Genomic DNA, 65505 nt, shown 5'->3' with positions numbered 1-65505 from the left:
ACCCTTCTGCTTTGTTTCCAGCCAAAGCTGTGCATCTATTGGACACCGTTCTACTCACAAGGGACTCATTTTGCATAGAGTAATACCTAGGTAGTGTTTAAGTAGCTCTGCACCTCCTTCAAAATTCACCACTGTTGCCTCAGCAGGCCAGGACTTACAGCATGCCCTGCACTCCCAAGACAGCAGAAGAAAACGGAAACTAGGGTGGGAATTCTATTTTCCCCCTAGCTCAGGTTAAATGTGCTTGTTAATTCAATAATTGATATGCAGAAATCTCCCAAGTGCTCATTTGCATTAACTATCAAGATAGTTTCAGGAAGGATGCAGCACTGCTTTCCAACAAGCTGTAAAATTCCTGCACTTGTTAAACAGTGCAGCTGCAGTCCTACTGCAGGAAAAAACACAAGCCTGTCTCAAAGTACCAGGAAGGTTCTGCCAACACCTCCTCTGCCTTCAGTAGGTCCTCAGACCAAAGCTTTTCACAACATTTATTTTCATGCTGTTTTTTGCAACCACAGCTTGAGACTGAGTCAATTTCCTGCTGGTCTGCCTTCCTCTGAGCGCAAATATTAAAGCCAATGCATCACAGTGGAGATATGCAGGACGAGAACAGACTTTTGCCAGAGCTAGTATGACTGACCTGGAGACTGAGCTATCTCACAGCCATTTTTCCCCCTGTGCAATGTATTTTCTTCCAGGATTAATTCAGAGAGGTGTTAGCCCTGCTCTCTGTAAATCGTCAGTGATGCAATTTGCTTCTCTGCTTAGTCCTGAACAGTGGAACCTAATGAAGATGACTTCTATCCACAGGCTTTTCCCAGTCATGCGGGTTGAAAGAGATATTGTCCCCTCAGCAATAAGGCAGGAATTTATGCTGCCTGGGAGAAATGTGCCTGTTTAGGCTCAGGAATAGAGGCTCAATTTTATCTTCACAATGGCTGCCCTTCAACTGTGTGACCCTGAAGAGCTAGCAAGGATCTGTAGACCTTGGGTGTTTCAAAGTGAATATAACTATGGCCTGAGGATCTCGTCATAAAACAAAAATATCAGTCTCTAATCCCTTGGTTCAAGGTTGTTTGTCTTCTCTGCAGAGGTGTGCTACAGGTCCATAATCCTCAAGGCTGGACGAGTTTCCTAACAGATTCCATAACTTGATCAGCTGGACTAGACAAGTTCAGAAGGTCCCACGTGCCACCGCTATGCAGAGTGCTGATTGCACTCATTGAACTGCCAGAATACTGGGTCTGCAATTAGCTTTGGGTAGGATTTGGATGGTACCTAGCATGTCTCAAAGTGTGCTACACTGGTTCAGTGTGTCTTTACTTTTTAACTTACTACGACATGTACAGTACTCTGCTTCAGTTCCAGAGCACCTGGAGAGCAGCAGAGGATCCAAGGAGTAGCTACATATCATAGTCCACACAGAGGACTCTGCTCTTTCCCTCCAAAGATTGTAATCACTTGCCAAGCAAATGAAAGAATTCTAATTATAAAGCTTCCCCAAAATACAAGACATTCAAATCAAAATAACTTCCAGCTCTGAGTTAAGAGAGAGTCCTACTTCTCAATAAATTTTTACTGTTTAGCAGAAAGAAAATATAAGTAAACACGGAACACATGAGGAGCTTCTCTCCTTTGTTTCAGACTGTGGATACCCCTGTCACAAAAGAAAAAGCTCACCTTTGCCTTGTCACATCCCATGTGCTTCTAGGTGCTTCAGGGAAACTGTTGGAGTGATAAGGACATGTCTTAGATGTGGAAACCCACTTTTGTCACACAGGCTGACTTACCCAGCCAAGTAACTGATTAAAAGCTATCAAGACAGGCAAATTAGATTTTAACTGCTCTTGATTCCTAGATTTCAAACTCAGATCTCTCTAAGTACTTAACAGTGCTGCTACCCGACACTGAACTCCAAGTTATCTTTACATACTCTTTCAACCAGAGTCACTTCTTTGTACAAACACCCCTCATAGTACAGACATATTCTGGGATGCTTTTGCATACGCTGTAAAAGGAAGAAAATGTCTGTTGGAGAATTCTCCTCATAGACACCCAAACCCCAAAGAAGCACTTCCCTTCACATAAGCAAGAAATATCTAAAGCTTTATCTTCCTTATCAAAAGGACCAGCGCTCCAGTTCAGCTGAGTCAGGCAGACCAGAGCCACCTGCCAGCCACCACAGCCACAAGTAAATGTTGCATTTCTCCTCTCCAGCTCCTCATTTTGATTTCATTTTGAATCCCTGTATAGCTCTTACTTCACCTTACCCTTTACTGTCACTTGGACAAAAGCTAAAATGCTACCACAAGAGAATTTTACATTAGTCATTACATGAAACCAGGCAGAAGGCAGGTACAGAAATCAGTGTCACCTGCAGCAGGTGGAGAGCATGCAGAACTTGAAATGCTCTCAAAATTATTTTTCTGTATTTCTCATGTTCATATCATATGGGTTTTAAGCTTGTTTTCAGTAGTATCTATTTTTCTAAATGCTTTTTCTGGAGAACAGCTTTTAAAGCTGCTCCTTATGAACCACAACCTGTTGGTTTCTGCAAACCATTTGGAATGTGGAATATATGGTAAAACAAAGCAGTCAAGTAAGGAAAAAAAGAGAGGGTGAGGATCTTGATTAAAAAATAGAGCATGCCAAGATCCTTATTGCAATTAAATAAGGGGATCTCAGGGACAGTGTTGGCGTTGTTAGCTTCCCTCTGAAACTCACATTAGTTTATATCAGCTTATTGATTGCATTCTGCTTACAGAAAAATGCTCAAATATGGTTTTACAAAACATATGGCAAGTATTGGTATCATTTAGCCCATCAGATATGATTGCTTCTTTACAGCATCTAAAAATTCTCTAAAGAGAATCATATGCATTTCAAAATAAGAAAACAAAAAAAGCTATGAAAGTAAAACTATTTGGAGTTTGGGTGAATAACTGGGGTAGGAGTGTGTGTGCTTTGACTACTGCAAAAGTAAATTTACAGGGAATAATTCAGGGGAAGGGTGGGGAAGAGGCAGGATTGGAAGAAGCCTGAGACCATTTCTGGAATAACATCATTTTGAGATAGATGAGTGTCCTTGCTGTGGTTTGAACTGAGATTTCAGAGTCTTGAAAGAAGGTCATACAATCTCCTTCTGCACTGGTGCCTCTGGTACAAAATGCAGTTAGTTGTTAATACCTCTCAGGGGTATTTTGGAGTTCTCAGATGTTACTGTGACATTTGTGACAGGTGCCATGGAGGCCCAGAATATCTCAGAGAGTATTGTCGTGAATCTAAACAGATGTTGTGGATATATGGATTACACAAGGACTGTCTTATTCGAACTAAAAGTGCTATGTGCATCTTTTTGTTCTAGGCACTATGTGCAAGTTGTATCTGTGAAGGGGAGTCAGGAGAATAATGAGTATAGATCATTAAAAGAGATAACAGGTTTTTGAAGTGACATTCCCCCAGGGAAAAGTGATATATAATGATTTGCCCTGTTTGAGAGGTCTGACGGAGGTTGCCAGCTAAGTGGAAAAACAGCATGCTTGCCAAAAGGGGTCATATGCCCAGGGTTCAAGAGCTGATGCATCGTACCTGCAGGGACCCTGCGTATTGAGAGGTGTGTGCCAGTGTAAAGTATTCTTATTGCATCTCGATTTTCTAATAGGTCTTTGTTCGGTGGAAGCCAGACGCTTAGCAGTTAACTCAGAGAATGTTAATGCTTTCCGGCTTTATTGCAAAAACTATATTGATGGGGGCAAATGGGAACGGGAAGATTGCAGTGCTGGAAGCTCTAAGCAGCAATACCCTGACCCCAAGAAAATACAGTTTACCATGCAGAAAAGTCCTTTTGCTGGCATGATTTATGTCATCTGAGAAAGAAGTTTAATTATCCCAGCAGAACACCTCCAAGCTGCTGGATAACATCAATAAATTACAAAGAGGCTGTAATCTAAAACCCTGGTCTGAAGGTTCAAAAAATGCAAAAGGAAAATGTGGAGAGGAAGAGGTCTCAGAGCAGGGTGTTGGAGAAGCTCAAGCAGTGATCACCACTATGGAAAGTCTGGCAGTCACACAACTGGTACTGCTCCCCTTTTCTTCATGTACATCAAATGTCTGTGATGATGAGACTTGGCAATGTCACTGTCTGCGTATAAACAGCAGCACTGTTTGTAGTAAACATGCATATTTCACACTACTCTGCCAACTCTGCTGTCTATCGAGCCATATGCTCTTGCAGAGGGTGTCTGAACTAAGTACAGAATTAAGAAACTGCTTAACTGTAGGATAAGGGACACCCCATTACAGGGACATTCCAGGCACAAGGAGTTTCGGGTCTGAAACACTTTACGATTTTGTTTGGTGTGTAAAACGGACAGAACAAGACTGAATTTTCCTTTAAAGCCCTGGCATGATTACTCCCAGGCAAGGAGAAGCAGAAAACCATCCAGGAAACTCCTCATCCCCCTGCTATAAAGGTTCTTCCAGAACTTATAGAAGAGGGTATGGAGGAGAGGGAGGAGGAGAAAGATGTGCACAAAGAACTGGCTGTGAAGGCAGCCGTTGGAGATATGCTGGAAAGTCATCAGGATGAGTGTGGAACAAGCAATATTTCCAATAGAACCATTATTTGCCGCACTTATTTTTAAGTTTAAAGACATTGTGACAGCTTCATTTTTTAAAAAAAAACACCACACCTGAATCTTTGGTGCTCCCTGTTTTTCACACACGGAGCAGGAGCAGGGCTGCCAACGCGACAGATGCCCGCCCAGCTGTGCTGGGCTGAGGGACACTTTGCATGGAAATCACTTTTTAACTTTTTCACCTCGTAGCCTCGGAAATGTGCGGCAAATACTAGCCGATCCTCCGGAGTAGGTTAGCCGTAAAGACGAGTCATTCCTGCCCCCACATTCCCCTAAAAAGCCCCGACACAGCACTTGGGAAGAGAGCCGTGTCTCCCGCGGGCGCTGCCTGCCCGTCCCGCGGGGTCCCGGCACCGCCCGCCGTCCCTACCTTGTCCCGCTTCAGCAGCTCCAGGATGTAGCCGAACCGGCTGGTGTCGGCCGCTGCCTCCATGGCCCCGCGCTCCAGGCGGGATCACGCCGGCCCTGCGCTCGGTGCTCTCCGGGGGAGGGCCGTCCTGGTGCCACTGATGCTCTGCCCGCCCACCAGCTCACGGCACTCGGGATGCTCCCGAGAACCTCTCATCCTGGAGCGTCGCGGCAGGACTGCCAGGCAGCTGGAGGTACCCAGGAGCACCTCCTCTGGCCTCTGCTCAGGTGCCGCGGGAGCTCTGTTAAAGCTGACAAAGTTACACCTACTGTGGTCTCATCAAATCTGAGCGATGCTGTCTCCATCCCTGAGCCCGTGCATTGGGCTGGTGCTGGTGTATGTCCCTCAGGGCAACACCCAAGGTGGGCATGCCCCTTTTCAAAGCTCAGCTTGTAGTGGATGTATGCTGAGGAACAGCGTGGTCCATTTGTACCCAGGCTCCATCTGGTTTTATTGAATTCTGAACTTTTGTTTAAATGACTACTAATGTGCATAGCTGCATGTATGATCTGTCTCGTGTTTGCACTTGACTGGTGTTTGTGGGGTAACTCTAACAGGAAGAAATCCTGCTATCATCTCTTTCTCTTCATCACAGGTCTGATGCAACTTCTGGGAGAAGGACACGACATGCCTGTATACAATTGTGACAGAAAAACTGATTCTGGCAACGCAAGTACCCTCCTCTGCTTGATGAAGGCAACCCTCAGTCCCACTGAAATGTTCACACCAGGCAAGATCAGCTATCAGGTGAGGCGCTGCCTCCCAGATGCAGTGGGCAAGAGAGTTCCACAGCCTGGGAATGGTGTTTGACATGTGGCACACATCACATTTCTGCTCCATGCCTGTCCCTGCTCCATGTACCTCACTTCTGGTAGGGGAACTGCAGTTCACTTCAGCCAGCAGCGGCTCATTTCTTCCTATTCTGGAGTCAGACTTCCCCAAAAGCAAAGGTCCCAGCTGCCTGCAAGGCCTGGGGGAGAGGGACAGGTGAATAGCCAGCCCACTGCTGTCTCACCAGTTCTGTTCCAAGCTGGGAGGTGGAAGGTGACAAGCCCTTCTTATGCTGCAGCTATCAGGTAGCCCATGGAGCACATCACCCCTGTATGCTGAAAACACACCAAAGAGTATTTTATAACAGTATAATGTATCCCCTCGGAGGCTGCATTTCCTAAGATATTGATATAGTAGTAATGTTATCTCAAATTCTCTCTACAGGTTACTCACTGAAACAGTATATCCTTCCTTTCTCAGGAAACGGGACTCATGAATAGCTCGAGACTTTTCTGTTACTAGATATTGTACAATTATGTATATCGAATGACTCATTAATCAAGTAGCTCATTATTATGATATAGACAGACTTTCAGTGCTCCACTTCTTGCTTTTGTGCAAACAGCCCAGGAATAAACAATGGGCAGTGGCACTGGGGACAGTCAGATGTCGTCACCCACACAGCTGAGAAATCCTCCATATATAATTTAACTCAGTGTGAGATATTTTGCTTCTTGGTCTGATTTCAGCTCACCAAATGGCAGTCATGTAGGAAATTTTCACCAATGTAATTTCTTTGTGTCAGTGTTGAGTGCTGGCAGAGAGCGTGGCTGGCTGAGGCTGGGACAAGGGACAGCCTGAAGGAATGCCTTTCTTCTCCCAAGCTGCTCAAGTCCAGCAGCCATCTGCAGGAAGCCACGTGGGTGGTGGCCTCAGCGACAGCAGCACTCCTGCGTCACAAGGAAGGTTGTACCACGGTACCAGTGTGAATCTCCAAATGATAACCAGCACCAAGAACAAACATACCTTTGACCCTACAGCTCAGTAATGACAGGCTGTGTGAAAAGCCAGGGAATTTACAGCCCTGTAAATTTACAGCACAAGCTATTTACTCCACTGGAACCCTTTCAGCAGAAGGCACGCCTGCACCTGAATCTCCCCACAGCTTTGTCATGTTCCGGTTAAAACCCACAACAACCATCAGCTAAAGCACCTAAGACAAGTCTCCTCTGGTGCATACACCATAGATCTGCTCCAAATCGCTGTTTTGTCTTATATTCTTTAGCCACAAACCATACCAGTATTTTGAACTACATATTCTGAACTTCTGGCTGCTTTTTCACAGTTTTCTTTTTTTCTTCAACAGTTTGATTTAGGTTGTGGGTTTCCTATTTCTGTCAAACCTTGTAGGTTCCGGCCAGCCTGGGCTGCAATTCAATGACTTAGGAAAAAGGGTGATTCCTTGTTCCTCTTCCTTCACCTCCTCATGTCCCACTTCCATAAATTGATAAATGTAAATGTAAATGTAAATGTAAAGAGATGTAAATGTAGCTCAAGTCATGAAATCAGCCAGGGCAAGAAGGATACAGGAGAAGATGGAAGAAGCTGATGGTTCTTTCATGATCTCTTCCTGGAGTGGTTTTGTTTCAGGATCAGCTTTGTTAGCACTCCAGGTTCAGATGGCTGCCAGTGATATTAAAGCAGCAGGAAGCCACAAACCACTTTTGCATTGATTTCACAGCTTCAGCAATGGCATTCTCCCAAGCAGCTCCAGCCAGGATGATACTGGCCCCTGCATGACAGCGCTCTCTGCCATCAGCCCTGCAGAAAAGTGTTTTTCTGCAAGTCCAGCAAGCCTGAGTAGAGCCTTGTGGACAGTTCAGCATCATTTACACAAGCTCTCTCCATATATCCAGACTAGTTAGGACCAGTTAGGAATTTGGGACTATCATCTGCAGAAGATACTTATTCCTGTTTACTTCCCCTTGGATAGCAGTTTGTGCTAGCCTTTGTCTTGAGTGGCAGAAGGCTGACAGGGGAATGTGCACTTGGAAGGCTGTGGACAGATGGAGAAGATTCACATTGCAGCTGGTGGCCCAGAGACTTTCACCCCTCTTGGTAACTGATGGCTGTTTTTTTACACAACCTTTACTGAGGTGGGCTGTGTGTTGAAAATAGCTCCTCACCTGCTCCACAGAAATCCAATATATGAAATTGCTTTTCATACTTTTCCTTCTTTTATTCTGCGTTTTACATCAGTTCCTCTCTGAGGAACCAGGATGTCTGAAAATCAATTCAAACCTCCTGTTGTCATGAAATTACCTAAGAGTACGTCATATTAGGTTAAAGTGAAATGTATAAGATCGTATTTGTTTTCTGTTACTTAAACTTGAAAAAGGTCTCCAAAAAAATAAGGATACCAGTCAGATTATCAAATTATATAAACGAATTGGTATAATTTTATATCAGTGGAAAAACTGGTCCTGTATTTCAATCCTGAAGTGCCGTGCAACACAGGATTCTGTTGTTACATGTTGGTTCATGAATTAAAACACAAAGGAAATTTGTGTTCCCTGACCCATGAATTATGTTGATTCTCCCAGGACAACAGCTACAGCTCTAGATTTTCTCTTTGATCTCCTTCCCTGTCTTAGTTGACTTCTAAACTAAATCTGAGCAGTGAAGCCTAGTCAGATGCTTTTGTCTTTCTGTTCCCCTAGGACTGTGAGGAATTTTCTCATTTCCATAGCACAGGGAATCCAATCAAGCACCCTCAGTAGCTCTCTAGCACCGTGGTGGGGCTGGTCTTCCACTGTGCTCCTGTAAATACACTTGAACTTGTTGGCCATCATCACCTGGGGAAATCTACTTTAAGGGTGCTTGAAACCAGTTGCAGGTGGTGATATGGTTAAGGGCTAGCACAAATTATTCAGTACCGAGGAGCGAAAGAGCATTTCCATTTTACAGTATGCAGGGGGCAAATGGATTTGTGTAGATGTCCTCTCATCTCAGACAACTACTATGTCACTGAACAATGGAGATGCAAGAAACGTGATGTTAAAGATAGTAGAAAACTGTGCTAGTATTCAGAATGAAATGCTTCACTGTTGAATTGTACATGTGAGCAAACATTTGAAATAACGGAAAAAACACCTCCTAAATGTGAGTGTGCATGTGTCTTGTAAAGACTGTGACCTGCTTTTATTCTCAGAACAGTCTTCAGAGGCCTGCATCCGGCTTGAGTAATATGAAAGAGAATCCATGTGAATAGTTTATGAATTTTATATAAATTCCTTCCTTCTGCGGGGAGTGATGTAGATGTGAACTGTCACTGGCAGAAAAAAAAATTACCATGAAAAGGATAAGGCCTTCTGATGGCTGGAAAGGTGTTGCAAGCAGAACAAATGAGATCAAACTCTTCCAAAGAGCACAGTACTTGCATGCAGACCTAAACCTCTCCATGCAATAAACCCCATCTCTATAGATTTTCTAGGCACCACATTTCTTCCCCCATTTTTTTCCTCACTTGTGCTGTTCTGGAGTAAAAGTTTCCAAAGTCTCTTGACAAGCAGTCAGAAAACCGTCTGCTTCTGCATCTCTTCTATATTTTAACTGAGATCTTTTTCAGGATGGCCAACTCCTGCACTTTCACCCTGACAACCATGTTAATAAATTCCACTCAGGATTCAGATTTAGCCTGGGATCTCCAGATCTCTCACATGATGCAGCTGCCAAATCACATCTTTCTGCTGGAGAGTTTGATTTTTACCCTTTCAACATCTCTAAATTTTTTTAGTGATCTAATTTTTACCCCCCCACCCTATCACCACAGACTGAAACAGGGTTTTATTCCTTTTTTGTATACTTTAATCTAATAGAAAATAGCAAAAACATGAAGAACCACTTAACACATAGGACTTAATATGGCTAATAAACAACAGGAGAAACTGAAGCAGTTCTGCTGCTGCTCTGTGGCTAACACAACATACTTGGTTGCTAACAGCCAGAAGCAAGATTTTCACCCTTTGCCTGTATCTGTCGTTTCCCTTATTTCTGGCTGTAAGTTCTTGTGCACAGGCAAATGTAATAAAATTAAAAAGTGAATTCCAAATCCATGATCTATTAGAACCAGATATTTTGTGCTCAGACCTTTTTGACACTGGAGATACCTCTCTCTAGACTTTTTGTCTTGATCCTTTTAAAGACCTCTGTTAAAGTTCCATTAATATATTCATTAGGTGTTTTTGAGACACAAGAACACAAAATAAAGAGAGAAAACTGAGTCTGCACTGTTTGAAAAATTATATGATTTCCTCCTAGCCTGTCCCACATGACACTAGCAGAGTGTCACATGCCCCTGGGAACAAACTCATTTAAAAAATATGGGTTAAGTATGTAGACCATTATTAATATTTAATGTATTGAGTATGTTATTAGATATTTATGAGGAATAAGCTAAAGTACATAATTATGCATACCATGAATATATCATGTAATTGCCATTTTTGTTGCAACTACAGTTAATCAAGTTTGACAATACAAAGAGAATTTGGGCTATCTAGATTTTTAACAAATATCAATTAAGCAAAATGCAGCAAGCTTGAGTCTATTAATTTACTGATTGTATTCAGTTACTTAAAACAATGTGTCTAATGAAGAAATCAGAGACATGCAAATCAGAGAAGGATAAGTGAAAGATGAGGACTGCTGAGATCTGCATGCAAATGTTGTCATGTATATTTTAGTAATTTTGTGTGTTTTGCAAAAGGGGCAGGTCTGTAACTGTGAAGACTCTGAAGAATGAAGCATAGACATGAAAGCTTTTTAGGCTCAGCTGACGTTCAGAGACAATTACACCCTTCTAAAGCCTGTCCAATTCTTGCCTGCAAGATTTAAGTGTGTCAGCTGGGCTCCTGCACTTTTCTTTCAGCTTAATAGTTCATCTTAGCTATACCAGGATTAGGTTTGAGTTAACTTTCCTTTTTCAAAACAGCATGCTGCGCTCCTACAATGAAATTCATCCCCTGCCCCTACCCATGGGTTGATAAAGTCTTTAATCCCCTCTAAAGGTGGATTAAGCTCCCTGCAGATTAACTTTGCACACAGCAAGGTGGATGTAGACCCTGCTGCGCCCAAGGGCTGCCCCTCCCCATGTCACACAGCACCAGAAGGAGCCTGCCCCTTTACCTGTGTGCCCACTAGGCATCTGAGGCTCTCCTGAACCCCTGCACCAGAAACTCCATTTAACACCAGTATCCAGCTGGGATCAGCATTTAGGCGTCTGTCATGCTGCTGGATTACCTGCTTGCAGGAGCACTGACTCTGCTGCCTCTGGGCAGGCAGCACTGCACTGCTGAGAGCTCCTGTGCCTCCTTCCTCTGAGGGCTGACAAAGGCTCTGGTGACCTGTCAAAGAACAAGTGGCTCAAACAAAGTTGGTTTATGTACATCAAGGGATGTGCATCATAGAGTAAAAGGTCAGAAATGTCACTTGGAGGAGTTTGTCTGAAATCGCTGCAAAGAAAATGGTTCCTTTTAGTGTTAATGAAAAGCCAAGGGTGGAGTACAGTGACACTCTTGCTCCCTAGTCCCGTCGTGTGGAGTGTGGAGTGTGGAGAGGATGTGGTGCATAAATTTGTCCCGTATCTGAGACTGATGTTAAGGCTGGCCAGCAGCATTTGAAGTCCAAACCCCCAAATCATGGCTCTGGCCTGGCTCCCCATGTGTGCTGCTATGCAGGGCAAACAAAGAACCATGAGGTGCAGAGCCAGGAACAGGGTGCCATGGCTCCAGGTGTTGTCCTATGGGTGCCACTGAGCAAAGTGAGCTGTTGCCAGCCTTGATGTGTGACCTTGGTCTCCTTCATCTCATGGGTTCCAGGCAGAAGCACAGTCCCTCATGATGTGAGTCCCTGACATGGGCCTACAAGTACTTACACACTATTATGGGGTTTATAGAAAATTAAATTTCTCTGGGTTCCCATGCAAATTTCTTTTCATTCCTTTGACTTCTACAGACTACTTGACCACTACAGCAGTTCTCATCAGCATACTTGGAAAAGCCTCCCTGATGCAGCAGCCCAGCTGAGTGGAACAGACTTCCCTCCAGTTCAATTACAACACACTGAATCCACAGAGGAACACTCACTTTGCCCTGTTGCGGAGAGGAAAATCAAATGCATGTTAGAGTGTCAAGGGTAACCCCTCTCAGTGCCCTCCCCAAATAAATCCCTGTCAGACAAGGATTTCCAAGAAGTTAGGCAAACTCAGACTAGTTTGGAATATTGCACTATTTATTATGTTTTTGCTGCATTTATATTGATCTGAGGTGTGTAAAATGTTGGCAAAATGTTCATTTTACCCTGGTTTATTTTTCTTTTACCATTAGTTTAAAACAACAAGAATAATCTGTTCCTGACTGACAGCACTAGAGGAGCAGAAGAGTTTAGGCTAGAGCTGTCTCAACCCCTAAGAGAAGGCACATCCAAAGTGCCTGAATATTCTTTTGCCAGTGTTTCCAGAGCACAGAACTTCACTGAAGCTACTGAGGTCAAGGGATTTAGTTATTTAAAAAAAAAATAAATCTTGCTTTACATCCCTATTGACTCCAAATCCAACTAGCATCAAAAAGCACCGGAAAGCTCAGTTTGTTCTGACAGGACAAATGGCCTGTGGGTAGTTGGAGTAGGCTGGGCAGCCACTAAGGGGATGGAAGGGGGGTTCGTCCAGTCCAGACTGGCTATCATATCAACAGCTGCTACAGAATGTGATTTCCTTTTATAGAAGGGAAACTGTGGGAACTGTTGCTCTCCACAGTCAGTGAAGCCTTTGGCTTAAAAAACTGCCCTCCCCGGGGAGCAAATGCTACGTAACATCTCAAATGCCTGTGTATTTGCTCAGGTTTCTGCTGCAGCCAAAAACACTGTGCTTGTGTTTGCTTTATGCAGGGACCTGCGAAACCTGCCTTTTGTGTGGCTTCTGGACCATGACGGAGTCACAGGAGATGAGAAAGCCTGCAACAGTCCCAAGGGGCTGCGGGCAGAGGGTAAGGGAAATGCAGTGTTCGGACCATCCAGGGGCAGAAGCAGGAATGTGTATCCAGGAGCAAACCTGCTGCGATGCACGGGGCCCCGAGGCGCAGATCACAGGCTAGGATGCCTGGCCGGGTCTGGGCTGGTGGCCACTGAGCTCAGGAGCTGTCACAGGGCTGGGGAACAGCTTTCCCACCGACTGCTGCCGTTCCCAACTCGTGCTCAGAGCTGGCAACGCCACTCAGCAGGAAGAAGTGTGCATCCTAGGCAGAGTAAACGCGTGCCTGTGCTGCTCCCTCTTTCCTGTATTAATAAAAACTAGGATAAACCAGGGCTGGCAGAAGAGAAGGGGACAAGACCTGTCTTACAGCCAGGGAAGCTCGCCTTGTTAACACAGTTAACACATTTTCTTTAGATGCCCATCATCACAGCCCTCACTTGTACCAGCAGCTCCTCATTCTATAGAATGAAGTTTTTGAGGTTGGAATTTTTTTACACTGAAAACAGATGTCAAGGCATGGAGCCATCAGAAAAAAATTGGTGATAGTTGCAGTCTGCATGGTGTACACAGGAAGCTATCTATAGCAACTGGGAAGTCACAGAGGGCACATTATCACTGTCCTGCAGGATTCATTCTGGCCACATACAGGGAGTTATATATAGAGCTGTATACAAAAATACAGAAGAGCCCTGTGCCTGTGTTGGAAAGCCTCATCAGGACTTCTCTTGAGCAGACTCCTGCCCTTGGCCTCACCAGAGAACTGCATATTTCAGAGGATATTTTGGAAGATGCTGGCCAGCGAGTGCCTCTCGAGGACAGCTGATCTGTGAAGTACAAATGTACAGACCACAGTGTATATATGCCCAATCTAGCTAAGATTTCTGATTTCCTCTGAAGTATTTTTGTGCTATTTATAGAAACCTTCCCCCTATCCCGCCTTTCCCATCTATGTACCTCACAGATTTTCTCTACAATAAACTGTCCCACCACAGCAAAATAGTCCTTGGTTTAAGAATTCACAGGCTGGGGGGTTCAGGGGAGGTAGGGGTGCTGTTAAAAAAACCCAACATTAAAGTGGAATCTATGGTACTGTAAGAAATAGTCCACCAAAGTGCTCCAAGGCAGGATAAACTGTCCCTACACCATGCCAAATAGTTCTTAGTCTAACCTGCTGTGAGATAGCACCTGTGAGAAATGCACAATGGGCAACAGGTTTACACAGATAATACCTTTCCACATGATAGGGTCTGAATTCAAAGGAGGTTTTAATGATAAAATAAGCAGAATGGATGTTGGGACAAAGATGAAAATGAAATTTGGTCAAGTAAGCTTATTTTAGGAAGGCTTGATTGTAATTTAAAGAACGTTGTTAAAGATTCTGGACAGCACAACAGCAAATAAATATAGCTCAGTGCTTAGGGAAATCTTTGAATTAAACAAAGGCAGTATGCAATTTCAACAGGAGTCTTGCATATTAGCTTTCTAGGCAGCATAAGCACCTGCCCCACAAGCACTCACGAAGGGTGACAAACCACAGAAAAACTTCCTTGACTTGTGTCATTTTCACTTCAAATTTTTCTTTTGCAGATTTCACATAAAAGGATAAGGTGGGATCCTCCCTCCCAGGGTGAGGCAGAGCCTTTGTCTCATGTCTAGAACACAGGGAATACAGGGAGAATTCTGGATGGAAGGCCAGGCTGGTTCTTGTAGAAATAGCCTCATGAAAGCCTCCATGCTCTCCCAGATCCAAAGCAGTGCTTCACAGCTGCACAGGTGTGGTGGGTTGACCTGGGCTGGGCACCAGATGCCTACCAAACCACTCTATCACTGTCCTTCCCAGCTGGACAGGAGAGAGAAAATAAGATTGAAAAGGACTCACAGGTTCAGGTAAGGCAGTTTACTAAAGCAGAAGTGAAAGTTTGCACATGCACAAGCAAAGAGAAAAAAATAGGCTTATCCTCTACTTCCCATTGGCGAGTGATGTTCAGCCACTCCCTGGGAACAAGGCTTCAGCACCTTCAGAAGTAGTTGCTCCAGAAGGCAAACATAGTAAATAAAAATGGCCCACTTCCTCCTCCTTTTCTTAGCTTTTATATCTGAGCTGATGTAATATGATATGAAATATCCCTTGGGTCAGTTTGGGTCAGCTGGCCTGGTTGTGTCTTCCCCCAGAACTTTGCCCAGTCCCAGCCCACTGATAGGGCAGGCAGGAATGCTGGGGAGATAGTGCTGATGCTGAGCCTGCACTGCCCAGCAGCAACCAAAGCACAACTGTGTTATCAGCACCTTTCCAGCCGCCAGTGCAAAGCACAGGCACTGTGAGGGCTGCTAAGGGAAAATCAACTCAGCCAGACTCAATACAACAGAGAGCTCCTGGCCCTTGTACTAGGGCTTGGTTATCATCACTGTTAGGAGTTAACACAGAAGTCACTTTCACAAGCAGGCTAAAATTGTCCAAACACAGCTGCTACATTCATATCTCCCTCCTTGCATTTGTGAATTTAATATCAACAACTTATGTGGCAAGTTGAAAGCTCACTCTTGAACATTTTTAATTCTCCAAGTGAGAGCATGCAGATCGTTATCACACAGATTTTCTCTTCCTCAATGAACTTTCTCTTTTTATGGCAAGTCAGGACCATATTCTTCCTGAGAATCCTACTTGTTTTCCAGTCATAGCAGCTTGTCCAGTCCCATTCCCAAGTACAGAGCCTGTACTGACAGATAAACGTTTTAAAGGATGTCAATCTCACCTTGGTGGAAGGCAAGATCATGGAGCAAATCCTCCTAGAAACTATGCTAAGTCATGCGGAAAATAAATAGGTGATTTGTGACAACCAGCCTGGCTTCACTAAAGGCAAATCGTGCCTGACAATTTTGGTGGCCTTCTAAAATGGGCTTAGACTGAAGGATGTGGAAAGAGCCACTGGCATAATATAGGTAGACTTGTGTAAAGTCTTTGCACCATGTAACACCCTTGCTCTAAACTGGGGGGGGGGGGGGTGGACCACTCAGTGGATAAGGAATGGGCTGTGTGGTCTCACTCAAAAGAGTTGTGGTCAACCCTAAATGCCCAAGCAGGGACCAGTGATGAGCAGCCTTGCGCAGGGGCTGGTATTGGGACTGGCACTGTTCCACATCCCTGTGGGCAGCTGGGACAGTGAGAATGAGGGCACCCTCAGCAAGTGTGCCAATGACTCTGAGCTGCTCAGTGCTGTCCACACACCACAAGGAAGGAAGGGGCATCCAGAGGGACCTGAACAGGCTTGAGAAGAGAGCTTGTGCAAACCCCATGGAGTTTAGTGCAGCCAAGTGTAAGGTCCTGCAGACAGGAGTCCAGGCTGGGGGATGAAGGCATTGAGAGCAGCCCTGCGAGCAGGACTGGAAGGTGCTGGTGGATGAGAGGCTGGACATCACCTGGCCATGAGCACTCACAGCCCAGAAAGCCAAACGTGTCCTGGGCTGCATCCAAAGCAGTGTGGGCAGCAGGGGAGGGAGGGGATTCTGCCCCTCTGCTCTTCTGAGATCCTATTTGGAGTGCTGCATTCATCTCTGGGATCCTCAACATAAGCAGGACATGCACCTTTTGGAGTGCATCCAGAGGACGCCACAAGATGGTCAGAGGGCTAGAACATCCCTCCTGTGAAGACAGGCTGAGAGGGGATTGTTTATCTGGGAAGGAGAAGCCTCTGGGGACACCTATAGCAGCAGGAGTACTTCCAGTACGCAAAGAGACCCTACAAAAAAGTTGGAGAGGGATTTTTTACAAGGGCTTGTAAAGAGAGGACAAGGGAGAATGGATTAAAGCTGGGAGAGTAAATATTAGGAAAAAATTCTTCACTGTGAGGGTGGTGAGGCACTGGGAAAAGCGTTGCCCAGAGAAAGTGTGGATGCCCCATCCCTGGAAGTGTTCAAATCCAGGTTGGATTGGGCTTTGAGCAACCTGATCCGGTGGGAGGTCTCCCTGCCCATGGCTGGGGGTTGGAACAGATGATTTTTAAGGTCCCTTCCAACCCAAACCATTCTATGATTCCATGTTATCACAATGCAGTTATCAAACAAGGCACTTTTCCAATGCCTCAAAAATAATGCAGTAATGTCAGGGTTTGCTGCCTTTGGTGGGTTCATCTTGAAAACCTTTGGGGGTTGTCATTCTCTGTGCCCTCAGGAAGACAGGTACTCACTCAGAACATGTAACTTGGAAAAAAAGACATAACAAGAGCTACAGTTCAAAAGAAATTGCAGAGTTTTACCTCTGTTTCCCAACAGTTCATTGATTTTTATTAAACTCAGAAACTAATCAGGCAAATAGAGACCAGGAACACAAAAGCTTAAAAATGGTGAACGGAAAGTGTAACTTTACAACACACTGTTACCACTCAGTGGAGTAATTTAATAACCATTTAGTATAAAGATGTGCAGACAATCTTGTTTTTCACCCAATGTCATCTGAAGTGAGGAAAACTTGTTAAGTGGTCTTTTTTTGCAACAGCAAAAAAAGAGCTTTTTAGAACCACCACAGTATTTAACATCAACGTAAACAGACCAATAATCTCATTCAGCTGATCAATTTTGGAGATGTCTCATATTTAGTTACAGCAATAGCATCTTCTTACCTAGGGTCTTTCTGCTCCTCACACATGTCCTGACATCTCTTTTACCTCCACAGGGACACTGATAGCAGGGTTTCTCCAAAATGCCAGGAGATGGGCTGTCCATAAAAGGATCTGACTTTGGAAATCACTGTTTCTTCCCTTTTTTATTAGGCAATCCCATACTGAATGGCTCACTTGGCACAAAGTTGAAATGTATTTTTTAGAGAACACAACAGTTTCTACAGAGGATTTAATTTTTATACTGGCATCCATGGAGAAAGCACATTTGATTCAGCTTCTTTAGCTCCTCTCAGGTTGTCTTTTACCTTGGGCAATACAGCATAGAGGAAGGTACTCTTAGTATGTGCTTCAGCAAAGGTATTTCAGGTATTTCTGCAATACCCAATTTACTTGCTAGATTTTTTCAATGATGATGATTGTTCCATTTAGAAAAGTTCTCAATATGAAAATTCATAAATACAAACATGCTTGGAAGCAGCCTTCCAAAATGGTTACCATATCTGCCAGCAGCTATGTACAGATCAATTGGGCCTGAAAGCCCTAATGTGACAATGTTTAAATCCCCAGTCCTCAGATCCTATGGAAAAGATACATTTGACTTCCTTTGTTCAGTATTTTGTTCCTTTGTTCATTTTAAAGCTGTTTTTCTAGAAAAGAAACTTGGGTGACACACAGAGTTTGGGAGTGTTTCAGATAGAATAGAGGCACTCACATTTGTCAGCCTGATTTTATATCCTCAAGCACATGGTAAAGCCATTTAATGCATTAATTTCTTATGTAGGTTCAGTCTCAGCAATGTAAAGCTGTGGTTAACACAAAATCATTAGAGGTAGGTAATAATCACATGGTTTACTTTTCTAGCTACATTTAAATTTCACAGTCCACATTTAAGTTTTAGGTCTATTTTGATGTATCCCCTTTAAAAGTTATGGATTTCTGTGAAACTCTTGTTCACCGATTCCTCATTTAACATTTTTCTAGTCAGAAGACACAATAAACCACAAAAATCAGAGAGGCAATTCAATACAGTCAGAATCCAGATGTCTGCTACACAGGAACGTTCATCATTTATTTGCCTGACATCAATTGGGACATTTGGAATGACAAATCATGAATGCAGAGTTGGTTATTATTACTGCGTTTTGTCAACCTAAAAAAGATTAAAGATTTCAAAAGAACTAAAGTAATTAGATACTCAGTGTGAGGTGAAAGCACAGATATTTTACTGCCTTCATCAAACTTTGGGAGTTAATGAGAAACAAATACGCCTCGTGCAACTTTTGGGAAAGGCTAGCTCTGCTGTCAACATGCAGCCTGAAAAGATGTAGAGCAACTGGAGGCCAAGGAGATAAGAAATGTAAAATCCATATGAAGAAGTCAGGGTAATTTACAGATACAGAAAACATAGCAAGAAATGTTACCTGCTTTTTGAGGCAGATAACTGTTAAATTACTTGTTCACATAATATGATTTTTCACTGTTATCCCCATATTTTCTGCTGAGGGACCCTGATGTCTCTCAGATGAGAATCTGGTAACTCAGGATCCATAGTTTAGGATTGTGCAAGTATGTATTTGCCTCACGACAATCAAATATACAATTTCTCATGAAGCTAAGTAAGTACAAATATTTAGGCTGTTTCCCAGCAGAGACTAAGAACACCTTATTCAACTCTTCTGAAATTCAAAGCTACTCCCTCTATAGGGTATGTGTAAATGCTAAAAAACTCAAAGATGGTTCACCAGCAAGGCAGAGAAACAGTGGTGGGGATGGGCGGCTACAATTACATCTCATTTTCATTGTAATTACACCATGTTCCAGAAACCCATCCTATCCTACCATGAAGTCAATTTGTGGTCACCATCCGATGTAAAGACAAGAAAACATCATGCTTTTTTGATCAATTTTTACTTCAAGATTTTTGTTGTTTGGTTTTAAATGGGTTTTCATCTAGATGGACCTCCATGACTTACGAGACTTCTGCTCAGGGAAGCTACTTCAGCCTTTGCTGACCAACATCCCATTAAGCCTACCCAGGAAAACGTGATTCCCACAGAAACTGCCTGGGAGATTCTCTCTTTTAGGTATCTGGCTAGTTCTTTTTACTTATGGCTGGATTTCTGGTCATCCTAGCATGTGGGCAATAAAACCAATTCCTAGGCTCTATCTTCCCCCCTTAACTTCTTCATGTTCCTTGAGTCAGTACCTTTCTTTTGCTCCCTAATCTTACCCTAGGCAGCTCAAATCCTTTCCACCAGTTTGCTTCCATTATTACTCCACATTCTTTGCTCTTGTCTCCAGCCTCAGTATCTCCCAGTTTTCATTTCTCCAAGTCTACAATAGTCCTACTCAAGCACCCGACTTCCCCCTCTCCAGTACTAGCCTCATAGCTCTCCTGGTTCCAACCCCTCTGAACTTCCCAGTTTTCCCAACAACTGAGTCTCTCCTTCCTTAAGCAAACATGTCTAGATCACACACCTTACCCTGCTCGCCCTGTGCTTTTCCAAGCAGATCTCTATCACTAGTTATGCTCCCAATGCTGCCACGTAAATTAATCTGCTATAGAAATACAACTTATTTATTTAGGTAGGAAGGCTGCTACAGGTTTGGACAATAGAGGTTTTCCACTTGCCCTGCATTGCAAAACAGGAATCATGTTTATCCCCAAAACTCTTTTTGCTGGCCAAAATGGTCTACACATCCTGTCTCTTTGGGCTCAGCAGTGGCAAATGGTGCTCCTAATCTGTTTTAAGAAGTCTTCAGTTGTCTTTGGAACCTTTAGAAAAAAAAATGCTGTTAATGACTGGCAAGTAGAAAGACGTTGTGGTGTCTACTGAATGCACAAACTGACCTGCCACAAACACACCAGCTGCAAAGTTACTTGCTTCAACTCTGAACAGCACTTCAAGCATACAAAGTAAGGCACTAGTAAAGCACTAAAGAAGCTGCAAATGTTAATCATTACTCTAATTTAACAACTTCAACGTATTGCAAAGGTTTGTCTTTAGAAGCAGGTTCTAATGCTATTCTTGCATACAGGTATGCTTCCAAAAGACTGGGTTGAATATCTCTTATTAACACAAATCAATATGCCACACTCTTAGTGAACTTCACATGAAGAAACTACTTCAGATCAAAACTCTTTGTCTGGCTAACAATCCACTGCATCTGTGTAAAACCTACTCAGAAGAATTATGAAATCCACTTAGTAAGGCCACACAACTTTAAAAGTCCAGTATATTGAATAAAATATTTTTATTTGTATTTAATTAATTTGTTTGTGAAAAACAAAGTTTATGGAATCTGAAAGTTGGTAATAGGCAACTTTTAACTGAGACTTAATATGAGAGATTCTCTACCCAAAAATATGTCAAATAGTAAGATTATAAAGAACTTCAATGTTCTGTGCTATACTGTATGATATGTAAACAATTTTGAAAATACTCCCCATTATATAGTTTGACACAGTATGCACAAATTTAAAAAAATAAAATTAAAATGAAGTTTAAATGCCTCAAGGGATTTCTTAGAAGTAAAGCCATCTGAAAAGCCATTTACAGTCTGCGGTGACAAACTTCTATATAAACAAAATATTCCCCTTTTCACAATGCAGAATAACCTGCTGAAGGCAACTCCCTATCAAAGTGATGCCAGCAACACAGATCTGATTGTATGACTCCAGCACTTAAAAGAGCACATTGGTTATGCATGGCTTTTAACCCTGGGCTACAATTATGCTACCAGAACTAAATTCAAGTCTAAATCAGTCATGTAGAGAGGTGTGTGCCGTCTGAATGCTGTTTAAAGTCCGTGTTTTCCAGATCTGATGAAGGTGGTGAAGACGCTCTGATGCTCTTGTGCTTACATTCAGGGCAGGATGAACTTTGCAAATACCAGATTCCCCAATTAATGACAAACCACAGATCCCAAAGTAGGCATGTAAAGCATCTGAAAGAAGGACAGAAAAGAAAAAATAAAATTATTTCAGGCTGCAACAGCCAAGTGTTCCCATATTCAAACAGCTCTGAGTAATTAGAGCCAAGGAAAACAAATAGGAAGGAAAAAATTTCTGTCCAAAGCTACCAGCATGAACTAACATCCAGTTTTCTTTTATAACAACTTGTTCACTACTTTATTTTTACTAAGTGCCACAACCAAAAAGAAAAATTATTTGAGTATCTGAAAACCAGTTTGGAAAGCAATTTCTTTTTTCTTGCAAGCATTTCTTGGTTGTTACTTTATGAGCAGCTAACTACTGAAACAACAAAATCAGTGCCAATAGCTGCCAACCACAAGACTTAGAGAAGTTGAAGACACCATCACTTTTCCTATCTTCCCTTTTTCCTGCGAGATTACCCTAAGGATAGGAATTTATGCAGCTCGATCAAGAGATGATTGCCACCAGAATGTGAAACTCGTACTCTTCTGTTCCATGCTACTCCTGATGCCCACCTTATACCAGGGTTACAGCTCACTGAATCTGCCTCCTCTGGGTAGCAGCATACTGTCAGATTGGATTATCTGCCCATGAAATCACAGGCAAAAGATCGAAAGACAATGGGAATTTCATGTGCCCCTTGCAAAATCTCAACACAGAGCACTCTGTGGAGGTGTCAAATTTAGTATCTCACTAAAATGATCACAGAATCATTTAGGCTGGAAAAGACCTCTAAGATCAGAGTCCAGTCCTTAACATAACATTGCCAAGACCAGCACTAAACCATGTCCCTAAGTATCATATCATATCATATCATATCATATCATATCATATCATATCATATCATATCATATCATATCATAATCATATCATATCATATCAATCATATCATATCATATATCATAGCATATCAATCTCCAGAGATGGTGACTCAAACTGCCTCGAGTAGCCTGTTCCAATGTTTTACAACCCTTCTGGTGAAGAAATTTTTCCTACTATCCAATCTACACCTCCTCTGGTGTAACCTGAGGCTGTTTCTTCCTGCCCTATCAGTTTGGTGTTAAAAAACGCTAGTGGCCTCCACAACCAACAAAGTTTTGATGTCTGTTAGCATGGGAACACAGCAAGACTACAAAATAGTATTTCCCTCAATAATCAGCTGGAAAGAGTTACTTGTTAACATTTCAAGTCCATATAATACATAGATTATCACAAGCAATTGACTGTCTTCTGAAATTTCTTCTAGTCTTCTTCCTAAAAAACATTATTGCACAGCAAAGACCGCTTGAGTCCCCAAATCTAAACAGAGCTTTTATAAAGCAGAAGCAACAGAAGTTAAAATCTAATTCTGATTAAGCCTTTAGAAAGGAATCTTTCTAGTGTAGACATGATTGAAAGACAGCTTGCCTTTCATATATGAGATTGAGCTTGCAGGAAGCTCTGCTGCATATCTATAACAATGAAAACACAAGTCCTCAGAAGCAATCTTTGCAGTGTCACATTTACAGTCTTTCTTAATATCAGAACTGCACTAACTTTTTACTTTTTCCATCAAAACATGACCACAGACTTATGCCACCATCTGCCTAAGGAAAAAAATGCCACAGTAAGCCTGGAAAATACACAAACATGCACACATACAGCAAAGAACAATTATTTGTCTTGCCTTTCTTAAATCTTATCTCAAACAGTCACAATTGTGCTAAAAGACAGAATCATAGAATCATAAAATACCCTGAGTTGGAAGGACCCCACAAAGGTGATCAAAGTCGGACTCCTGGCTCTGCATAGGATACCTCAAGAGTCATTTAATGTGCCTGAGAGCATTGCCAAAAATTTCTTGAACTCTCTGAGTGGTGCTGTGCCTATCTCCCTGAGGAGCCTGTTCCAGTGCCCAAACACCCTGGGTTTTCTGGGTGAAAAACCTTTTCCTAATATCCAGTCTAAACCTCCCCTGATTCAACTACAGGCCACTCCCTCATGTTCTATCACTGGTCAGCACAGAGCAGGGATCAGTGCCTGCCTTTCCTCTTCCCCTCCCAAAGAAGCTGTAACTGCAGTGAGGTCTCCCCTCAGGTGCCCCTTCTCCAGGCTGAGCAGACCAAGTGCCCTCAGCCACTCCTCACACCTTTGGCTTCCCCACCAAACCCTTCCCCATCCTCATGGCCCTCCTTTGGACACTCTCCAACAGCTCAATGTCTTTTCTGTGTTGTGGCACCCAGACCTGCCCCCAGCACTGGAGGTGAGGCTGCCCCAGAGCAGAGCAGAGCAGAGCAGGACAATCCCCTCCCTTGCCCGGCTGTGATGCTGTGCCTGATGCTCCCCAGGACCATGCTGGCCCTCCTGGCTGCCAGGGCACTGTGGGCTCATGTTCAACTTGCCATCGGCGAGGACTCCCAGGCCCTTTCTGCAGCAGGGCACTCCAGCCTCTTGTTTCCCAGTCTATCCACACATGCAGGACTTGCCCTTGTTAAATTTCATATGGTTGGTGACTACCCATCTCTCTAATTTGTCAACGCCTCTCTGCAAGACTTCTTTGCCCTCAAGGGAGTCACTAGCTACTCCCAATTTAGTGTTGTTTGTGAACTCACTTAGTATTCCTTCTGGTCCTGCATCCAAGTCATTAATGAAGATGTTGAAGAGCACAGGGTGGATCCTCTATAGTGACAGGTCACCAGACTGATGTCACGTCATGCACTATAACCCTTTTTGCCCAATGCGTGCAGCAGTTGCTCCCCCACCCCATGACGTGTTTGACAGTTTGTCCAGTAGGATCCTGGAAGTATTGAAAGCCTTAGATTACATCAACTGGCTTCCCTTGGTCAACTAGAGGGGGCAACCTTGTCATAAAGGAAATTAAGACAGGTTAAGGCACTTGACACATTATAGGTATTTGAAAAAAGCTTTTTAAATCTCTGACTCACAAGGTAAATGTTTCATTAAGATAAACTAAAATACTCCCTCCAAATGATACAAATGAGGAGTAAATACATCTAAATTCCTCAGAATTCTTCAGAAATCCTAAACTATTTTTCAGAGAAGAGCAGAAGCAAATCTATCACAAGTAGTGGGTTCACCTTGAAAAGTTCTGAACTGTTGTTCAAAATGAATTTATGAAAGGATTAAATATCAGCGCACAGATACTAAACAGACTGTACCTTTACTATGACTAAATTTTTGTCTTATTTGGTCAGTTTAAAGTTTTATCTTCCCTGTACAAAATGTCATGGGCAAACACTACTGGCATAAGCTTTGTTTTCCCAAGTTACCATAATTGAATTCTAACAACTTTTAAAATTAAAAGATTTTAGTACTCTTTTGAGTTCTTTCCACTACTTCAAACTATCTACTTCCGAAAGCATAACTAGCTTTCAGACATACTCATATGACCACAACCTGTAAATCATAGTATACAACTGTGTAAATTTTGACTGTTTTTGCATATATCAATGACTTCTGTGTAACCTTACATGGAGGCTGAAAGCCTCTCTGTAAAAGGTGCTGTCCCTCTACCCTGGAAGTTTTGCCCTTCAGCACTCCCTCGTAGTAATGGTTACAAAAATTACTCCCAGCATGCCTCCCTATTTCATTTAAATTGACTGTACCCCATTGGCCCTTTCCCCTTTGTACAGCCCCTGAGCCCTCAGATGATTGGTTTAATGCTCTACCCTGACCCCTGGCTTTCCTATATCAATCCTGCTCCCTCAGACTCCCTCAAGCCAGTTCGTCTCTGGACCCCTTCAAGGAAAGAAGAATAAAGCTTCTCCTTGGACCACCACAGGCGGCTCCCATCTCTTCCTCCTGTGCTGGCCAAAGCGGAGAGCTCCCAAAAGAGCTGAAATCACTCCTGGGAGTGAGCACGGAGGACGCACCTGTGCCCAGAGGACGTCCTCCTTAGGACGCTTCTCTAGAATGTCATGGCACTCCACCAGTACCCCAGAGCCCACCACGACAAACTTAAATGATTAATTTACTGAAGAAACAAATGTTTTGATAACTTAAACTCAATTTACAGAGATACCTATAATACAATATTGCCTTTAAGCAGAACAGTTAAACAGTGATACTCTTTTAATAGTAATCTAAACAACAGCTCATTTCCTCTGTGGCTGAACAAGGAGAAACTTCACCTCCCTCTTTCTACTTCAAGAATGAAAACCTTATTATATTTTCGGGGGGGTTTTTTGGTTATTCTTTTGAAGGGTATGGCTTCCCTTACATCTCTCAGATGACTGACTGTTGGAATGTACTTCTTACTTAGAACATACTCACTGCAATTTTAAGAAGTTTACCTGGATGGCTGTCTGGCCACTTGGCAAATCCACCAACAAGACGATCTTGAGTTGACAGGATGTAATTTCGGTTTTTCTCAAAATTTGTATATTGGAATATGTTCAAGAGCTGAAAAGAAATTAGAATGTAACAATTATAAAAGTCTTAGTATATTTTTAGCACTAAATCTTTAACTAAGTCTTAGTATATTTTTAACACTAGAATATAGTGCCTATTTTGAGATAAGCAGTGTGACACCATAGATAACACTAATTTAGTAGACCTCAATTTCCTGTATTTTTTGCAAGATAAAAGACATTTATAGGCATTGATGCATATTGGAGCATATATTGGTCAAATATCTAACTCTTCCAAGCAAAGAAAATGGTGCTTAAATCAATCAAAACAAGTCAATAACTACTCCTTATAGCTATTCTGTATACTACCTTCAATGTTGCTCCCACCCAAAAGGAATAGCAAGTGTCCACAGGTTTGTTGGGTCGTCCATGGTAGCCATTCTGTTGCCTCATTATACACCATCTTCTAATTCTGTTCAGTTCTTTTTCTGAAAAAACTTCCTCCAGTTTGCCCATCAAACACAGTGATGCAATACCACAAAATGTAGAGCCACCTGTGAACAGAGAACAGGGTTTCCAGTGCTTTGATACACAGATTTTCTGAAGCCTTTATGATCTCAGTCAGAATTTTAACTAAGTTATTGGCAATTAAATCAATGAACTTCTAAAAGTAAGAAAAAGTTAATTTTAAGTCTAAAATCCAAATAAATAAGAATATTCTAGTTCAGCAGGTATGTCAAAGTGGGGGGAAAACTCCCTCAACCCAGCTCTTGGAGAAATAAACCAGCTCATTTTCCTAAAGTTGTTTTTTCTCTCAATGCTGCTCAATTTACATTACATAGAAGTCCAGAAATAAATAAATGGCATTGCAACAGAAATATTTCTTCGCTTGTAACTTAAAAAAGAAATCTATTGGAATGCCAGCAATCAGACTGAAGCAGAGATGCCAAAGCCAGCCTCATACACAATCCCCCAGAGGATATAAACAGACAGAAGTGTCTGGTGAACAGAAGAAGAAAAAGAAAATCAAACTAAAATTATTAAAAACAAAACAAAAAAACTGAAAAAAAAAACGGCTTACAGTTAATATGGTGAAAAAGATTCCTGGACTCTCATGGCTGTAATACATACAAATTGTAAATTGTGCTTCTAAGGATTTTTTTGCTGTCAAGGAAACTGTATGGTTAAAAAGATAAACTCATGTTCTTTGTGTTGCCCTGCCATGACTTTTTAAAGCCCTTCCAAGTTTATTTAGAGTCTAATAACTGATATGATAAAATCAGAGGCTGGGAAAGACCAGAAGCAAGCTGCTGACAGGTGATTCAGGCCCCAAAGTTCTTTACAATATCCTGGTTCTGGAAGATCCCAGGAGCTGTAAAATTATTTTCACTCTGATGCTGAAATACAGTGCTGAAGTACTGCTCTTTGTTATCACTTTCTTTGTTATCTTTGTAATCACTAACATTCTACAGAAAGTTAGTTAACCAATTTTTTAATATCTAGGGGTAGAATTCAAATTTTTCAGCTTTATTGATGCAGCAAGAAGGAAACAGACAAAACCCTATCAAAGCTCAAGACTAAGAATAAAGATAGCAAACATCTGATAGGATCATAGAATCATTTTGATTAGAAAAGACCTACAAGATCATCAAGCCCAACCTTTGACAAAACACCATCTTGTCAAACAGACCACAGCACTAGATTTAGTATCAGTTACCCAAAAGTCAAAAGCTCCTCTGTCACAAGCAGACTGCTACTTTACATGCATAAAAACACTTTGCTTATTAAAAGCAGCAGTGTCTTGGGGATTCGTATCTTCAGATCTACCAACTCTTGCTTCAAAATTTGAACCCATAACAGATGCTGTATTTATCGGAGGAAATGTTTCTAGGTTTTCCAAAGCTGTTGAAATTGGAAATGATCGGTTACATTGCACAAAATCTCTGGCAGGTAAAATCGTCAGAGTAACAAAGTTTGCCCTATCAGCAACAGCTGAGAACTACAAGCAACACCTTTCAACAAAACACTCATGAAGTAAATTAATGGAGGTGATTAAGAGCCTGTCCAGATATTAAGCTAGATTTAAAGGAAAAATAAGTGGTATTTGGAGGCATGCTTTGTATTTGCTCCTTCTCACACCACTTTCTGAAAAATCAGAAAAGAAGGAAAGCTATGGCATACCCTGCTCTTCCTACAGCATTTTCAATACCACTCTGAAAGGTGTAGAATACTTTGACATTCTTACCATGAGATTCCAGTCCAGCTCCCTGTGCCAGGCCATTATCGTAAGACTGAAGAAAAAAAATCCCACAAAGCAATTACTTTAGAATCACAGAACTTTGACAGACATTGCAATTTCTTAGTTTACCAGTAAAATTATCATCAGATCATTGCCACAATTTAATCTGATTAAATTCTGAACCTCCAAAAGTTCCTGGCACAACAGAGCTAAGAAATCAGACATTTTTCAACGCAGGCAGTTTTTATGACTTTCATAGAATTAATTTTAGTTGTGACATATGTTAGGAACCTGAAAAGGATAAGCATATCTTTGCCACAAAGGAAAAAGCCAGTAACACAGGTATAAAAAGGAAAAATGGATATGTAATCAGAACAAAACAAAATTAAATACGTAATTTAATCTGTCTCTAATACAAGAGCAGTGTAGCATTAAAAAAGACATAAAATGCAAGGTACTGCTGTGTGTAGAATACTCAAATCAAAGCAATACTTTAGTAAGAAGCAAGTACATCAGGCTGTAAAAAAATGAGAAGGGAGACAGAAGCAAGAAGAAAATTATAACATGCATTGGAATAAACGTAAATTGGCCTATAAAATACTACTGTTAAAAACCACTGTTACACTGATGAAAAATGACTGTTAAGCACAACAAAAGGAGAAACTCAAGTCTGACAAAGCACCAAGAATATCACAGTTCACACCTGTCATGAGAAATCTAGGAAAACACATATATGTAAGAATAATAATCTTTCTTCCCTAAAAATCCATTAAATCATTTTACATGAAAAGAAACAGAGGATCATATAGAATTATTCATAAAATGGAAAATGTTTATTTTACAAGAGTTCATAGAATACTTACTGAATTATCTCTGAACTAATACCAAATTGCTTAGTAGGAACAATGATGTATAACTTTTGAAGTTAAATTACATAGGTCCTACATATTCTACATTAACTGCTCAATTAATGACTGGATCAGTATCTGGTCAGACAGAAAGCAGCAAAAATCTTTCCCTCACATCCTCCAGGTGCTGACTGTGAATTTCTCACGTTTTCTCTAAAACAGTGGCTAGTAGATACAGGACACTTTGACAAACCACTAATGACTCCCATAGTCCTAACCAGAGAATGGCTACAGGACTATCACATCTTCAGAACTTACCTAAGAATTATTTTGTACATCTGCTTTTAAAGCCGACATTGAGAAGAAACACGTAAACAGAAGAACAGAAGCTACATTAAAACTGTGTTCCTGGTTTTGAGTTGATGCTGCAAGCTGAAGCAACTAAAAAGACTAATACACTTCAAGCTGCAGCTTGATTTCTCAAGTTTGAACCAGTAAAAAGTTTGAACCAGTAGATTTCAGTAACCTCTATGAACTTCTGAATGTTAAAGCACACAGCGTGAACTCTTCCTTTTTCACTGCCTTTTGAGATGCAATACAAATGTGCTACCACACTCCACAGAGGCATTATTTGCTAAGAAAAGGCAAGCTGATTAGCAAAGCTATGCTGGCAAAGCTAATTAACTCTATAAACAGCAATTTTAAGAAGAGCTGGCTTGCTTTTTGTATGACAAAGTAATTAGCTCTGGAGAAAAGCTGTTAAGTGTGCATCCCAGACACTCCTATGTTGGACTGTACAATCAGCTTTAATATCTAACAGACAATAGCTGATCCTTGGCTAACTGGCACCTATTTACTTATGGACAGCAGCTGCTTTTTGGGGACTCTGTGCCCTAAAGAGCTAGGGAATACTTTTATTTCTTTGCTCTTTTGAAAAGACTCAAGAAATTGTGTGCAAAAGGAGCTTTTGATTACTGCAACATGACAACTGCACAATTAAATACTATCCTAAGGAAACATGTAAATCCAGTTGGGTAAAATCTTCAGTTCAAAGTTTACAAGTTTTACAACAAGCTTAATTATATCAACAGACCAATACAACTGCATTTGAAGAAGACTATACTAGAAGAAGCAGATTATATTTTTAAAGCTTCTTGCAATATCTCTACTTTGAAAAAATCCAAGCATTGTTGCAAAGAGCAGTGTTTTAGAAGTCATTCAAAATCTCAGCATCCCTAGTGTCTGTTGTCTTTTGATTAATGGTATTTCTGAGTTTTGAATGTGAAAGACAAGAATCAACCTACACTGATAAAAATTGTGTGTTGGAATCTGACTATTCTACTGACAACACTGGCCCAGAATTATTTTTGTGATCAGCATTGTATAAACACCTTTTCAGTCGAATGAAAACAAGAAGGCTATCTATTCTGTATGAAATTCAATTCTTTTTAGCATTTTAAACATTGTTTGTGTTCCAATCTCCTGCAGTTCTTGATTTGCCTAACTACACAAATGCACTCCCTCACTCAGCTGTATTGAATTGTATGTCACAAATCTTATACTGCATCACTAAGGGCAACAAATTCCAAAGAATAAGCTAAAAAATCCACAAGCTTATTACAAAGAGTACTGTGTTTAACCAGCCACAGTACTCTCGATCCAGATCAGTTGCACTTCACCTACAAGCCAATTTGAAAAGTTCTGTTCATGCCAAACAGAAAAGTTCTGTTAACTGCCATGTGCTTCATCTAGGTGCGAATGAGTGACATACAACAGTAAATCAAAACCACACCTTTCTGTCAAAGCAGTTTGGTATTGAGCAATGCAATCTCTTCTTTCTGTAACTAATGAAAATGCCAGAATGAGGTGATATTGCGGCATTTACATCAGCATTTACAATAAAGCCTATAGCTATATTAATTGTATAGTTACTTACACAAGGAGTAACAAATGAAATAATCTCAAACAGAATTTAAATGGTTCCATTTTACAGGTTAGTTTTAGCACCATCTACAAAATCTTAATGAGAGAAATCAAGCTAACATTCTTGGATGCCACATTCCACGCTCATTTTATTTATTTATGAGATACACTTTTAAGAAACACTTGACTCCTGTGACAGCTAACTGAACAGAAGTACATCTCAAGGAAAGTGGTGGGGAGAGATGAATGAATGAAAGGAAGGAACAACCACTGCTGTGAAATGATCTTCACAATGGGCTAGTCCCTGAACGTCTGAGACTTCTTCAGACACATCTGTAGCTCTAAATGTGACTAAGCAGAATGCAAAGATTTTGCGTCTTTTCCTAGAATTGCCAGATACCTTGCAACTGAGTTAGTTCACTGAAATACTGGTGGACCAAGGAGTGCAAACTCAAAAAACACAGACAGAACGAGCGTACACATGCACACCAACTCTGCAGTTAATTCACAGCACACCAGTAATTTAAAATGTCCGACTGAACACAGTGTACAGTTAACCTACCAAGTCACAGTAAACCTGCACAAAAATACAGCATATCTTGCTGGAATTTCTATATGTTAGGACGACTGCTGCCTACAGAACACTGCTCATAGGATCTCTCTAAATTACTCTCTGAGCTACCCAGAAAAAGACACAATCTTTGTGACAAGCCACAGTGTCTTCTGAACTTTGACCACGCCAAGACTCAGTGCTAATTTACTGTGAACTGAAGTATTAGTAGGAGGCCTTCCAAGATGTCTTGAGCCATATTCAGGCTTCAACTATTAATTTTTTTTCTAAATGGTACCAATTTTTCCAATAGGAACATAATGACTGGAATTTGCAAGAGCAGCAATTACTGCTAAGCTCTAGAAACAAAGTATCAATTTGGTTCAAAATCACACTACATAGTAAATCTCCACTACCATTTCAAAGCTCTCAACTTTCACAAAATCTCCACTTGCCTGCTCTATTAATGGCCTCATCTGATGCTCTAGTCTGTTCTGTCTTAGAAAGATGTAAGTGGCTTCTCACTCCCTTTATTTTTTCAGTGCTACCGTTACTTTACATATCTCTTTCACAGTCTACTTAACAGTCTGATTTCCGGAATAAAGACTCCAAGTATATTAAATACTCCTTTTACACAAGCTGATTCATACCTTTCACAGTTCAACTCAACCTTCTTTGTCCCTTTCCTAGTTTCACCATTTCCTTTGTGACCAAAACTGCACTCAAATGTTTACAACGTGCGATGCGATGTACAGAACTACAATGAGGACTTTGTTCTTGTGTTTTGTTTTCTATTCTTTTGTAATATTTGATTCTCCTATGGTATCTCTGACAAGCTATTGACTAAAGACTGATCTCAGTAAACATTAATGCCCAGAAAGGTTGAGGAGGAAGAATGCTCCCTACCTAATCAGTAAGAGCAAGCACTCTGCCTAAGCTCCTCCGTCAGACTGTGAAAGGAGAATGGATAAATCATTGTCCTTGGGAGAAACCCACTGAGAGGATTCAGCAGGGATATTCTCATGCTGAGAACTCATGCTAACCTAAGGTGAGCTACCAACTATGGGAGAAAGGCTCTTATGGGATGCAGGGGAGGAAGATTCCAGTATAGAAATTCCCTTATCATGGACTGTTTCCTGGGGAATGCAGGGTGAGCATAACTTACTATGGGACGGCTAGGGAAAGAACCAATGGTAAGAAACAGAAATATCAAATCAGTCTGGGGAGGAACAAGTATGGGGAAACAGAGGGGAAAATGGGATAAAAAGTGCTACTAAAGTGTGACCAGACAGCAGGTCTATATCCTTGTATGACTGAGCCCCAGCCTTGATCACCTCAGTCTGTCCAGGACTATGGCAGTGTGCCAGAAAACTTCTTGAGGTGTACAGTAAGAAATATTAAGACATCCGACTGCCTCCTTTAAAAATAAACAACAACAAATAAAAAACAGTTTGGTCTGAAGCAGGAGATTTTGAAGTCTTTTTAAAAATTTGTTTCTCACATAAATTTTACAATCTTGCTGCTGGCAGCAAGTACTGAAAATGCTCATTTACAACAGAAGCTGTGTGTCATCATAAATTTGGGTCTTCTTTGTGGACCACAAGAGTTTAATCTGTGTTTACTCACACTCGTGGAAGTGCAATTTTCAAGATTGTTTAGCTTCCTTAAAAAAATTGTGTTTCAATCTTTGAAAATGTAACTCAATTAAACTAATGAAGCAACATGAAAAAAAATGGAAAGCTCCTTTACTCCAATTAAATATGAAGACAACTTGCACAGACGCAGAAAAAAAAAGTGTACATAGTCATTAATATTTTTTTTTCATTCCAAGTATCTAATAAATAAATTATGAAGTGCATGGCTGGAAACACTTATGCATGAACTGATGTCAGTAATTCGTTTATTTGAATCTGTGTATCATTTAAAAAACAGTACTACAGCTCAATGAAATGTGAGGATCTTATTGATACACTTTTCCAAAGCACTTTATGTGCTTTAAGTGACATAAATATCATACCTCAGTTTTCAAAAACTTGCTTTCAATTGTTTAATTATTTTAAATAAAGAGGATTTAAAATTTAATTTGCAGTGAACAAACACATGAAATAAATTTATCTTGGCAGCAGACACATTTTAATGAAAATACAAATGCAAAAAACCAACATACTTTGTAATTCTCAACTCACTATAGCAGGAAGAAAAAAAGAAATTACCATAATAGAGTTTGGACAGAGATTTTTTTTAGCCATAGTTAAGAAAAAAAGCTATATGCCTTAAAGCATAGGAAGAAGTAACATTTTGTGAACACTCACCATACTTCTTCTAATGTAGTCTATTGCTTTCTTCATATCCATGCCTGACCAGTTATCGAGCATGTAGCAGATACAGGAAGCACAGTACACAAACCTCATATCATTCTCACTTCCTTCCAGCACTGCACAGAAACTGAAAGAAACATTTGTGTCTTTAGACACTGTTTTGCCTGTTACACCAGAAAATATAAAATGCAGTTCAAGGAATTGCACAGTGTTTTCTTTACAGATTATTTTACAGTAGTCTCATAAATATAACCCAAAGCTATACTAGATTTTCTTTTTAGAAGATGTGATTCTAAGCCAAGGAAAATGCATAGAACTATAAACATTTAGGAGCCTGAGTAACTATTTCCAGCAACATAATGACACTAGTGTTTATTTATTCCAAGATGTTTCACCTGTTCCAAGATGATTCACCTATCACACTATATACAGATACATGACTTACCATTTTATCTCTTTTGGGTGGAATAATTTGATTTCCTAGGAATCCTAATAGCTCACAAGGCTTTCTTTCCTTACTGCAATTTGAGGACTAGTTTCCCAGGTAGGTATAAAGGTAATTGCTAATACTATAATTTTTAATACAAATGGTGAATCAGTTTTTCATTAGTTATTGTAACAATCTCACCAAACTCTATGAAGATTCTAAAATTTTTGCATCTGGGTTATTTTGGCACATTCTCAGAGATTCCTAAGACGACAATGGATGCCCTGATTTGGATGTTTGTAACAGAAAGTGGTCAGCAGAACCAGGACAGTAACCATTCCCTGCACTGGCCACTGGTGAAGCCAGACCTCGAGCTTTGTGCTTTCTTTTGGGCTCTTCACAACAAGGAAGACCATTGAGGAGCTGGAGCATGTCCAGGAAAGGGCAGTGGAGCTGGGGAAGGGTTTGGCACACAAATCTGATGAGGAGCAGCTGAGGGAGCTTGGAGTGTTCATCCCTGAGAAAAGAACACTGAGAGGACTCAAGAACCTGAAAGGTGGCAAGGTGGGGGTTGGTCTCCTCTCCCAAGTGGGACAGAGGAAATGGCCTCAAGTTGCACCAGGTGAGGTTTAGATAAGGTATTAGAAAAAATTTCTTCATCAGAAGGGTTGTCTAGCACTGGAACAGGCTGTCCAGGGAAATGGTGGAGTCACCATCCCTGAAGGTACTTAAAAGACATGATGTGGCACTTAAGGACATGGTTTACTGCTGGGCTCGGCAGTGCTGGGTTAAGAGTTGGACATCATGATCTCAAGGGTCTTTTTCAGCCTAAATGCCTCTGCAATATAAAAAACAGGTAAATGGTTGAATTACCTCTGACAATAAACAAACCTTTAACTGTTTCTTCTAGGATCTGCTGTTTGGCAAACCTTCATTTGGTTTGAGGAGCTAGTTATATCCTCTGATAACTTAACTACTTGCAAGACACCAGCATATGTTCTGTGACTTACATGACTACCAATAAAACTATTTTCTAATGGAACAAAAAGATAGCTACTTCTATAGAAAACATGTTTCCTATGTTTCATTTCACATGTGGGTTGTGGGAGTTGCAGCATATAAAATATCTTTTACCTTCCATCCTCCAGCTGGAGAGCTCTCAGTCCTGCCAGTATGGCATCCTTATTTACTCGACTTAAATCATCTCCAAGAATAACTAGACATGATAGTCCTGTGTAAGTCATAGCTATGTGCCCACTATCATAGGGATGAGATATACCTGGACCCTAAAAAAAGAGGAAAAAAATAGAAATATTGAAATGTTACAAGATCTTACACTACAGCAAAGTTTGGTTTTTTGTTTTGTTTTTTTAAGGCAAGAGGTAAACAAATTACTTTTCCCTTCACTCACACAAGTTTATCTTATGGTTAAACTGAAGGTATCCTGCACAGCTTCCCTCATCAAACTCTGCTCAGGTCTCCTCACCAAACTAAGCTACTGCATAACTCTGCTTCTCTTCTTAACATTTGGTCAGTAGGAAGCTTTGGAAAAAAGCTTTGCCAAGAGCTCCGTTTGCAAAATAGCTACGGAAAAAGTTGGAATGTCCTCAACTGTACCGAAGTTTGTCCTGACACACCACTGGGCATTAACCTCCTGGCAGCTCGGTAAGCAATCTTAAACAGCCAAACCTCTGGAGGGCCCCTCAGCAGAGATTTTACAACATAATGATCTACAAGTAGAAAGCAGTGTGAGAGATTATTAGTAATTTCTCTGTCAACTGAAGTAATACCAAATTAGCCACTTACCTATTTTAATCTCTATTTTAAAATAACAGAGTTCGAATGAAGTATTTATATACCAAATCATCATAAAAACATATGATATCCTGAATTGGAAGGGGCTCAGAAGCATCACTGAATGTCAACTGAGAAGCAAAAATTATAGTTAAAGGCTGACTATTCCCAAAATACAAGTCATAGAAGGGATTGACACAGATGTGCTAAAACTACTATTTTTCTTTACGGTGTTTTATAGACCCATCCTGGACTGCAGTACTTCATGAAAACAGAGATAACATATAACAAGATGACTGTGGATACTTGGAATGGTTCAGTTTGGAGCAACTGGAAGGTAACTGTTTTAAACACGGTAATACCGAGTAACAGTAACACTACTCAATACTGAGTAGCAGAGATAGATTTTTAAATTATATTTTACTAGCATTATTGCCTAATCATTTGCAATTCTTATTTTGCAATTCACCCTAAAAACACAAGGAAAAAAAGCAGTATAAAACCAAATTTAATATTATGTTATGTATAACTTGTATTTTTCAGGCAAGTCATGCTGTTTTCAAAGGCAAAAGGCTTTGCTTCTAGTAAGAACTGGGAGAAAAATTGTTATTACCCACCAGACAGCAAGAGACTGCCCTCACACAAGGGAATCAAAGACAGTTGGGAAAGGGAGGCAGAAAACAAGGTGAAATAGGTTCAGCAGCACTGAAAAAGCTATGTAACAGAGAAGGACCACAGGAGAGTGAGTGTGGAGAGCTTCACCTCCTCGCCCTTATTTCCAGTGCTGGACCCTCTCTTGAGGAGGCAGTACAAATCTCAACAGCTCCCACTCCCATCCTTTACTACCAGTGCCCTTATCACTGTCTCCTACCTGCACATTAAATAGACATAAAGGGCACACTGAATTGCTTTTGTGAAGTGGTCCTACTGACCTGAGCTAATGCATTGGTGCAGACATACTCAGAGAAGATAACAAAGGGGGTATGGCCAGGGCCTGTTCTCTATGCACTTTGCCTTTGTGAGAATTAGTCTGTAGGTCCCACAGGAAACAGATTCACTTGGATCTCAGAGATGAAATAAACAGCTCTGTTCCACTGGCATTACCATCATATTCTCCACAATTCTTTAAAAGAATTAACATTTTAAAGATGTAAGTTGAGAGGAAGCTTTCAAACATTTAAATTTGGCTCAGTGATGTGACAGTGTTGCCTACTATATCAATTAGAACAGCTATTAAAACATAACTCATGGCCACCAAGAACTCCCACTGACCACTGCAGAGCTAAGAAACTCTCCCTGCTGAAGAAGCATGGGCAAGACCTCTTCAAACACTAATAAAGAATGCTATCAAACATGCACTTGCACTGGAGCAGTCCCAGTTTCAAAAAACTTTCTTCTCACACCCGCCACTGTTGTACCAAGACAGGGTTCCTTCACCCAGGGTGCCAAACCACACACAGTTAAGTAGTTTTGACACACCGAGGTGTGTTCTGGGTGCTAAGTCCACAAAGCCAACATACCTGGTTACAGCCAAGAAGCATAATTATGCTTTCAAAATACGTTAAGTATGCAGTTATCTAATTTCTAAATACATGCCTACCTAACAGCTCTTGCACAATTTATCTTTTGCCTGGTTTGATGTATTTCATGATACATTTTGCAGGTATTCAGTTGGTAGGGGTCTTCACTTGGACGTGGGTAGCCTCAGCTTTAGAGGTGTGTTTTTCACATCATAATGACTTAACTTCATCTAAAGCACACAATTTTAGCTGATTTAGCTAATTTGAGTAAAACTCACGGTACATTGCCAAATGCAATATCTGGCCACTAATTCAAGGTGTCTCTGCATCTCTGATGTCTTCACTCTTTTCAAAACTATTCTGTAAGACCTTGCCATTTCTCACTTCATGGAACCACAAAATGGCCTGGGTTGGAAGGGACCTTAAAGTCATCTAGTTGCAACTCTCCTGCCACAGGCAGAGACACTTCTCAGTAGACTATGTTGCACAGGACCCCTAAAAATATAATATAGAGATGCTTGCTTAAAATAAAAAAATATGTAGTACAGAGATGTTTTGGTCCAGGCTTACCTGGGTCTTTATAGTATTTATTTTTATCTTATGTTTACTTTTATAGTCTATTTATGGTTACCGTTTTTGTGATTCACTCTGCAAAATATTTTTAATTATTTATCTTTCACCAGAATCAGTGTTGCAGCCTTAAGAAAATATAATGTTGTGTCAGGAACACAAAAGACATCTCTTTTCCCCCAAGTGAAAGTGTATGTTAATTAACAAAATCTTACATAAAAGTTGCAGATACTGGCTTTCAATTTAGCCCTAAAACTGATTCACAACACTTTAAACATACTGAAGAGACCTACGCCTATCTGAAACTTTGAGGAGACTGTTCATTCCTACATTTAAAAGCTAGTTTTAACTTCAATAACACCAAATCAGAGAGACTGCAAAATCTGGAGCCATTTCAGTATACAATTATTTCCTAATTCTAAAAGTAATCATTTTAGATGATAGAGGAGTCACTCTTAGCTTTCACAGTTAAGACTGTTACAGTTCATGAGGGCTGTGTTGTGAGTTGGTGAAGTGGATATGCTTTTGTTTCACTTTTGCTGCTGCCCCAAAAAGCTGCAAAGACACTATCATCAAACACCTCAAAGGCAACAGCTAAAACACCACAACTCCCAAACCAAACCCAAATGCCTTGTCCTCGAGAGATTTAGTAAAGCTGGATATTCTAATATGACCCTTGTTTTTTTTCTATTATTTCGAAGGGCCCCTAGTGACTGAGTATATTTGGCTACCTCTGGTAAGACAGTTTCTTAGAGTTCAAGAATGAAATCACTGTTGTGGCATGTAATAGATAGCAAATGTCAATGCAAATCCAAAATGCTTACAGGCTTTTTCAGAAAATATTTTTCAAGGCAGGTTTATCAGAACATGATGTGACTGCAAACACATCCCAGAATCATGGCAGTGAATTTCCAAGTCTTTTTTTCTGGGTTATTTTAGAACATCTCAGGCAGAAGTGCTGGAAATGCTTTAGACCTTTCTTTGTCAATAAATCAAACAGATACAAGCCCTCAAATGCAGATACAATGAAAAAAAGAACTGCAATGCTTGAATAAAAACCACATCCATGTGCAAACAATTTTCTAAAGATAGTGACCTTGTAGTTAATTTCTACAGGTAACATGATTCCACCCCCTTTATTTCATATGTTTATTGGCCAACACATTCTAAGACATCAATGGACTGCAACATATGTTCAGTAAAGATAATATTTCAGTATGAAGCATCTACTATTGAAGTTGAGAATTAAATTAAAACACCAGAAAGTGCTAGGAGGGGAAAACAATGCTCTGCCAATCTTATAGACTTTTTGGCTTCATGGCCCTTTACAAGATCAGAATTATATCCAGAATAAAATCTTCTAGCTTTATACACTGGAGAGGATTTGAAAAAACGTTTCCAAAAGTATGCACTGATTTAAGGTACTACACTGTAGAGCTATTAAAGATGTGATACGGGTGGAAAAGTAAAGTAGAGGCCAGTGTGCAGGAAGGACTGTGAAAGAAGTACAGTAGTTCTATCCTGTCTTTGAGAGTAAAGAATCAAATTGTACTGAGAAGTGGATGAAAAATATGAGAGCACTAAATTAATCTCTGCTAACCTCATTTCTGTCTTTTATTAAAGGCATTTTCTTTTCATATGAAAGTTTAATTCTCTTGAACCTCAGTTCACTGGGCTTCAAAGCATGCTTTCTTAGGGTCATGACAAACAGGGATGAACAGAGCCTAGCCTAAGTCGGGGTGGGTATCAGGTGCAATTAAATATGCATGATTCAACACAGGAAGAGAAATACCAGCTGCAGCTGCAGATGCTGACTTTGGAAGAACCAGTCAGGCCCAGTCTATTAATACATGCCTCTCTGGCTGGTGTCACTGCCAAGATTTTAGGTGTTTTTTGGGCAATGGGATGGCCTACATGGCACCATACACATTGGCATCAGATGGGATTCACCCTCCTCAAAGGACCTGGACAAGCTCCAGAAGCGGATAATGAGAACCTCATGAGATTTAGTAAGACCAAGTGCAAGGCCCTACACTCAGGTAAGGACAAGCCCAGACTGGAAGGGTACATACTGGGAGAAATCATCAACAGCAAAGGGTTTGGGGGCTCTGGTGGGTGAGAAGCTGGACATGACCCAGCCAGGAGCACTCACAGCCCAGAAAGCCAAACGTGTCCTGGGCTGCATCCAAAGCAGTGTGGGCAGCAGGGCAGGGAGGGGATTCTGCTCCTCTGTGGTGAGACCTGATGTGCAATGCTGTGTCCAGCCCTGGGGTCCTCAGCACAGGAAGGATGGGAACCTCTTGGAACACATCCAGAGAAGGCCACTAAGTTCTTTAGAGGGCTGGAGCACAAAAAGGCTAGAAGAATTTGGATTTGTCAGTCTGGAAAAGAGAAAGCTTTGAGAAGACTTAATTATGGCCTTCCAGTTCCTGAAGGGACCCTACAAGAAAGACAGAGAGAGAGACTTTTTACCAGCCTTTTTACTTTTAGCAGTGACAGGACAAGGGGAATGGCTTCAAACTAAAAGAGGGCAGCTTTAGATTACATATTAGGAAGAAATTCTTTACTGTGAGGATGGTGAGGCAGTGGAACAGATTGTCCAAAGCTGTGGAATTCCCATCCCTGGAAGCATCCAAGGCCGGGCTGCATGAAGTCCTGAGCAATCTGGTCTAGTGGAAGGTGTCCCTGCCTGTGGCAAGGGGATAGGAGCTAGATGATCTTAAGGGTCCCTTCCAACCTGAACCTTTCTGTCATACTAAAGAACAGCATGTTCTGCATGACTTATTTAGGGCTGTTCTGCCCTTCTCTACCTTCAGCTAAAGAAGTTTTCCTTTGCTAGTAAAAGACCAGAGAAGGAGGAGACTGCACTGAGATATGCCACAATTTATATGTTATATAAATTCTTCACTGCTGTGAGAATTGAAGTTCTAGGTATCATTTTAATATGTTTCTTGTACACATTTCTTAAAAGGTCTGCAAACATTTCAGTATTAACAGTACAAAATTCCCTGTCTTCTAACATTCCGTAATTATGCAGTTATAATTATAAAACAAACCAAGATCATTTACTGCCTAATTGAAAACATTCCACATATATATTCTTAACTGACCTTGGAGGGATTGAATGGCATCCCTAAATATGAAGAACCTCTGAATCCACAGCGATTCATGTTTGATCCTGGAAAAGATTAAAACAATACTCAACTAACTTGTTTTGTTGAAACAGTAATTATAAACCATAATTCTCTAATGAGATCAAGACCCATTAGTTCAACACTATTCACAGCCTTAATAAAGTGTGCATGTCTCTCAGTTCCCAACCTTAATTTGTCTGAATAACAAAAAAAAGAGAAAAAACAGAAGTAAACTTAATTTACTTACTGCTGTAGTGAGAAAACACAAAGCATCAGATTTTTTCTTTTTAAAATTTGGTGGAAATACAGTTTGTATCACCAGATTTGTCTTCCATGCTCACAAGATAAAAAAAGAGAAAAGGACTGGGAAAATGGCCAGAGTTAACATATTTTTTTATTCCTCTCTGGATTCCTGCCTGGTAATACCGTCTGTTCCCAGCAGAATTGTTTCAGATACTTCGCAACATGTAGAAGGACAAACAATTCGCAGTTTTAAGTACACTGTAACTACATAGATTTCTCTCAGTGATACAGTGTAATTTGTTTCAAAAGTGTCACAATACCTGAGCATTTAGCACATAGAACAGTGAACCAAATTTCGAAGGGCTCAAATTTGCTTTTATATGGCTAAACCGTTTACTGCTCAGTGTCTCAAACTAAAAGCCTAATGAGTGCCACAGTCAAACAGCAGCTGGGTGTTCTTAAATTCTCTCCACCTCTTTTAAGTTGTTCAGCCTTCAAGCTAAAAATCCTCATGGGTATTAGGAATAATTGCACCTGAATAAATACAAATGAATAGTTATAAAGCTGAAAGCTCTAAGTAACATCACTATGATATGTGGACTGGTGTAATTTAGGAACATATTACCTTCTATTTCTAAATATACTCTGTATATACACAAAATCTAAACCAGAAAGGTTTTATTAGCTTAAGAATTTCAAGCTGGCCTGAAGTATGCAAGTTTTTCTGCAAGATAAGTCTTTGGATCTAACTGACATGGAGCAAAGCACCTACAATTCTCCACTTCCTCCACAGTTCAGTCAAAAGTGCCTTTTAATGACTACACACGTAACAAAAGCCTGTTTTAAAGCTGGTGTGCCATAGTCAGATCCACTCAGAGGAAACAGAAAGAAAAAAGAATAGTTTTATTTTATTATAATATAAAAATTCTCAGCAGAGAACATCCGTCTGTTCACTTGCAGAGTCAAAAGCTTGCATTTCATGTTGTTTCAGCCTCTGGAAAGCAGAAAAAATTAAATGAGTCCTTAAGACTAATCTAAGGTCCTGGAGGACACTGCCCAAAAAAAGCATCACAATTTCAAAAATGACACAATGTGAACAAATCAGTAAGAGAAGACCTAAAATTCCTGCCCGGTAAGTCCCAGATTTCCTAAGTGACACTGTGAAAAAAAAGAAAAAAATCACCATTCATGTTCATTTTCAGTAAAATTGAATCTGTGTCCAAAGTGCTTAAGCAAACTAGAATACACACTTTTAAATTATACTAGTGTGGAAACCTTTCATCCAGAAAAGAGTTACTATGCTACTAACACAGCTATTCTGGCTTGCTGCAAAAGGAGACATGCTACAATTAAGACAGCTCTGCAGCTGAACAAAACTCAGCTGACAGTTGCTAGATGCAAGGATTCACCCCAGAAATACTGATCCCCATCACTGGCCTTTTGGAGTGCAGCTTGTAATTCATTATCAAGGCAGAAATAGCAGCATGAAACCCAAGTTTATGTGCTGTTACAGGGTCACTTTGATTGTCTTCAAAATTCACAGATGCTATACACAAATAGATTAAAAATAAAGTTCATAATGAAATCATGATCTATTACTCCCTTTAGATGTTCAATTTTCATGTAGCGTTTCAAAACCTTTCTTGTAGTACTAAACTTCTATCAACTAGAAAATAGCATTTGCAATTTTAAAATTGGATTTAAAGTTAGACTTTTAACTGTATTGCTATGAATTTAAAATTTATTTTGACACTTTTTGTCAGTACTTCTCATCTCCCACTCTAAACTTTACACACTGGCTCCTAGGAAAAACAGAAGACCAGCATGCTCTTTAGGGAAAACTTCAGGGCAAACTTTGCAGGGAATTTTATCCTATGCTCAAATACATTAATGTGCCTGCAAGAGATGCTTCCTAGACTTTTTACAAGGTATTACCAGTGAGTTGCTAAATCTCTAGTCACAATACGTGAAGTAAAAAATAGAATTCTATGAAGCATTAAAACAGGAAGTGAAAAAACCTTGTTTTTAACCACATGACTCTGGAACACTGAGGTAGTGTCTCAATATGTTTTTTTAGCATCCTGTGAACATATAATTTGAAAACCAAGTAAGAATCAAAGGCGAGTTACAGGAAATTACTGTGTTTCAATTTATGAAAGAAACTTTACAATGTGAAATTTCATCTTCTGTAAAGCTGCCTTTACTATTTTATTGCAATGTACTTGTACTTCCTGTTTTATATAATAGCTTAGCATTGTTAATCAAAGTTTTCGTTTTCCTGAACTAAAACTGGGTGGTCAGAATCAGAAACAGAATTAAAAATTAAATAGACCCAAATTAAAAGCATGTGATCACAGCTTATATCCCTTGGGAAAAAACTGCTGGGGTAGCCAGCTCCTTGCTGTGCACCAGTTCAGCTGCAGCTGTGAAATGGAACCCCCTGGTGTTCACTTCCACCATTAACCTTACTTTGCCACTTTTTGCAGAAGCTTAAGACACAGCAAAAACTAACAAATACTTCAAAAACTGCTGTGTAACTATTTGTGGTGGTTTGAAAGCTGAAAAACCATGCCTGTCACATTTGACAACTAAAGAAAACTGACCCTTTTCCAAAACCAAAGAACTTCATGCTTAAATCAAGAGCTGAAACTTTCCTGTGAAGACAAAAATGTTACTTATGCATCCTTAAGCCAGAAAGTCCTTAAAATACGTAAAAGAGCGTCAAGTGATGACCACAGACAGCTTATCCTAAGAGGTCTTTTTTTACAGACAGGGCATTTTTGTTATTTATATTTTATGATTTCTCTTGCATGGAAGGATTGATAAACCTTTACCACTACTTCTCCACATTCAGATTATCCATGCATTACTCTGGCAGCAAGGCTTGTCTCCTTTCACTAAGTACAGGAGTTTACATATATAACTAAAATCTTCTAATATATAAAAAAAATCATAGCTTTAACATAGGCTGATTCAGTCAGTACATTCAAACAAAAGTAAGGATAAGCTCTTCTAACTGAACTAGAGCTTGTAATTTTTCCTGTAAATCAAAGCACTAGAGGATGTCAGTAAATGCAAAGCTGCATTCTCTAAAATGGAAGTCCATTACACATTCAGATAAATACTTCAAATGTAGCCATAAAAGAAAGTTATGGGAAATTTTGTACTTTTGCTCAAGGAACTCATAATCAGAAAGCTCACATGTATCAATGATTTCAAAAAATGCAGTGTCATTTTATACTTGTTTTTCAGTACTGATACATTAGAAGAAAGAATCATTAATACAAATCTAAATTTAGACTTTGAGAGAAGTAAGTTTTAGGTCTGTCATGTAGCATACATAGGTTTTCAGTCTGGTATCCATGAGTCTTGGGGATTCAGATCAACAAATAAAATATGTTCCAGTGTTCCTTTTGGTTCCATTTCTTAGTACAGCAAAGCTAGTGAAGCATCCAGCTGTCAAAAAGTATGATTTTCTTCCCTCTCCCTTAGTGGACTGGCACTGGCACTCCCAATCAACACAGTTCACCAATGCAACACAAAGCTAACCTTCTGTTAGATAAATAAATGCATGTTTTTTTGCCACTTCAGCAAGCTCTCAAGCAGGGTCAAACAAATACCACTGTTCCTGTGGGGGAGGATGGTATATGAATACTGCCAAGCAGTGTGCTTCCACTGTGCAATTACACTACTTGGGTATAAAGCTCTGGATTCACTTTCTTTTAAAAATGCTGAACTGGCTCTGAATGTGACTTGAAGAAACTGGAATATGTATTTCTTAAATTGCTGTTAGTCGCACTTTAGGTAGTTAAAATAAACTTGAAATTCTGTCAAGGAGGTCCACTATGAGAACAAAACCAGTAAAACAGTGACACGATAAGGATCTTAAGAACAGCAACAAGTTAAAAGAGGGCGTTTTGTCAACCCTTTCCCAATTTAACTAACACTTCAAAAAATAACGTGTTAATCTTAAAATGTTATCATTTCTGGTTGAGGCTTGTAAAAGAATTCCTCAAAATGAAAAAAAAAAAAAAAGCACTTAAGATTTCAACTTCTTTCTAAAAGGAAACAGGTCTTCTTGCTGTGAACACACAAAACACACATAGTAGCTATGCACCTAAGCAAAGCATTCACTAAAAGGGAAGGAAAGGTAGCAATGTCCAAAACCTATGCAAGATAAAGCCAAACTATTTAGCCTGAGTTATAAAAGACAGGAGCCCTTCGAACAAGCAGAAGGCAGCAGTAAGTGGAAGCATTCAGCTAAGAATGTGTTTCTGTGTGAGGGTCAGTTTGCACACATGCCATGCCATTCCCCGCGAATTAGAACAAGTCTCTGGAAAACCTGAGTTAAAATTATGGTACCTAGAGGACATTATTTGTTTGAATCACAGCTACAATAAACCCACAGAAGAATACAGTCTATCCTGACAGACCCTAATTTTCAGCTTCCTTAAGTGCATTTTGATTAGGCTTACAGAGCATGTTTGTTTCCTTACTCAGTAGATTAAGATCTCACCACTTAAGCATTAGTGAGCTTTAGTTTCACATAAAATTTCAAAGGCTACAAACCTCTGAAGTGAAGCTATCATTAGCAATCAGATATATTACATACTAGTAAATACAAACATATCACTTAAAACTATCATAGGGTATAGTGAGACTGTCTAAGAAGCACTCTGAACCACCAAATTCTGTATTTTCTAGTGGGCTCTGTAACACTCCTGCGGTGGGTTGACTCCAACCAGCAGCTGAGGCAAGAAAACGGAGAGATGAAGAGAAGACTCAGAGAGTGAGACAGAGACAGTTTGACAGGTGAAGCAGAAATTGTGGGCACACAGCAAAGCAAAGTAGGAATTAATTTATTACTTCCCCCCAGCCAGGCAGGTGTATGGCCACTTCCCAGAAAGTAGGGCCTCAGCAAGTGTAAGGGTAACTCAGACACACAAATGCCAGAACCACAAATATTGCCCCCTTTCTCCTTCTTTTCCCAAGCTTTTATTGCTGAAAACGATGTCAGATAGTGTGGGGTGTCCCTCCAGCCAGTCCTGAGGTCAGCCTTGGTCAGTTGTCCTGGCTGTGTCCCCTGTTGTATCTGCCATGGGAAAAGGAGTACAGAGGAGGCAAAAAGAGTCAGCCTCGATTGGCACTGCTCTACAGCAGCTAAAAGACTAAAACACTCTTTTAATACCAGCCTCAAAACACAGAAGATTAGCGGCTACTATGAAAAAATTTAATTCTAGCCCAGCCAGTACCTACTGTAACAGTTATTGATAAAAAAAAACCCAGATACTAAGTTTGTGGAGCATCAACTGCTGTTTCCCATCCACTGGAAAAAAAAGATTTAAGGTAGCAGTAGTTCTCAAAACAATTTGAATTTACCATCTTTAAAAAATGCTTTAAATAAAAATCAAGAACTGTGCATAAAGGAACCTTTGGAGGGACAAACGTGAAAAGCAGAGAAATTTATTTTTCTAATATGAATTGCAGGAATTCTCTTTTAGACTGACACCAAATTTTAGAAATTCAACCATTGATGCAATCAAGAACAAACCCTAAGATTCTGTAAAAACATATTCCTATTAAAATGTACCCTTAAAATAGGTTTTCAGTCCCAGAGCCAAACTTAGTGAAGACTTTTGTCGAATACAATGCAGTTACTTTAGATTGGTGGAATTCATCATTATAAAACAGTATTTTAATTTAAATTTTTAAAAAACAATATTCCATGGAAATAGAGATTTATCAGAATGCATGAAAAAAATGCTGCAATAGCATGCTGCTTTAAAAGTAAAATGTTGTGCTTCCTTGATTTTGGTCTTTTGCGTGTGGGGTTTGTTTTTTTTTTTAGCCTGGACAGATTCCAATCCATCAAACCAGCAATCTCCTCTTTAACTAGAGATGCACAAGCACTTTGAAAGCAAAAACTTCAGCGCTGTAGCCTACCACAGTTTAGTTACTTCTTCAAAGAGGCCGAAAGAGGGAGTAGGAGCTCTGCTGCTGGGAGGCTGCCAATTAACAAGCACTGCATCCACCCAGGATTAAAAAACAGAGAGCCAATATATTTTACTGAAAGTAGACGTTACCAGAGTGTAGGTATTCCCTCTTTCACATTCAGTCATTCAATATCCAACCTGTTGCTATCAGCATCATTTACACTTTGCACTTTCTGTTGTCCAATAGAAAAAGCAAAGACGAAATACAAATAACGCTGAAGTTTTAGCAGTCAAGTGACCAGATAAAAGTACTGTTATTACCAAAAGCGTAAGAAGAACAAGAGTTATTACAGTATGATACAAAAATAAAGGACTGAAGAGAAGCTTGTTCTTCCAGTGAAATGCAGAGATTAATTATTTGAACAAGCACAGAGTGCGCTGCCAGAAGTGCCCTCCCCAAAACTCCTCTAAGTTTTATGAGGAGATGATAGCTAGAAAAAAAGGAGCACATCTCTGCTGAACTGCTGGCCTTCGCATCTGCACGCTGAGATTTTTACTGCCTTCCCTAGGAGGCTTTAGACAATAGCAATATTCTAAACACTGGCCAGGTAGAATCCCCAGAGAATTTCTGCATACTGTCAAAGACAAGCAAATAGAAATGCCTGTTCTAATCTCTCTTCTTGCAAACTTCTCTTTTCTTTTGGAATTATGTCCCGAAAGCTGGGATAAAAGTCACAAAGTGAGCAACTCCTAGAAACAAAGCATGTACATCATGAAAATATTTCTTAACAGTAAGGCAAAGGAACCTTCTAATCATTAAAAAGTTTTGTAGGACTATTTATGTAATCCTAACTCCAAATTTTCGAGAATCAATCCTGGAATACAATACAAGAAAAAAGAAATCTATCAGAACTAATTCCTGTAGTGGATCTGATGCTTTCTAAAACTCCAGAGTAAGAAAAATGATTTTTTTTATTACTGTAGAAATAAAGCATCAGCAATCCTGACTTCCAACTGCTTATTTCATAAAACTGATTATAGAAATCTAATTTGTTGCATGTAATTAGAATAGATAATAGAACACACCATTTTCTTTCTACACCCATCCAAAGCACACGTTCATGATTTTACAGACAGGCAACTGGAATTGCCTTTTCTCTAGAGACAATCAGCCTGGAACTATGCCCATACCAGCATTTAACATGCCAGCACCTTCTGTCATAGAGCAGCAGTGCCTCACCCACGTCTCCCTCTCTCCTTCCCACCCCTTCTAGCGCTACCAGCCATTCACCTGGGCTGCCACAGACAAAAACTGCCAACACCAACTAGCCCACAGGAACAGCACCTCCGTAACTTCTGTCAAATCAACCAGGAAAGGGACATTTCCTGTGAGTTCCCTTGCCAGGTTTTCTGCTATGCACCTTTTAATCTGAGGACAGCTGGGATTCAGCAGCAGCATTATTCCTTCTCAAAACCTTGGGTAAATTCAGTCTTCACAGATCTAAGGAACATCAACCAGGGACTATGTTTATCCTTTTTGCTTCTTACCCTTACACCTCAAATTCTCCAAAAGGTGTTGTAAATAACCACACCTGTGATCACAGCTCCCGGCACTGGAGTGGAAGTCAATAAAATCACTATTAGACTTGTAATACTTTCACATCATATGCATTTCTTTTAGAACCAGGTGACACATTCCTCTGAAACGCCTAAAGGTGCAACTTTATTATACTATTTTATACTGGCTTATCTTCAAATTAATTTCTGCTTTTCCCAGCTTTACTACTTGTGAAGGATCCATATCCAGAATTTGCTCAACATCACTGCCTGAAATTATCAGGACTGCACTTCAGAAAGGTTAACTTTGTATTTTATAAAAACAAGAGCCATCCACTATTCCCCAAGTAAAAAGCAAAAGCAAAAATGTTAATATAAATAAAAAAACTAAAAACTCACTCACTGTCTTCTGTGGGAAGGACCTGCAGGGAATAAATCCATTCTATTATATCATCTTTGTTCACCACATCTAAGGAATCCAACATATCCAGACCAGAGAGTGCGAAAAATGCAATTGTCAACCTAAAAGAAAAAGATAAGACTTACACTTCCCACCATAAATATCATGGGGAAATTAACAAACGGTTGCAGGAACAGATACATCTATGAATTCTCAGCCTTTGACAGTGGTGCAACACAGAGCTGGCTTAGAATACATGAAAGTCATCTACTGGACAAAATAATGCTCTTTGTACTGAAAACATTTCTCTGCCTCAAAAAGGTTTTTCATATAAATTTCCGTCCTTTTATATAATAATGATATGTCAATTAAAAATTTACTTAAGCATCTGTTTACTCAAAAGAAAACCCCAACAAAGTTGGTTTATGTAGGTTATGGAATTAACTTACGGAGCACTAGCTCTCTGTGAAGAATTCTTACATGAACAATCCCCTAAACATGCATTAGGTGCATATGCAAGGTAACATTTAACTACAGTAAGCTGCCTCTTATCATGTCCCAAACCCAAGTTCAGATGCTTAATGTCACTGTCAAGCAGAAAAGCATACTTTGTAAGTAAACAATGCATAAATAGGCATATAGGATTAATTAATATCTAGAGTTACTTATTTCTGGTCCTTGAGTGTAAAGCAGCCTAGATGACTACCTTACTTAAAACGTCTAAAATTAAGCATGTCACATTCAAGTATCCAACAGAGCAGTGGAGTAGCTAGCATGCTGAATGTTCTTCTTTCCTACAAATTGTTTCCTTCCATGAATGCGTGCTATCATACCTGCTAACTAACACCACCTTTGCTGGGTTTGTTTTGGCAGAAACCATTGCAGCCACCCACGGCATGGCCCTCCAACAGTGCATTACTCACTCTGACAGAGCACCAAAGCAATAGCACTGGGTTAGGAACTTGGGAGAACTTGCTATGAGAGAAAATGATCATGTAATGGTACCTTGGATGTTCTGACTCAAACTAAAATTAGCTAGACATTTGTCTGCTGATCCTTCTAGAAATTCTTGTTCTCCTTAAACCAGACAAGATGATAGATTCTGAAACAACTGTTACACATGCAGAAACTATAATTCAGCATGTCAACGAAAATCAACAGTTAATAAAAACTTTCCTTACGAAATTAAGTTTTAATTTGTATTCATCTCACAAACTGGTGAGCCACTTTGGTCACCAGTAGTTGGTACCTCTGAAGAGGCAGATGTGGACAGGAGAATCCACAGCCACTTAATTTCTGTATGAGGTTCTGCATCAGAACCACAAACAGTAAGACCACAGAAAAAATGGTGGTGAGTCAGCCCAAAGAACACATCTAAAAATTAAAACACTGCAGCCAAATGACAATGCAGCAGATGCTAATCTCAACAAAGTGGCACAACCTCCTAGGGTGACATTACTACCAGTGGGTTGGTAAAATATATATGTTTACTGTTATTATTTCAAATAATTATTTTGAACAGAGAAAGCCAAAAAAGTATGTTGCACACAAAGGTATTTCTATGAAAAACAAGAGTATGTTTTAACCCTTCTGATGATTAAGAAATTGTCTTTCAAAGTGCAAAATTAATACTTCAAGGTTTATATCAACTTTTACCATTGATCAAATCTCTGTTTAACCCAAAAGCTCACCCTGGATAATAAAAAACTAATTTTAAAAAGAATCATTACTTTTATTAAAAAAAAAACAAAAACAAGCAAGTTACCGTTCAGTTACCATAAACTATTTATTTGAAACATTACCTGTACATTCTGATTTTCATGAATACTGAAAATCTTTTACTAAAACTATTAAAAAGACATTTTCACTCTATTTTACCCAGCTAAGTTACTTCCAATGAGGCACAACATGTCAACATTAGCACTAGAAACTGCTGAAAGCAGGGCCAAACCACAAGGCTATACATACAACACAGACAGCAAATCTCGTCTACAGTTAAAAATGTGTATGTCAGATACATGAATTTTGGAAGGTTTTACATATAATAACGGTTCAGTTCACTTATTCAGAGTTGACTGTCTGTCTCCAGCATTACTAAAGAACAGCCTGTAGTGTGACAGAATTTACTTACGGTGGACAAGAGTGTCTGGCACCAGTGGTCACACACAGGTTTAGATACTGCATCTTTACTCCATATGCTATCCTCCCTCACAGAAAATTAACAGACATATGTCCTAGCAAAAACAACTCTTAGCAGCACCTCAGGTGACAGACACATGCCAAGAAGTGTAAAAACTTTATTTAGAGCTATTTCCACAGAGGACGGCCAATAAGACACTTCAGATGGCAGATTCAGATCCCTTTGTCATCAAACATGGACAAAGACTATAGTTTCACAGAAGAATTCAGAAAGCATTTGAAGTGACAAATTTGAGAAACTGATAAAGTGTGCTACAAAGAGCACCATGAAGTATCAGAATCTGAAAGACTTCAGAGACCAGGAAAGCCGCATTCTCCTGCAAACCCTCACAGTGCTGACAATCACCGAATATGAAACACTATCAATCAGAATGTTTAAAAACTACTCGTGCTGCAACGACTGTTGCATGCAAATAACTACAGATAAGAATAATTACAAAGGCTTTGAGGCAAGAAGTTGAGCAGAGAACATGAAACTGATTTTCTTTATTCTCTGTTATTGCTTGACAAGCTACAGCTTAAGTTGGAATGCACCAGCACATTGAAGAAAATTTCATTCTCTACCACCCTTGTTTGGTGACAACAGTTTTCTACTGCAGCACAGTGGAAAAAAAACAAAACAACTGACAAACGACTTTATTTATTTATTTAACAAATCTCCCTTTAATTCAGTTGAGTTTCACCATCTAAATCAAAATGGAACCACCCCAATTCAGGAACAGGGGAAATACGAATAAAAGAGTAAGAGCATTTCTTTCTGCACCTGTATCAATTCCAGAGGTTTGCTGAAGGTTTTTTGAACTCGGTGACCTTGAACTTGGCAAAAAGGTAAACTGAATACCTTTTAAGTTAAACTGGAGAGGATGCTTTTATGGCTCAATCCTCTGCTAAGAATTTGTCAATAGACAGGTATGCAACCCTGCAGAACATGTCTACGTTGTCAAGGGCCCCTGGAGATCACTGGTCCCACCTTTTCAAGAACAAGGGACCTCAGAGGACATCACCTAGGACCCTGAGAAGCCAGGTCCTCAAAGGTGACTCCATCACTTCAATAGGCAAGCCTTTCACGGTTAACTCTTCTAACAGCAAAGAACATTTTTCCTACGGCCACACAATTCTCCCCTCATTCCCACAGTCTCCAGCCCCATCACAATGGTATCTTGCACATAGTACACATCTATCTTTCTATGTAAGTAGTTTCCCACCAGGAAGACTGTGATTAGATGCCTCCTTCTCGAAGCTGAAGACATCCCATTTCTTCAGCTGTTTTCAAATGTCAGTGGGGTTAACGTTAGCTATTTGTGTCATTGCTCTAGTACATCTGCATGCTCTGGTAATTTTAAGGTCTATAAACGTTGAGCATAGGAGGCCTAGATTTCCCCTTGCTGCCACCTAAATAAATGAGAAAGTAGACTGAAACACCAGCTAATTTCTAATGAATATAAGTGATTTACAGCTCTGCAATCAAAATTTCACATTACAGGGTTGGAAAGGATCTCTGGACATCATCTAGTACGACCCATTTCTCCTAACGCAGGTTTACTCAGAGCAGTTTCTACAGGATTGTGTCCAGGCAGGTTTTGAATATCTCCAGGGAAGAAAACCCCACAACCTCTCTGGGCCATCTGTTTCAGTGAACAGTCACCCATAATGTGAGGAAGTTTTTTCTCATATTGAGATAGACCTTCCTGTGTTTCTGTCTGCTGCCCTTTGCCCTGGCACAGGGACCACTTAAAGCCCCATCCTCTCACCACCTACCTTTTAACGTATTTGAATGCATTGGCAAGACCCTCTCCAGTCATCTCTTCTTGAGACTGAACAGGCCCAGCTCCCCCAACATTTCCTCACAGGACAGATGCTCCAGTCCCTTAACCATCTTCAAAGCCCTCTGCTGGCCCCTCTCCAATAGCTCCATTTCTAACTTTCCAATATAAAGTTGTGTTATTTCACACACAGCCCAGCTCTATCTGCTCTAGTCCTAGCTGTTTGTGCTCTGAACTGAAATAAAGCAGGATGACCTGATCAAAGCCATGGCTCATTCCTCACAGGATGGCATTATAAAGTGGAAAGAATTTTACTACTTTATTGTCTGAATAAGATTATCAAACCATCTACGTGTCACCAATATTTTATCAAGTGCAGCTTGGTAATCACCTTCCTGGTATTCTTACACCTCCGATGTAATTATCTCACGTGAAGACTTGAAGAATATCAAATAAGTACATTCTGAAGCCATTAGAGGAACAAGTGTCTCTCCAATTTAAAGTAAGGAACGTACTGCACTAGTATTTTCTCTTTTACACTAGATAATGAAGACTTAAAAAATATTTGTTACATGAACAAGTACGTTACATGAACAAGCGTGCAGAAGCGAAGCTTAAGTGATTTATTTTAAAATGGCTTCCAGGGCGGATTAAGAGAGCGAAGCACTGGATTTAAAACAGATTAGAAGGATCAACAAGTCTTCCCTCGTGGATGTCAACCAGTTTACGCGAGCAGTGACTACACCCCTACATTAACACATATTTTCTGGGAGCCGTCTGCTGGTGGGCAGATTAATAAGGATTTTCCTTCCGGCCGCGGGGCGCTGCTCCCTGTCCCGGGCCGCGGGAGGTGGCAGCGCTCCGGCAGGGCCTTCCCATCACCGCGACCGCCCGAGGGAGGGGAGCGCGGCCGGGCCCGGGACGGGCGGGGGGCGCCGGCCGGACACGGCGGCGCCCGGCCCGCCGGACAAGCCCGGCCCGCCGCTACCTGCTGGTCTCCAGGGACGAGTAGCGCTCGGGCAGGATCTGGAGGCACCGCTGGAAGAAGCGCACGTGCCGCTCCCGCAGGAAGTCCAGGCGCTCCGGCTCCCCCGGGCACGGCGCCGCAGCCGCCGCCGCCATCTCCATCTCGCCGCCGCTGCTGCCCGCGCCCGGCGCGCCCGGATCGCGTCACCCGCGCCGGGGCGGGGAAACGGAAGGGGGACGGAGCGGGGAAAGGAAAGGGGCTAAGGAAAGGGAACGGGCGCCTTGCTTCACTGCGGAGGGGGCCAGGGTGGCGACCGCACGCTTAAGGGGCCGCCACAACCACCTGCGGGGTAAAGGCGCTTTTAATGCCAAGGGACATCACAGCCGGCCGGTCTGACAGCCGGCGTGTCGAACCCGACACTCGTGAAATACAGAGGTAACACACGCCATGGGTCAAGCCAGCTCTGTGCCGGCTCCCGGGAAGCGCTGGCTGCTGCTTCTTCCTGCGACACGGACAGGCTGGCGCGCAGCTACGACCCTCCTTTCCAGGCTGGGACGGCTCTGACAAGAAAGCAAAAAGGCATAAAGCATACAAGTGCACTTGTGTCATGCTGCGCGTCCATCGGTCCCCTCCTCACCTCTGGGAAACGCGCAGCAGCGGTTCTCCAGCTGCTGGTGCCATCTCTTGCCTGCGATCCTCCCAGCCCTTGGAAGGTCTGTTCAACCTGGCTCGGTCTCTGGTGACCCGAATCTCGACCTCAGAGAGAAACAACCAGCCAAAAATAATCACTCTTTTCCGGTCATCACAAAAGGAATTGCATGGCGCTTGTTGGGTCTTCACCGTAGAAGACGGTGACACCACTTGCTGTCATTAAATTTTAATAATTCAAAAGGTTAAACTCCTCTAAAACCCAGTGCATGCAAAATAAGTCTTCTTATTTAACCAGTGGTAGAAAACTATTTGAAAAAAATAAAAGCCACTACCCATATATCAGCTTTTATGACCTATAGGCCTTACCCAGTGAAATGCTGCCATGAGATACATAAATAATAGGGATTTCCCCCCGGTTTTTTTAAACACAGGAACTACTATGCCTACTGCAATTCTGTCTCCTGATAACAGGCGTGGCTTTTTGTTTTCCTTTATCAACCATTTAGATAATTAAAAACAACTGCTTTTTAGATCAATGAAAAAAAGTCTGCTTAAACCACCAAGCTGCACACATCTCTGGTTGAAACAAAAAGTTACCTTCTCTCTTAACTTTGCCAATCTTTTTTCTTTTTCTTGTTCCTCTATCTCTTTAGCATGTTTCTGTAAAACCCTTAGCTCCAGTTCACGTAGATCCTGAAACATGAGTGGAAAAGTAAACCTTTCTTTTTAAATAAAACAAACTATTTAAAAATATATATACAGCCTTTTCACAGCTTTTTTTAACTGGGGTCTTTTTGAGGGTTTTTTTTTTGTGTGTTTTTTGGTGGGTTTGTTTGTTTTTGTTTTGAAATTATCGTAATGGCAAAGAATAAGGTTTCACTAGGTAGCTACATGTTATATAACTTGTCCTGCACAAACAAATTATAGTTACATGGCTTGGGAAAAAAAATAGCAGTTTAAACTCTGTTTATAAAACTTTAATGTCAATGCTGACAATAATATCAACTCTCCAGGAACTGCATTTCCATTGATACGGGATCTGACTTTGCCTATCAGATACTGAAACCCACAGGTTATTCGAACAGCTCTTTCTACCTCCCACCTGAATAAACACTCAGGTCCTCTGATGTCTTCTTAGGCAGCATAGCCCAAGTAGTTTTTATCAAATAAATTATTTACTGATGAAATAAAACCACTTCTATATGGATAAAGGAATATAAGCTTGAGTAATTTAGATACTGAAGAATAGGAGCATCTTTGTCTAAAATCAGGTTTCATACTGTTTGTCTGCAATAGATGCTGTTATTTGTAATTAATCAATAATGGATTTATATGAATGAAACTTGGATTTTAAAACCTGTTTAACTGATATATTGTAGGAGGATGTATCAAATTTAAAACAATGACATACAAAAACAGAGATGAAATTACGCACATGCTCTTGAAACTTAGAAATTTCTTCTGCAGCAATTTTCTTCCTTCCCTCCTTTTCAGTTTCCTCTCTCTTCCCATTTTCGAGCTTTTCAAGTTTCTCCTTTACTTTTTTTTGCAAGGTATTCCTTTCTAACAGTAGCTTCACATGGCTTTGGCGCTCTTTTTGTTGCATATTCTCTTCTAGTTTTAGGTGTGATGGTTGATCTATTGCAAATGCTACTACTTTGTGTTTCTTCCAGACTTCAACTCGGGCTTGTTTCCTTTTACTTTCTTCTTCTGCTTTTTGTTTCTGAGCTTCTTCACGCTGTAGCCATCTTTCCTTGAGCATTTTTTCTGATTTCTTTTTCTCCTTCAAGTTTCTTTCTTTTTCTTGCTGCTGCTTTTCTTTCCACCTTTTAATTGACTGCAAGAGATCATAGGAAAAAATCCAAGCTTTTCATGAAAATTTTACATATTCACATTGATTCAGTTTGATGAAGACATTTGTTCCAAGGTCACAAAATGCACAAAGGAATTAAAAGTCTACTGAAAGCAAAACTTAAAACCTAGAAGCACTTACGTGTCTTTTCTCTCTTTTTTTTTTCTATTTTATGGATCACACAAGCAGGTTTAACAGGTGTCTGCTAAAACTGTTTCAGTTACAGCAATCATAATAACTTTGGGCAGTTTGAATGTTGATGCAATATGCTTTTTTAATGCAAACTTATTTCAGTTCTTACTTTTTTCCCAATTAACCCACTCTTGCATGGTAGTTCTTATGTCAGAGTATCTTTTATTACTAGGATAATTCTTGAGGGAATTGTAATTGTGCATGTCAGTCTGTCTTAGGTGTATTGCTTATACAGTGGGACAGATATTCTTAGAGGCAAATGTAACAGGAAGACAGGATCACTAACTGCTCTGGGCTTGGCATCTAACTTGCTAGATCACTGACTCCAAAAGCATTTGTAATATACTTTGGCAATACACAGTCCACTTCTCTGTGTTGTTATGTCTTTGTTTATTTGTAATTATTTATTAAAGACACATACTATGGGAGGTTGGGGATGCTAAAGACCTCAGTTATATATCATCAAGTGTAAGAGAAATCTGCCTAGCACACTACTACTAGAGAGGCAGATACAAAAACAAGATTATGCATTTCAAAAATAAGTACGTTTTCTGAAATCTTCAAAAGCTTTAGAAGTGTTTTTTTACCTCTTTCTTTCTTTCATGTAAAATTACATATTCTTGATACCATTTGTCATGCTGTTCTATATCTTCTTTTGTTCTTCCGCTGAGATACTCAAGGGCTTCATCCATGTAAGACAGCCTTCCTCTATATTTTGTCCGTATTTTCAGAAAATTTTGATGATCATAATCATCCCAGCCTCCTTGCCGTCCCCCTGTTCGCTGAAGAAATTTTTCAAACTCTATTACTTCTGCGGGTAAATGATTTTCCAATGTTTTATCAACTGTGACCTTGGCTGATGGTAATCTCTGAACTTTTTCTGCTGTTGAGTTCCCTAATGCCCACAGTTCCACTTTTCTCTCAAAGAGACTGAGCTCATAAATGACAGATTTTTCCTCTTTCAAAAGCTGTTGATATCTGAAAAGAGACAGACACTGAAATGTGAGAAGAAAGAAAAATCCAGTATTCATTGTCCATTCACCAAAAATGAATTTTGGAATTGTTCAGTGCCACACAAGAGCTATTCTTCAAAGATCAAGAACTGAAGTGGTAACAGCAGGGTTGTAATGATCCCATAATAAAGCTCTACACAATGAGAATTGAGTTACCATTTTACTGAAAGAACACATTTATGGCACGCATACAATTAACTCAATCCCCTCCTGACACCAGCAGAGAGAAAAAGAAACCCCCCCAAATCCACTTAGACAACGAAAGGGCAACAACAGAACCCCCACAAGCTAATCTCTTCTACAGCCTCTCATAAAAAGCCTATTCATAGGCAAATAGTTGTTACACCGGAATGCTGCAATAGCTGTATAAACACCCTCTCCAAAAGACAGTTTATCAAGATTCTAATGCCGATAGCTTGTGCTTTGATTTACAGACCACAGGAATCACTACCAAAAGAGTAAATCATAAGAACAGTTTGCTAGATTAATCCAAAGTTTTCATTGTGTCTTATAAAAGCCCTTTTTCTAGTAGCTGAAGCATGTATAAACCTACATTTGCCTCTGTTCCTCCTTAAAAGCATTGATTGCATTTTCAATTTCTTCCATCATTTCCTTGATCTTTCCAACAACTAAAAAAGGAAAGGAAGAAAAAAAGCATATAACTTAAGAAGTCTACAGTATTTATCATCACTATCCAGAAATGCAGGATTTGTGGAGACTTTCAGAACACATATTTCAGTGTACAAAAAAGCATGCATTTCCATCTCAAACAGCCTTAAAAGACAAACATTTATTCAAAAGGCGTGTTTATGAAGGGACTTAGCTAACTGGATGCAAATCCCAGTACTATTGTTTATTTCCCTTAAAGAAGTCTCATCTTGACTAACCTTCAACTCATTCCCAAAATGAGACAGACTTATTCTAAAGTTCCACTTTTGTTTTTTATGCAATCAGCAATATGCAATGCAATCAGTGACTTAAGCACACTCAACTCTGGTTTATACTGGACAACAGCAATCCTGTTGAACCTGCAGGCCACTACTTTTACAAAGCTGACAAAGAAACATCAAAGTAAGACTTTGTCCTGTGCTGTCAGCATGCTGTAGTCCTGACTTAAGACAGTAATACAGCTGTCCAGAGAAATATTCTGCAGTAGAAGTAAATCCATCCATTAGATTAGATTATATTATTAGGCTAAAATCCCTTTTAAATCGGCACAACATCTCTATGGACACACTGAATGTACAGTTTAACTAACCTGTATTATGGTAAAGTTACATAAATTAAACATAATTTTTCAGCTTTCATGCCTTGTTAGGTCTCAATGTCTTGACTGACAGTTTAAGAAGACAGTGGTTTTTTATAGATAAAACACTGAATATATGAAATAGGGTGCATTCTATCTAGCTTCCAAAAGGCCTCAGCTAGTAGGAGGCCCTCAACCTGAGCTCCAAAAAAGGTAGTAGGTACCACATAAGGACGGTTCTTTCAGAGCATATTTCCCAAAAATTTTAAAACATCCAAACTGAACAAACTCCTGCAGCATTTTTTGTAGAATATTCCACTTTACATTTCAAACCATGTGGTGGCTAGAAATGAGTTCCCTGTAGAACCTACTTCTTGACCTCTTACCAGATCAAAGGGAGTTACATGGTAGAAGAACACCAAGTTTATTTTTTGTAAGGCAAAAGGAACAGATAGGAATCTGGCTTTCAACAGCCTCAGTGAACAAACACACACCACTTGTAAGACTAAGTAAGTTTCTGTTTCCACACAGAACTGCACAGTCTTTCACCATTTCTAGGTTTAGTCTTCCATTTCCAGATTCCTGCAAAATCATAAAGACTTGGGAGGAGTGTCCCAAGTCTGCAGGAGAAAGACAACTATGCAAGAAACCTGTCTGTAGAGAAACATGTTTTAAAATCTGTTGCCATGACTTACACTCTGGTGTAGGCTTCACATCTTTTAATTGCTGCTGAAGTCTCTTCACGTTGTTTTGTATTTTTGATAGCTGCTGCAGGATTTTAGCTTCTATTAAACAAAATAAGGTGCAGATAGTTCTAACGGTTTCTTCATGCATTACATTCAATAGAAGAACAAGAGCAATGAGGTGTCCAAAATAAACCAGGGACTTGATCTATGCAGGGACACGAATTCTGTTTGATGATAAGAAACTGCCAAAATACTAAGCATTTTAACTGGTAATGTGCATGACCACGTGGTCCCTACACAGCATCAGCAGATTTTAAAATAAGTAGCTCCCATTTCTAAAGGGGAGCTTTGAGAATATTGCCTATGCAGCCTATGCAGCTGATAGCTTCTAGAGTTTTGAGGCAGACTTTAACCTAAGCTTCAAAACACCCATTTATGAAGAGAAAATAAACTTTGAAAGTGTATACGAATGCACTACTTCAACAAGATTCATTTATTTGTTGTGTTAAATAGCAAAGAATCAATGTTTTCATGTGCTCTAAGCATACGTGCACTTATTTGCATTGATACCACTTGGCTTCTCATGAGTCCATCTACTGAAGAGGATGAAGCTCTGACTACATCTTCTATACTGAAAGATTTGGATTAAAGGAAGTACAGGTTCCTGCAGAGACCACAGAAAATCTTTAAGCACACAGATCATGCTGAAAGAGCTTAACATAATAAACGGTAATTGGGGGCAGGGGGCGGGTTTGTACACGTGTATCTTTTAGAATCTACACCTTCACATCTGACATGTTGTGCTCTCATCACTGTCCTCTTTATTGTCTCACTGCATCACTTCCATGCATATTCCATGATCCCTTCTTACTGATGGAAAAAATTCTAAACTTACGAGCTTAGTCATTCCTCAAAAATTTACATTTCTTAAGGACTGCAAGATCTAAAGGATATTCTAATATTCCTTAAATACAGGCACACATCCAAACACATGCAAGTTTGTAAGAAAGCATACTTTTAATTGTTTCTATGTTCTTTTCCTTTATTCAACTTGTTTTGATCTGTATCAGATGGCATAGCATGATTTATGTGATTATTGTTGAAGAATTAAAGTACTGTGAGTAAAGGAAGTAACGTTCTTTCTTTAACTATATTGGAGTATGTAAGAGGAACAGACACTATGGGACAGACTGTGTACCATCTCACAGCACTATTTGAACTAGGAATATTCATTGCCCAAAAACTCAAAAAATGCAAACACAAAACAGTTTAAAAGGATATTTAAAGGCAACAATCAGCGTGTGAATGTCGAGGTACGAATATTTTTACTGTATCTTAGCTGGACTACATTTGGTTTTGCAATATACAAACAAAATTGATTCCAAGCTTCTTGAATAGTATCTTTCCACTACAGTGGTTTTACATTGAAGATTAAAAGAAAACAGTTAATAACATATGAGGCCCAAAATGTTTATGCTTCTGAATTTTGCAATGAATTGTGTGTTTTTAAGTTTTAAACTTATCAGTATCTGTCTTCCATCTAAATTCATCTCTCTGTACAAATGATTTTTAAACCGTTTCCAAAAACAACAGTATATTAAAGAAAAAAAAAGCAAACAAGCCCAAATAAAACCTCACTTACTTTCCATTTTCCTGCTGACAGTCATGCTGCGTTCCAGTTCCTCTAGTAATCTGTATTCTACCCTGAAATCACTCTTCCTACTATAAAGGTGTCCAGTTTTGTCTTTTTCTATATTTGCAAGCCTAGGAAGAAAGGGTGCCACACTGAGTAAGGCACGAACACTCAGCAAAGCCCCACGATTTTCCAAGGTTAGTGTGCAGGCTGTGTTAACGGGACTGTCTTACATTTTATACAAATCCCTGGTTTGTTCTGCAACTGTTTTCAAGGAAAATATTTGTGCAGCTGTAAGACTACATACCGCAGTAACTCAAGAACTTTAACAAGAAATTAATAAGGAAATCACCTCAGCATGCAGTAGTTTATACACTGAATTTTTATGAGCATGCCTTTCTCTCTGGGAGCCTTGTGAGAGTTTTCCCTGGAAAATGCAGGCAGACAGGCTGTTTTAATGTAAGGGCACACCTAGATGGAGCCCCAGCACAGACAACATCACTGCGGGACGCTGAGCCACAGTTAAATGGCATGCCTCACTTCAAGTGGCTTGGGAACATTTACAGTACCCAGCAGCCGAATTTTAAGCCGCAGCCCAAAATCTAAGATAATCAAGGTGAACTCGATTCAGTCACACAATGTAGAACACTAGTGTGATACTTAAGTGCCCTGTTCAATCAGGATTCACAACTGCAAACCTCTCTTTCAGTCAGATGGCTACATTAGCTATTCCCCATAAAGCTCCCTGTTCTTTCAGCTGCCAGTGTAGCTGTTATCAGCACCTGGTCAAGATGTGGGGAAGCAGATTTAAATCACTTCTGTGCCTGAGCTGTCTTGAACCCTTATTTTTAGATATTCTTGATGAAGTCTTTCAATGTTCTTTTGCTGCAGTTCCCCTTTTGTTGGCATGTCTTAAAGGCTTTAGAGGGCACAGCTAAGCAGGAAGACTGAGAACTCAGTTATGCCACACACACTTCCTTTTCTGTGCACCTAAGAGCAGCAACTCTTACTAAATTCTTACACGACTGGCCTAAGTCCAAATGGTAATTCAAACAACAGGGCATTTTGGAGCTTATAAGCCTGTCCTAAGCTACTGTAGCAACTAAAATAATTTGGTCTCCTGAAAAGGAAACCTTTAGCCTAAAGATTTCATTACCGCATTCTTACTCTGAACCTCGAGTTAATAATGTTACCTCCAGAACAGAATGAAAACATACTTATGATAAAGTGTTTAACTTACTGAGCTTTTAGCTTTTCTGCAGTTCTTATGAATTCAACTTTCTTAGCTCGTTCACCTTTGATCTTCCAGCTCTGAAATTGTCGGCCAGCACCTGCAGTACTGGAACAGCTTTCATTCTGCAGATAACAAAATCAACTGTTATTGACAAGCTTTTTTTCTTTTTTCTTTTTTTTTTTTTTTTTTTTTTTTTTTTTTTTTTTTTTTTTAATGCTCTTTGGTTACTTTCACGCAGACAACACCACAGTGCAGAGTTCTGTTTTCTCCTGGTCAGGTAATTTTAAGCGGCGCGGGCACGGAACTGGGGTGAGGAGCGACCCGCCCGCCCACACGAACGCACACCGGAGGGCGGCCACAGGGGCTGGGTCCCGCGGCCAGCCCCACACCCCGCGCAGCCCGGAGCTCCTCCGGGGGGCCGCGGCTCCTCGGGAAGGCCCGGCCCCGCCGTGCCGGGCTGCCGGCGGCCTTTACCTGGAGCCGCCCGGCCGCCGCCGCCAGCGCCGGGGCCAGCGCGGCCATGTTGCCGCCGGCCCGCCCAGGGGAGGGGCGGCCGCGCCCGCTCTGGCTCCGTTTAACTCTTTATTTCTTGGCTCCCCTCGCTGGCCCTGGCTTCACTCCTCTTCAAGGGTTTGTATGGATTGCTTCCTTCAGGAAAACCGGGATGAGCCCTCGTTATCCTGTCTGAATGTGGACAGTTCCACGTGATTCAATAAATTCCTGGGGGCGGGCTCTGAAGGTCTTGTTTCTCACTCACTTACGCAAATCAAACTTCCAAATGAATTGCCATTTAATGTTTCTGTGGAGCAGAAATAATTATTTTTCCAGTGGCTTTCCTGCTACAGAGATTTTAAGAGCCGATGTTCTCCCAGCTGCGGGACACAAACGGACTCACAGATGCTGCCCAAAGGGCTATGCTGAAGACATTTTATTGCCTAATTGATGTTTTACACAGCAGGTTCCAGATACATTTTTCCTCTTTGTATTTTATGACCATACTTGTTGCCTTTGTGTTTAGGAACTAAAAAGTAAAGGAGAACATTTCAAAGCCCAGAAACAGTCTTCAGCATAAAATAAACAGGGTTGTTCTCACAGATTGCTACCTGAAAGGCTTGTAAAAGTATTATCTTCTCAGCAATGTTTCAAAGTCTCCTTTCCTTGGCCTTCACTTCTGGGTGTAAGAGAAAAAAAGAAGATGTGTTAGCATTTGCTTTCTTTTAGTGATTGTCAGCCCTTCTGTGTTACTTTGAGCAGCAAATTGGTCACTGGCTGGGGACTGCTCTACAGGAATCGTCTTTTCAGAAAGTGTTTTAATAAGGTGTGTCCACTCATAGTGTAACTCGGGCACTGTTCATCAGCTCACCTGTTTCTGGCTGGTTAATCTTTATGACTGTTTAAATTTACCTGTGAGTTACTCAGAATCCTGAGGACTTTATAGAGTTGTTCTGGAAAACCATATGCAGGGATATTTCAGATATCAGAGCATAATTAGATTTGGTTACTTCTGGCTTTGGGCAGCAGCGACTCGGACATTAAGTTGTGATGCTGGTATAAAGATGAACCCCAGCTTTCAGCTGTGCCAGGACAAGACTTTATTCTTTCTGCAGAGCAGAATTTGTTTCAGCCAGGATATGCCTGCAGTGAGTTCACCTTGACTGGGCAGCAGGACTCCACAAAGATACTCCATCTCTTGCTCTGCTCAGCAGGACAGGGGGAGAAAATGAGATGAAAAACTCATTGGTTGAGATCAAGGCAAAGGCCACACTGCGAAGCAAAAAGATTTATTCTCTAATTGCTCTTAGCGGGTGGTGTCTGGCTACTTCCTGGGAATATGGCCCGAGTACCTGTAGCAGTTGCTTTAGAAGTCAAAAACCTTAATAAAAAAATTCAACACCCCTTAGTTGTTTGGGTTTTGGTTTTGTTTTGTTTTGGTTTTGTTTGTTTGTTTGTTTGTTGTTTTTTACAACATCGTATGGCACGGAATGTCCCTTTGGTCAGTTTGGGCCAGCTGTGTCTCCCTTCCCAGCCTCTTGCACACTCCAAGCCTGCTGGTGTTTGTGGGAGGTGTTGGAGATGCTGCCTGAGCACTGTTCACCAGGGGCCCAGCACTGGAATGGCCTCAGCTGTTGTGGCTACAAACAGAAACCACAGCTGTTTGAATGTTAATTCCACCTCAGCCAGACCAAATATGATGCCACGCCTCTTGGATGGCCTGTTTGCCAGACGGGTAAACAGGTAATCTGAATCTAGAAGAAGCAATCTAGATAATTAGGTAATTTCTTTCTGACTTCTGCCACATTCTTTTTTATCTTAGCTTGGTGTTTGAAGTCAATTAATCCCTGACTTCTCCGTGTGGTTTTTCTTCATAAAATCTTTCAAGATTTGGCACAAAAAGAAGGCATGGAAATACACTAAGGAAAAGATACAGTTGTTAACATTTAAAGGAATAGAGTGTACATAGAACAGGAAAAAAAGCAGCTAACAGAAAAAAACCCAAAACTTTAACCTGGAAGATGCAATGCCAGAAATCAAACAATTGATCACAGTCACCTTATTCATGGCAGAGGTCTCATATGTCACAGCCTTGATTCAGCAGATTCTGACATTTTCTGAAATCCTTTGAGTCAAATAGAGAAAAAGGATTGCACCAGAACATAATATTCTTGTCCATGAGATTCTTGAGGAAACCACCTGTTTCACCACAAGATATAAGCATTCCCAGAAGAAACACTTTTTTTCCCCTAAGTACGTATTTCTCTTCAGAGTGCCTTTTTTCCCCCTTTATATTGCTAACTTATTTCTGAGACCTCAGCTGGGATGCACTAGGGCAGTTGCAAAGCATCAAGCAGAAAAGACAGACGCTG

The 65505-nt window shown here is 40.4% G+C and overlaps 2 protein-coding genes across 2 annotated transcripts; both read right to left on the bottom strand.

Moving 5' to 3' along the window:
• Positions 1 to 20694: 20694 nt before the first annotated feature.
• PGGT1B (protein geranylgeranyltransferase type I subunit beta) lies at positions 20695 to 54421 on the bottom strand. Its single transcript, XM_014874397.2, is given in 10 exon segments — positions 20695 to 21274; positions 21277 to 21411; positions 25693 to 25801; positions 26119 to 26303; positions 27995 to 28040; positions 33622 to 33754; positions 35189 to 35340; positions 41049 to 41116; positions 49209 to 49327; positions 54156 to 54421. Coding segments are annotated over 10 exon segments (1131 nt in total). The 5' UTR covers positions 54296 to 54421; the 3' UTR covers positions 20695 to 21230.
• A 56-nt stretch (positions 54422 to 54477) lies between these two features.
• Positions 54478 to 63241, bottom strand: CCDC112 (coiled-coil domain containing 112). Its single transcript, XM_014874407.2, has 10 exons — positions 63116 to 63241; positions 62648 to 62763; positions 61417 to 61538; positions 59784 to 59873; positions 58396 to 58471; positions 57417 to 57807; positions 56221 to 56622; positions 55383 to 55478; positions 54772 to 54890; positions 54478 to 54694 (listed from the first exon to the last, which is right to left on the bottom strand). Exons 1-10 carry the CDS (start codon positions 63161 to 63163, stop codon positions 54664 to 54666), a joined length of 1491 nt encoding a protein of 496 aa, XP_014729893.1. The 5' UTR covers positions 63164 to 63241; the 3' UTR covers positions 54478 to 54663.
• Positions 63242 to 65505: the final 2264 nt, after the last annotated feature.

This window comes from Sturnus vulgaris, chromosome Z, assembly GCF_052056855.1.
Source record: "Sturnus vulgaris isolate bStuVul1 chromosome Z, bStuVul1.hap1, whole genome shotgun sequence".
Taxonomy (NCBI): Eukaryota; Metazoa; Chordata; class Aves; order Passeriformes; family Sturnidae; genus Sturnus; species Sturnus vulgaris.
This window is presented reverse-complemented; position numbering and strand designations above follow the sequence as displayed.

Excerpts from the sequence above, each read along its gene's own strand:
- CCDC112 (XM_014874407.2), bottom strand. The coding sequence starts at position 63,163 with ATGGCCGCGCTGGCCCCGGCGCTGGCGGCGGCGGCCGGGCGGCTCCAG. Across the intron at positions 59,874-61,416 it reads TGTCAGCAGGAAAATGGAAA|AAGCTAAAATCCTGCAGCAG; the intron begins GTAAGTGAGGTT and ends TTTGTTTAATAG. Across the intron at positions 58,472-59,783 it reads TGTGAAGCCTACACCAGAGT|TTGTTGGAAAGATCAAGGAA; the intron begins GTAAGTCATGGC and ends TTCCTTTTTTAG.